At 48.4% G+C, this 71,592-nt stretch overlaps 1 protein-coding gene across 1 annotated transcript; it reads right to left on the reverse strand.

Moving 5' to 3' along the window:
- Window positions 1-292: 292 nt before the first annotated feature.
- Window positions 293-14,801, reverse strand: GALE (UDP-galactose-4-epimerase). Its single transcript, XM_056846973.1, has 11 exons — window positions 14,784-14,801; window positions 11,707-11,833; window positions 8,374-8,489; window positions 7,498-7,611; window positions 5,420-5,596; window positions 5,199-5,312; window positions 4,741-4,807; window positions 2,478-2,563; window positions 2,035-2,112; window positions 891-1,005; window positions 293-369 (listed from the first exon to the last, which is right to left on the reverse strand). The coding sequence occupies exons 2-11, from the start codon at window positions 11,825-11,827 to the stop codon at window positions 314-316; spliced, it is 1,044 nt and encodes a 347-aa protein (XP_056702951.1). The 5' UTR covers window positions 11,828-11,833; window positions 14,784-14,801; the 3' UTR covers window positions 293-313.
- Between the last annotated feature and the right edge of the window lie 56,791 nt (window positions 14,802-71,592).

Consider the following 71,592-nt stretch of genomic DNA (forward strand, 5'->3'; position numbering starts at 1 on the left):
TTCCCGCCAGCGAGGACCTGGGCGATCATGCCAGAACTCCCGGCCCAGTCACCAAAGTGACCTTGCTTTTTCTCGTGGAAAGTGAGACACGAACAACTTTTCCAACCACACCAACGCCACATGGGTTGTCCTGGTGTGGCGGAACTTCCCCTCCCTGCAGGTTGAAGGAAATTTTGAAGGGGAGAAGAGGGCGCTAAAAAAAATAATAAAACCAGGAATCCTTTTCTTCCCTGAATGAGAAGTCCTTGGAACCCAGAGGCGGCGGCAGCTCTCCCCGCAAGGCAAGAGGAAAGGGAAGACGCTGCCTGGAGCTCTAGTTCTTGCTGAAGCCGGTGGGGTTCTGTGACTGCCACCTCCACAAGTCCTCACCTGAAGAGGAGAGAGGGAGGCAAGAGTTAAAAGGTTAGGTGCTGAACGACTTGAGCTGCACTCGGCCATGTGTCAATACCCCATTCAACAGCTTGCCTGCTGCCATGAAATAGGGAGGAGGCCATTACTTTCCCAACATCTATACCCCAGAGTCCTGGCCCAGACTAGCCCGATCTCATCGGATCTCAGAAGCTAAGCAGGGTGAGCCCTAGTTAGTACTTCAGCCAAGGAAGTCCAGGGTTGCTACGCGGAGGCAAGCAATGGCACATGGAACACATGAAGCTGCCTTATACTGACTCAGACCCTTGGTCCATCAAAGTCAGTATTGTCTACATAGACCAGCAGCGTCTCTCCAGGGTCTCAGGCAGGGGTCTTTCTTGCCTGGTCCCTGGCAGCCCATCTCAGTTTGTCTTGCCCTGAAGGATCGGCATAAGTTGATGGCAAAATAATAACAATAACAACACCCCCAGACAAGGGGCAAAGAGGGCTGGTGGGTGGCCTGGAAGGTGGCATCTACTTACACATCTTGTCCAGCCCGAAAACAGCTTTCCAGCCCAGCTCCCGCTCCGCAAGGGCAGGGTTGGCGTAACAGGTGGCCACGTCCCCTTCTCGACGTGTAACGATCTTGTACTTGAGCTGAACAAAAGCAAGACAACTTATCAACAAGATGGGATGCTGATGGTGGCAGACTGACGGGGTGCAGCTACTGTGGCCAAGAGGGACCCGAGAGACACCAAGTCTAGGGTTGCTGCTAAGGCAGAGGCCAGGGGGAAAAAAGAGCAAGCGGCCTTAATCATGGTGAGGCGCCTAGAACAAGTCACTGGGGGGCGCTGCTCTAAAACAACTGACAGCTGGCTTTGAGCAGAAAAAAACGAAAAGAGGTAAAGGAAGACCTCAGAATGTCTCAGAAACGGCCACTTCAGTCTCAGAGCAGAGATGTTAACTGGGGTGTGGGGGGAGAGGCTGTCAAATGCTAAAGGCCCCCAAGCCATGACCAGCTAAACTGCTCCATAAGCCTCCTGTGCTTTGTTCCCTGCCTGCCCATTATGAGTGGCTTTGGGTGATTTAGCAGGAGCAAGTTACGCAGCCCTTCTTCAGAAGTAAATGGGGCCACGATCCAGCCAAGGTTAAATGCACTTTAAAGACCCACTTATTTTTACAGGAAGAGACTGAAGTATGTGCTGAATTCTAGAGTTAAAAATCAAAACTTGTGCAGAGCATCAGGTGAGGGTACTCTGAACACATATGTAATTTTCCCAGCAATAAGATTTGGAAGGCTTTTTAAGAAGAATTGTTTTTTGTATGCTGGTTGGTTTTTGTATGCTGGTTTTCTCTACCTTTTTAAGGAGAATCAAACTTGCTTGCAATCTCCTTCCCTTACCCTCCCCACAACAGACACCTTGTGAGGTAGGTGAGGGTGAGAGAGTTTGAAGAGAACTGTGACTGGCCCAAGGTCACCCAGCTGGCTTCATGTGGAGGAGCAGGGAATCAAACCTGGTTCTCCAGATTAGAGTCCACCACTCTTAACCACTACACCATGCTGTTCAGACTGTAAGACATGCTGGAAGTGTACCATAAGCTGGCCCATAGAAGGTGGTGGTCTTCCTTTCCTGGACCACAGCAGGAGTTAATCCCCTCCGTGCAGACCCTGGCTTGACACTTTACCTCCCTTCCTGATGCCTTCTCCATGGCTTTGACCATCTGCAGGACGGAGTAGCCAACACCGGTCCCGAGGTTGTATATCTATAAAGAGGACATGCCCTCTCTTACATTTGTTATTTCTATAGCATCTTAAATGAGCAACAGAAACAAAACAAAAAAACAGCATTGGCACGTATGTGACTCATGAGACCAGAATAAAATTCTGCTGGAGACAAAGCATCTGGAACTTTTTTATTAGTTTGCAGGATGTGTGCAAATGAAAGACTACACCAGGCCTGACTCCACTGAACAAAGGATGTCTTCTGCACTGATGCAGGAAAAGTTGCCAAATATTGCAGACAGGAGTAAGGTGGGAAGTCAGGTGACCAGTCTGTCAATCAGGCAGCACACCTTGGTACTCAAAGGAGGGGAGGGTCGTCCAAAACGTGCCAGAGCTTCTCACCTACCTTGCAGCTGCAGTTCTCCTTCAGCTTCTTCAGCGCTGCAATATGGCCCTTGGCCAGATCCACCACATGGATGTAATCTCTAACGCCTGCAGGAGGACAGGGAGCCCATCAGCTAGTTCTGCAGCCGCCCAGGCTGAGCAGTCTGACACCCCCAGTACATGGTCAGCAGAGTGTTTAAATACAGGGCGACATGTCCATAAGATCTTAGCCATGAGGGCTGTGGGCTTAATGTCTGTTCAGCCTCCCCCACCAGGAAGCATCTCCATCCTCTTTTAAATGGTGACCTGAACCCCCCCATTTCCCAATCGCTCTCTCTTCCAATGTATCCCTTGTGCTGACCAGGGGGCAGGTAAGGAAACTTCTGGCTGGGCAACTTTTGCTATTAATTCTCAGTCCAGTGGGGACCCCCCCCCAGTATTTACATGTCTGCATGCCTCCACATGGGTGTGCCCTCTCTGACCAGCTAACACACATTTTAATTTTGCTTTGCACAAATGTATGTATGCGGTTGCTTCCCCCGAACTCTCACGGCTGTGATGGACTGAAACAGAAAACTTCCCCTTCCCCAGGTAGCTCCAGAACCTCTTCAGCAGAGGTGGAAGGCAGGATGGAGAGGGGCGGGGGTGAGCCTCCAGCCCCTTTGGGAAGAAAACTTCTCTCATCCGAGTCCTTGATGATGCTCTTCACCCCCCCATATCAGCCCTCCTTATTCCTCTGCCTTCCACACCTGAATCACTGGCTATGCCCAGTTCACAGCTCCCTTGCAAGAGTGGTGGTTTGGAGAGGTGGACTGCAATCTGGAGAACCATGTTTGATTCCCCACTCCTCCACATGAGCGGCGGACACTAATCTGGTGAACTGGGTTGGTTTCCCCATTCCTGTACATGAAGCCAGCTGGGTGACCTTGGGCTAGTCACAGCTCTTAGAGCTGTCTCAGCCCCACCTACCTCACAGGGTGTCTGTTGTGGGGAGGAGAAGGGAAGGTGACCTGTAAGCCGGTTTGATTCTGCCTTAAGTAGTAGAGAAAGTTGGCATATAAAAAACAATTCTTCTTCAATAGCAAACCTTTCCCCAGTTCAAGCAAGGTGGGGGGAAAAGCAGCGTGAATGCTTTCCCCACAGAAGAGCCTCTCCCCCCCACACACTGCATCTTTACTTTTATCCAGGAACTGCACTTGTTCATGACATAAGCCAATGGCCTGCAGGATACACAATCACATTTACAGAGCTAAGAAGTTTTTTAATATGTCCAGAGGGGTGCCAAAAGCCATGCCCCCCCAGTTTGCATCCACACTAGTTATTTAGTGTTGAAGTTCACCAAGTGTTGTGGGAGGGGCTTAAGATTCCAAGTGGGAAACTTGCATTTGACTCTGCTGGCCCATAAACATATTTATTGACTTACATCCCTTTCTCCCCCGTGGGGACCCAAAGCAGCTTACATTGCTCTCCTCTGTTTTATCGCCACAACAACCCTGCAAGGTAGATTAAGCTGAGAGTGTACAACTGGCCCAAGTCACTCAGTTGAGCTTTCATGGCAGAGCAGTGGTTCAAACCTGTGCGTCTCAGATTCTAGTCTGGCATTCTAATTACTACAGCAAGTTACCTCTCAAAGGCAGTGATTTATGCCATCACATGCCAGCAATGCCCTTCCACCACCTACACTGGACAAACAGGCCAGTCCCTGTGACAAAGACTGAATGGACGCGACATCAAAAACCACAACATTCAGATACCAGTGGGGGAACATTTTAACCTTCCAGGACATTTAGTTGCTGATTTAAGAGTAGCAGTTCTCTTACAAGGGGATTTCAAAGGGAGATTAGAAAGAGAGTCTGCTGAATTACAACTAATAATGAAGCTCAAGATTCTCCAGGACTTAATAGAGATCTGAGATTCTTGTCTCATTACCAATGCTGATTTCTCCATGCCTACTACCTGTCCGCAAATCACACCTAATCCAATCACGCCTGCTAATGTCATTTATTTGCTTTTGACATTTACATTGCCATTATGTGTCTAATTCACTCTTCTCTACTTAAGGATAGATGGACTCACATTCTAGCTGTATCTGAAGAAGTGAGCTGTGGCTCACGAAAGCTCATAACCTGCCAGAAATTTTGTTAGTCTTTAAGGTGCTACTAGACTCTTGCTCTTTTCTAAAGGCAGAAATGTTTGTGTACGGGAAAGAGACAGACAGACAAGTGGAACTCTGTGCCTTTAAAACTTCAAACCTCTTAAAACCAGGTGTCTGTTCAGCAACTCACCTGTCCCATCGACTGTGTTATAATCATTCCCAAATACACTCAGGAACTCCCTGCGTCCCACTGCCACCTGGAACAGATGGGAAGGAATGGTTGAAATCATTTCCAGACAACTGAGGAAGCAGAGCAAACTCATCCCATGTGCTTGAACATAAGAACATAAGAAAGGCCATGCTGGATCAGACAAAGGTCCATCAAGTCCAACTATGTTCACACAGTGGCCAACCGGGTGCCTCTAGGAAGCCCACAAACAGGACGACTGCAGCAGCACCATCCTGCCTGTGTTCCACAGCATCTAATATAATAAGCATGCTCCTCTGATCCTGGAGAGAACAGGTATGCATAATGACTAGTATCCATTTTGACTTGTAGCCATGAATACTTCTCTCTTCCATGAACATGTCCACTCCCCTTTTAAAGCCTTCCAAGTTGGCAGCCATCACCACATCCTGGAGATGTACCTGTGCAACATAAGGCATCAGGTTGTTCGGGATGCCCTGGGGATCCTCTCCTATCCTTCCCGACTTATGGGCTCCGATAGGGTTGAAATATCGCAGAAGAACAGCATTCCAGTCCTGGGAACAGAAATGTGACAATCTTGTTAGAAAACTCTAGCCTGCGGGGCGGGGGGGAGAGGATCCAAGTTTCAAGGGCTCTCAAGTGTACAGGGCTGCTTCCTTACCGGCTCAGCCTTGCACAAATCTTGGATCATCTCTTCGATGAAATACTTGGACTTGCCATAGGGATTCGTACAGCCACCAACGGGATGGTTTTCATCAAGGGGGAGGTAGGCAGGGGCCCCATAGACCGTGGCCGAGCTGCTGAACACCAGATTCTTGACCCCGTGCGCTTTCATGGTCTTGGGAGGAAGGGGGAAGAATGCCGACTGATTAGATTCTCCTTCCACGCTTACAAACCATTTTATCTTGACTTTTTTCCTCCACAGAGCAGTCAGGGTGACGTATGTGGTTCTCTGCATCGTTTTATAATCGCCCCACCCCAATGAGGAAGGCTAAGCTAAGAGACAGTAACCCCAAACATTTCATGGCTGAGGGGGAACCCGAACCCAGGTCTTGCTACACTAACCAGAATCCTGTCTCACTCAGTGGACAACCACATACTCTGGTGGGCCAGCCAACAGCACAGAGGCATAGACCTTCCTCTGGTGTCACCTCCTCCTCTGAAGAAGAAGAGGAGTTGGTTTTTATTTGCCGACTTTCTCTCCTACTTAAGGGAGAATCAAGCCGGCTTACAATCACCTTCCCTTCCCCTCCCCCCAACAGACGCCCTGTGAGGTAGCTAGGGCCGAGAAAGCTCTAAGAGAGCTGTGACTGGCCTAAGGTCACCCAGCTGGCTTCATGTGTAGGAGTGGGGAAACCAGCCCAGTTCACCAGATCAGAGTCCGCCACTCGTGGAGGAGTGGGGAATCAAACCCAGTTGTCCACATTAGACTCCACTGCTCCAAACCACCGCTCTTAACCACTACACCACGCTGGCTCTCTAGGACTTGTTTTCAAAGGTTTGCTGCCTTTGGGCACAGAGCTTCCCTTTTGTCACCATAGCTAGTAGCCATTAATGGATGTCTCGTCCGCGAGTCTGTCTAATCCCCTGTGTTCCAGTATGTTCCAGTAGTGAATGCCAATCTATTTAGTACATTGTTATCCTGCCCCTCCACCAAGGAGCTCAAGGTGGCATACATCATTCTCCCCGCCTCCGTTTTATCCTCACAGCAACCTTGTGAGGTTGGCTAGGCTCGGAGAAAAAGACTGGCCCATGGATACCCAGCAAGCTTCCGCTGCAGAGTGGGGATTCATACCCAGCTCTCCCAGATCCTAGTCCAACACTCTAACCAGTGCACCACAGTGGCTTTCCAGATGGGCTAAGGATCTGATTTGGTAAGGCAGCTTCAGATGTTTGTATGATTTGGGAAGCAGGTATCCTTAAGCAACGTTGCCTCTGCCCTAGCCAGCATCCCTTGCAGCACTAAAGCGAGAGGAGCTGCATCCCTCTGGGGTACCAGCTCTCACTTCCCTCAGGACTCCTGTTCAGATCAGAAGTGATTTCCAACACCCCTGCGAGGCATCACCTCTGACACAGCCAACATCTCGCATCACATGAAGCTGCCTTATACTGAATCAAACCCTTGGTCCCATCAAAGTCAGTATAAGCTGCCTTATACTGAATAAGACTCTGGGTCCATCAAAGCCATCGTTGTATGTTCTGACCGGCAGCAGCTCTCCAGGGTTTCAGGCAAGGGTCTTTCACATCACCTACTCGCCTAGTCTCTTTAACTGGAGATGGCAGGGAGATTGAACCTGGGACCTTCTGTGTGCCAAGCAGATGCTCTACCACTGCCTCTGGGGTGTCTTCTCTTCCCTCGCAGGGGTGCGTGCTGGGCCAGACGCTTTGCAAAATGCTTAACGGCACTGCTGGCAGGGCCACATGCACAAAGTCACCAGCTGCTTGGGGCCCAACCCGGTAGCAGTAACATTGTGGCTGGGGAAGTGTGTGTGTGTGTGTGCGCGCACGGGGGTGGGGTGGGGGGGATCAAACTCACACTGCAGAAGGGGGCTATCCTTGGCTTAGGCTGATGTGGAGATGGTTTTCACACGAGATGCGAAGCAGGAAGTTCGGACCTTCCTTCCTCTCGAGATTCATGACGGATGAATGCGACAGAGAAACTGAATGTACCTTCTCCCTCCAGGTGGATTTTAACACGGGTCAGACAGATTAGTGTGTACAAGGCAACCAGCTGCTCACCTCCAGTAAGCGGATGGTCCCAGTGAGGTTCACCTTGTAGTATTCCAGCGGCTTCTGGACTGACTCTCCGACTGCTTTGAGCCCTGCTAAATGCATCACGGCCGAGAAACGATGCTGTTAAGGAAAAGCAGAGGGGAGGGGGCATTTTTAAGGACCTTCGTGCCAAATTCACATTCACGCTTAGCTTCTTTAAGAATGGGGGACCGAAATGCACTAGGATCCATTGCACGCCGTACAGGAAAAAGCAGATTCCCGCATGCTGTTCTTCCACAGAGATGGTTATGGAGTCCGTGGTAGGAAGACAAGACTGTAACGTAGGGGGAATGTCTTTGCCGCCATGAAGGAGCCAGATGATACTCCGGACCATCAGCAGCTGGATTGCTTTGGGCCAGTTCAAAAGAGAGCCACGTCTCCTGTCCCTGGTCCTGCTGCAGCAACAGAGCTGCAGATGCAACCTCACAGGGCCAACCCAGACGAGATGCCTTGGCGTTCCATGAATGCAGCTCTTGGGGGTTATTTTCCCCTCTAAACTGCATATGTGCATGGGTCCTGCGTGCACCTGCTATTTAAGGTGGGGGGACCCACTTGGAGCTCCATTCATGGATCACCTGAACCTCAAGGGATTATAAAAGCCCTCAACCCTACCCCAAAGCTGAGCAGAGGCAAGAAGCAGGAGCTCTTCCGTCTCCCCAAAGAGACTCCAGCGTGGCCCAAGCTCACTAGGACCTCAGAGGTGGGAAACCTCTTGCAAGGAGGTAAGTCCCTAGTGCTGTTCCACAGTAAGAGTAAAAACTGAGCCAGGCTGGTGAAGAAGGAAGCCGTGCCCCCCATACCCGTTCCGACAGAGACAGTAGCGTCAGGACCAGGTCCTCTCACCTTTTTGAAGAGCTCCTGGATGCCGGCTTCATCGAGAACATCCAGCTCCTGGAAAAGGATCTCCTTCCCGACTATCTCCTGCACCCGCTGAATGCTCTCAGGCAAGGCCTTGCCCCCTGGGGGAGGAGAGCCTGCTTTTGACACCGAGGCAGAGTGGGGCCTCATGCCCCACCTACTGATGCTTTCTGAACAAAGCCTCTAAGTCTGAGTCAGACTCCCCACCACCACCATCCCACCCCACCACCATCCCACCCCACCACCACCATCCCACCCCACCCTGAGGGTAGGGGTGAGCAACTGACACCCCAGCAACTCAAATCTAGCCCTTGAGGACAACCTATCGGGCCTCCGCCTGACCCCAAGGACTCCCCACCCACTCCTTTATTCCTGCCTTTGTGTGCAAGCCAGGTTTGACTTTGAGTTGTTTTCTGTTGCCCAAGAAGGTCGGACCAGAACCAACGGATTGAAATTAAATCAAAAGAGTTTCCGTCTAGGCATTAGAAAGAATTTTCTAACAGTTAAAGCGGTTCCTCAGTGGAACAGGCTTCCTTGGGAGGTGATGAGCTCTCCTTCCCTGGAGGTTTTTAAGAAGAGGCTAGATGGCCATCTGTCAGCAATGCTGATTCTGTGACCTTAGGCAGATTATGAGAGGGAGGGCATCTTGGCCATCTTCTGGTCACTAGGGGTGTGGGGGGGAGGTAGTTGTGAATTTCCTGCATTGTGCAGGGGGTAGGACTTGATGACCCTGGTGGTCCCTTCCAACTCTATGATTCTATTCTATGATTCTAGACAAGGGGAAAAACCTTTGCCCACATCTAATTTGGCATGGATAGTGGTCCAATTTAATCAAGAAGGAGCCATGTGAGGGCGAGGGCATCAGGTATAAATCAAGCCTGCCTCTTAGGGTGAGAGTAGAGGTACTGGTCATTCTTTGACTCTTTTAAAAAATACATACAGCGCAGCCACTGGGGGTGAGATTTGAGGGAAAGAGAAGCTAATCAGCCTTTCTCCAGCCTCAAATCTCACACATACACCCCTCCCCAAATGTTACCTCTGGGTCCTATGAGGAAACCTATGTGTGCATGCAGGCAAGCAAAAGGACTCCTTGATGCTTCCCCCTACCCCATCAGCACCAGCAGAAATTTTGCCAAAGCACAAGCAAAGTCTTTTATATGAGCGAAATTCCACCCGAGCTGCCTTGAGCCAAAAGGAAATGCAGGGAATAAATACTTAAATAAAATAATACATTAAAAATTGGCAAAAGGCACCCTTGCCAGTATGAGGAAGCAACTAAGTCAATGTAATATAGTTGTTAACACTGTTGGGTTAGGACTGGATCCAGGTTGAAACACTCATTCTGCCATGGAATCTTACTGGGTGATCTTGAGCCAATCATCCACTCAGTCTAACCTACCTCACAGGGTTGCTGTGAGGATAAAATGGGGGGGACCTGAGCCCTTTGAGGAAGAGCGGAATAAAGATGAAACAAGCAGGGCAGGGATCCATCAAAGCCTCATGTATCCTATAAGGGAGGAGAGGACGGAAGACATCAGAAGAGCCCTGCTGGATCAGACCAGTGGTCCATCTAGTCCGACATTCTGTCTCACACACTGGCCAAGACACTTTGTCTGGAATGGGCACCGCTAGTATCACACACACACCAGCCCTCCCTAAATTCAAAACATGGCCGCTGTTAAACTACAGTCCTATTTCTTCCAAATATTTGTATTCTGCAACTCCCTGAAAAATCCACCCTAGGTGCTCCCCACTACAAAAATGCTGCTGAGGCTAAAACAGAGAGCTCAGCAGAAAAAAATGACAATTATTTTGAAAAGTAAAAACAGCAGCAGGTAAAACCAGCCTAAAGTGAGTGTTAAAATTGCAATTCAAATACCTGCCGAAAGAAAGAAAGATTCTGGCATAAAGCACCACAACAGAGGGTCGGCGTTTCACAGGTGAGGGGCCACAATCAAAAAGTCTTTTGTAGCTACCTGCTTCATCACCAAAGACAAGACTACATGAAGTAGAGACCAGGATGAAACTTGTAAAGCTGTTTCAACTGGTGAGTTGTGAGATCTGATTTAGGGATGATCCTCAGTTTACCTAACACAGCAAAGCTAAGCACAGCACCCAATTAGGGGAAAAAAAGTTAAAACCCATTTTCAATTACAGTTTGAATTGCAGATTTATAATTGAAAATCCACACTAATGCCAAAACTGACCTCTCAGCTCTGAGAATATGTTTAGTAACATAATTCATTTGCTTGTAAAGAAACCATCTCTGTTTGCCACATTTTGCAACAGTGGATTCCAAGATGGAGTTCAACCTTATGTATCTTTGGATATAATATTGTGAGTTAGTATCCTATTCTTTTCAGATTACTGTTTTGCATAAAAAGAAAGAAAAGCTTGGGTAGGCTTCTATGGGAGCTGTTGGCCCTTCAGGGGTTGTGGATCCAGGCTGTTCAGAAGTTTAAAGGTTAAAGCCAGGAAAATGAGGAACAGCACAAAAGCCGAAAATGAAAAAAAAAGAAGGAAAACCTATAAAAGGTAGCCCAAAATGAATTTTAATTAGTCCTGTTATGTTTTGAGATAGATTCTCATTGCTAGCATTAATGTGTATTTCAAAGGCCGTGTGAGGGAAAAAAAAGAAGGAAAACCTATAAAAGGTAGCCCAAAATGAATTTTAATTAGTCCTGTTGTGTTTTGAGATAGATTCTCATTGCTAGCATTAATGCGTATTTCAAAGGCCGTGTGAGGAAATTTTCAGACTCCTAGCCAAATTTTCTCCTGTGTTTACTATACTATATTATAATACTGGAATGTCTGACCTATAGGAATTTAGGAAGTCCTTCTTGGATACCAGTTTGAGGTTTTCCTCCTCTTTGCATTTCTTTAAATGCCAATATTTTGAATATTTTGGGGCTGTGGCTCAGTGGTAGAGCATCTGCTTGGCATGCAGAAGGTCCCAGGTTCAATCCCCACCATCTCCAGTTACAGGGACTAGGCAAGGAGGTGATGTGAAAGGCCTCTGCCTGAGACCCTGGAGAGCCGCTGCCTGTTTGAGGAGACAATACTGACTTTGATGGACCGAGGGTCGGATTCAGTATAAGGCAGCTTCATGTGTTCAATTATGTACACACTGGCATGTGGCTAACAGCCGTCTTCCTGCTCAACTTTAAATGGACTGAAGTTTCCATGCCATCTGCAAAGGCAGGCCCCATGCAGAGCACATTGCGGTAATCTAGCTTGGCAGTGTCAAGGGCCTGGAGTCACTGTGGCAAGATTCCCCTCGTCAAGATCCTACGGAGTACGGCTCAGCCCCCACCTTACCTCGGATGGCATTGTGAAAATTATCAATGACCACGGGGGTGTAGCCCGCCTCAATCAGCTCCAGCACGCAGTGGCTTCCTATGTAGCCGGCTCCACCAGTCACGAGGATCTTCTCCGACATCTTCACCTGCAACAGCACAAAAAAGCCTCAGGAGAGGTCCCCAGTCTCTCTCCTAAGAGCCACAAGAGCTTTACGTAGAACTAGGTGCAGTGAAGTTCCCAGCTGGGCTGGACCTGCATGGCATGCATTGCTTTGTACAATAACACCTCCCGTAGCACTGTAGAGATGCTCCTGAAAAACAGAATGCTCAGTGAAAGAGCCCCTTATTGAGGTATCAGTAATGGGAATGTCACTTTTGGCCATGGGCCGCATTTACTTCTGGCTGGACTAATCATGTTCTGGAACTGCCCCCCCAGTCTCCTCCCTTTTATTTTTTAAATTACACCCAGGATAAAGGGTGTTCAAATGAAACAGCTTTATAGAAGGTAGAGAGAGAGAGAGAGCATGGTATAGTGGTTAGAGTGTCAATTAACAGGCACAAATAGGCTTTTAGACAATATGAAGTAATATAAAAATGCTAATTATATACAATACAAAACCAGACCTCCAAACTAAATATCCCTATAGTCTCCAAAATTACTAGGTAGAGTGATGCCCTGGATTTGACGCAGTTCCACAGGGCCTGTAAGATGGAGATGTTCCACCGGGCTTATGGTTGAGGGCAGCGACGGTTGCCCATCAGTTGGCCTCCCTGTTGGATCCCTCCCAGTAAATGATCCCTGCTGGATCCCTCCCAGTAAATGATCCCTGCTGGATCCCTCTCAGGAAATGATCCCCTGCTGAGTATTTCTGCGCTGTACCTTTGTACTATTACATCTGATCGTTGCTGCTGCTGTGCACTTTGTTAAGGGAGAATTGAGGGCGCCATCTTTTTAAGTATTTCCGATATATTTTTAGATGTATTGTTAAATTCAGGGGTTTTTTGGTTGTTTACAGTTGCCAACCTCCAGGTGGTGGCTGGAGATTTCCTGCTATTACAACTGATCTCCTGCCAATAGAGATCAGTTCCCCTGGAGAAAATGGCTGCTTTGGCAATCGGACTTTATGGCATTAAAGCCCTCTCCAAACCCCGCCCTCCTCAGGCTTTGCCCTCAAAATCTCCAGGTATTTCCCAACCAGGAGCTGGCAACCCTAATTATATTGGTTATACTGTTTGTATGTTTATTTAGTTAATGATATGGAGTATTGGTAGCCATTCTGAGCCCGACTCGTTTGGGAATGAGTGGGACAAAATTGAACAAATAAAATTAAATAAACAAATAAAATCCAGGATGGGATGTAGAATGGAGATCTGTGTTCAAATCCCTGCTCGGTCATGTGCTAGCCCCAGCCAACTTGACAGTTGACGGTTACCTTGACAGCAACCTTGTAAGACAGAATAATAAGTCAGCTTTTAGCACTAAAAGGTGATATATTGAAGGCATTAGTGGGGGGGGGGGAGCCTAAATGTGTTTTTAGCCTCCTCCTTTTCCCCCTTCAAAATCAGACATTTCAGAAGGAAAACTGCAAATTTCTTTTTCACCTTGTGGGTTCAGAATTCCTATTTATCTTTGTGCGAAGTGCTGTATAGAACCAATTAAGTCCTCACCCAGGTTGGAAACAAACAAAAAAAGCATGCCGCTGGGAAATTAAAGTATCTAACAGATTTCACGGCAAGAATAAATTTCATTATACGGTTGCCCTCAAGAAAGACTTGATGTAAGGAATAAGTTTTTTAAAAATTAGCAACAACTACTAAGCAACACAAAATAGGTAGTTCAGGAAGGGCTTTGAAGAAGGCACATAAAAGCATTAAGGGTAAGGGTGGGAGAGGGGTCCAGCTAGGGTTGCCAGGTCCTTCTTCGCCACCGGCAGGTGGTTTTGGGGGAGGAGCCTGAGGAGGGCAGGGTTTGGGGAGGGACTTCAATGTCACAGAGTCCAATTGCCAAAGCAGCCATTTTCTCCAGGTGAACTGATCTCTATCGGCTGGAGATCAGTTGTAATAGCAGGAGCTCTCCAGCTACTACCTGGAGGTTGGCAACCCTAGCTCCAGCATACCAAGTAGCATAGCGGAAGGGTCAAAAAGGATATCATTTGAGCAAAAGGTTGGCTTGGCCAATGAAGGATATTTCAGCATACTTCTCTGAATATTCAGTGTTAATTTTTTAAAAGTTTAGGTTTCTAGCCCTTAGGGAAAAGGTGCAGACATCATTCTCAGCCTAATTGCTCAGCAAACACTTACTTCTAGCCCTGTCCAACAGTGCTGGGGTTGGATCCTGAAAATCTGTTCTTTGAATAGGGTTGTTTTTCCCCCACTGCAAGAAATGAAGTGGCTTTTTGTCCTGGGGGAGAAGGGCCGCTGTTGATGGAGTGGGTCTGAGGGTCCAACCCACTGGGGTGATTACTCAGCACTTGTTTAATAACGTTATTTAAAAATTCAGTTTTCAACCATACCAGCAAAAACCTAAATCCAGACCATCTGTTTCACATTGGCTTTCATTAGGGCCCCACCCAGCATACCCAGAGACCACAGCTTCACCCCAAAATTCCTGGCTATGGATCTGCTATCCCTACCCCTGCCCTGGCTGTTCCTTCGACCCTTGAAACGGGCTAGCACGGACAATTTCAGAGGGGTAGCAGTGTTACGTCTATTGTAAGAAAACCACAGTCCGGTGGCACCTTGAAAGACTAACCACATTTAATCCAGCATGAGCTTCTGTGAGACAGAGGTCACTTCTTCAGCCCCCTCTGAGCACGGGCAGAATGCCCACCGCTGAATCACCAAAACAAACCCTCCCAAGTCTAGGTAGGTCTGAATTCTTAGAGCTCTCAAACTAAGCAGTGAGAAGAAAAAGGGGTGGTGGTGGCGGCGGTCCAGAATAGATCAGCCACTAGGAGCCTCCCCTCCCCTTTCCCCCCATTCAACATTCCTTCACTGCCATGGTCCACCCACCCTTTAAACTATCCATTCAAATATATATATATGTAAAATTCATCTACGTTTAATTAAAATTAAATGCACAGGAATAAAAATTACCTTCCAAGATTTAGGTTCTGGTGCTCGCTAAAAGCCTCCAGGGAAACAGTGTCTACAAGGACTCTGACTTGGAAGGCAGGCCAAGTCACTGTGGGGATCCACCCCATTTTGCCCAGGAACAAGCAGCGGCTGTCAGACCAGAGAGCCACCTGGGAAGCACGCCGCTCACCCGGCCCAGCTCAGCCCTTCCCCACCCTGGTGCAGCCTTCCTGGCTGTCTTTCCTGAGCAGGATGAAGAAGGTTACTGTCTTACTGTCCTCCTGGTCTCCAGAGAACAAGGCGACGCCTTAAGAGGAAATGATGGACCAGAGTTTCCTCCCAAAATGGGCACTTTGTAGAGAACAAGACATCACTTCTTCTCAAACCTGCCTGCAACAGAAGCCGCCAGAATTACCACCAGGCAGAGGAAGACCAACGAATGACTTGCTCCTTCCAAAGGCCAAAATAAATATTTGTGTACAAACAGATGTAGAAGAAGAAGAGTTGGTTTTTATATGCCAACTTTCTCTACCACTTAAGGAAGAATCAAGCCGGCTTACAATCACCTTCCCTTCCCCTCCCCACAACAGACACTCTGTGAGGTAGGTGGGGCTGAGAGAGCTGTGACTAGCCCAAGGTCACCCAGCTGGCTTCATGTGGAGAAGTGGGGAAACCAACCAGGTTCACCACATTAGCGTCCGAAGCTCATGTGGAGGAAGTGGGGAATCAAACCCGATTCTCCAGATCAGAGTCCACCGTTCCAAATCACCGCTCTCAACCACTACGCCACGCTGGCTACCAAAACAACCCCCCACAAGTTCGGAGCTAGGGTTACCAACCTCCAGGTGGAGCCTGGAGACCTCTCAGAATCACAACTAGATAAGCATGGTGTGTGTATGGTGGTGGTGGTGACAAGTAAGTAGTCCTCTAGCAATTGGAATCCATGTGTAGCTCCCACATGGAGACTTGGAAGAAGAAGTTGCAACTTCAAGAACCTCAGTGCACACTGTGAGTGCCCTAATCGAATTTTGAAATGGCACCTCCAAAATCTCCACCCCCAAAGGCATAAAGGGGGTGAGACAATTTATTGGGGGCAGGTGTGATAAAACAGGGCCTTCCCTTGCCAAAATGGAAAAGTGAGCAAAAGGGATTTCTTCTCCAGTTCAAGCCCTGACTTTGCATTGTAATAAATTGTCCCAACAGATATTTGCTTCTGCAATTGCCGCTGACCTAATTCAAAACTATCCTTTGAAAAAAACCACACAAATGGGTTATCAGCCAAAACAGGAGTTTCAGCTACTAGAAAACTTTCCCTCTTCCATTTCTCACTGTCTGGCCATATACCTTTGGGGAATGCCCTGGCGTAACCTCACTCCACCCCTGAATACTAAGCCTGGATCCAAACCCAAGGTTTCTATCATTTTTTTGTTGGCTTTAGACTCTGCCGAAGAATTATTAACACAAATGCTTTTATTGCTAGGATAAACAAAACAAATCCCTGGTGATTTCCTCTCAACAAAAAAAAAAAAATCTCTTGTGATTTCCTCCCTATCACAATCAGCAACAGCATGGTTATCTCACCCCTCCCCATTAGGGTTGCCAATTTTTAATTCCCCCCATTTTATGGGTCCTGCATCTCTTGGCACATACGCATTTAGCAGGGCCAACTTTCCCTGGCCTGGAGAAAGAACTGCTAAGGAAAACTACACTGTAGGGTTGCCAACCTCCAGATGCGGCCTGGAATTACAACTGTGCGTTGTGTGAAGAAATACTTCCTTTTATCAGTTTTGAGGAGGAGGGGGGGGGAGAGAACAGACGTCAGCACCAGTTCAATCCATTTCCTGCCTGATAGGTGTGTATGAGCAAAGCCATCTGATACAGGCATTGGGCCAGGAGCCAGCAGGATGTAGAGACGTCAGTGTTCCAGATTTCTGACTGGATACAAAACAGGGAAGGGAATGAATGAATGGAAACCCCCCCCCCCCCGCAGGATAGGCAGGTACCACTGCAATATTAACCAGCTACAATTGCCAAGGGCCCCACGCAGCCTAAGATGTAGGTTTATTCTGAGGTGAGCCTTTTTCCCCCTGCAAGCTGTAGCTTTCTTTATAAGAGGCCTGAGAAGGTAGCAGGGAGGTGTCCACGCTGGCTCAAGGCCACATCATCAGCACTGCACCACGCCACACGGCTTTGCTGGCACTGCCGCTCGTCTGGGGCCTGAAAAGAGACCTTACCGTGCCAACAAATGGAGAAAGGTTATGCAAGAATTTCAACCTGTTAATGACCTCATGGGTGGGGACAGGTTGATTCATACAGACTGTGCCAAGCAGGAACTGGGGAAAAAAAAAAAAGCCCCGCGTACTGATTCAATCCCCAGCCAGTGAAGTGCCTGTGCAAATCTTACTTCAGTCTTCTTCACAACAACCCTATCAGGTAGATCATTGTTGTTCTCTGTTATACACACACACCTGCCGACATTTGAAGCTCCAGACCTTCCTCCAATCTTCATCAGCAATCCCCACTACGTCACCCAGAATTTTGTATATATGTACAGTTGCTTATGTATAGACACTCTGACCTGGATAACCCCAGCCTAGCCTGATCTCATCAGATCTCAGAAGCAAAGCAGGGTCGACCCTGGTAAGCATTTGGATGGGAGACCTCCAAGGAATGCCATGCAAACCACCTCTGGATGTCTCTTGCCTTGAAAACCCCACCAGGGGTCACCATACGTCAGAGGTGACTTGACAGCAAAAAAAGAAGAAAAAAGAAGAGCTGGTTTTTATATGCTGACTTTCTCTACCACTTAAGGAAGAATCAAACCGGCTTACAATCACCTTCCCCTCCCCCCAACAGACACCCTGTGAGGTAGGTGAGGCTGAGAGAGCTCTAACAGAGCTGTGACTAGCCCAAGGTCACCCAGCTGGCTTCATGTGTAGGAGTGGGGAAACCAACCCAGTTCACCAGATTAGCCTCTGCCGCTCATGTGGAGGAGTGGGGAATCAAACCCAGTTATCCAGATTAGAGTCCACCGCTCCAAACCACCGCTCTTCACCACTACACCATGCTTTGAGACCACTAAGAAAGACTGGGCTGCTATGCAGAGGAAGACAGTGGCAAACCACTTCTGCGCGTCACTTGCCTTGAAAACCCCATGTGGTGGAACTTTAAGGGGTCACTATGAGTTGGTTATGACTCGATGGCACACTTTACCTTTACAGTTGCTAAAACATTTCGTTATATGAGGATTGGCCTCAATCATGTGGAAAGCAGGGGTGTGGGTGGACACAGCACACAATTTGCAGGGGGAACGTGAGCCCTTGGGGAAGTTGTCAGCCAACAGGTCAAGGCTACCAAAGAAAAAAGTAGAATTCATGCACAGAGCTCTCCCAAGAAGACAGGCCTACATTGGGGTCCTTGTATCCGTATCTTTACTTTTAAAGACAGCCTTCCAAATAAATTCACAAGCTACTGTGCATGTGTTAAGTGCCATCAAGCCACTTCCAACTCATGACCACCCTAGGAATCAATGTCCTCCAAAACCAGTTACTAGACCACCAACAATAAATAAATCTCAAGCCTACCACCCTACACAGAGGCCATAATCATTCTTCAGGGGCCACAAGGAGGGGCTATTGTAAAAATAGCCAGGATGGTGTAGTGGTTAAGAGTGGTGGACTCTGATCTGGAGAACCGGGTTTGATTCCCCACTCCTCCATGTGAGCGGTGGAGGCTAATCTGGTGAGCTGGATTGGTTTCCCCACTCCTACACATGAAGTCACCTGGGTGACCTTGGGCAAGTTACAGCTCTGTTAGAGCTCTCTCAGCCCCACCTACCTCACAGGGTGTCTGTTGTGGGGAAGGGAAGGTGATTGTAAGCCGGTTTGAGTCTCCCTTATAAAACCAACTCCAACTCCTCCTTCCCGATCCCCTGGAGGCACTTCTAAACCACTACAAGGGACCACATCGATGCACATACCAGGTTAAACAGCAAACCCTCTACCATGCCACAGATTACAACAGGGATGCTTTGGTTACAGCCCTATTCTCCTACAAGGATCTATGCCCACCTCAGCACGCCCACCATCGGATGGCTCTTTGCTGCAACTCATCACTAGCTTGCCTTAAACTAAAATTGCAGAATTGTTTATTCCCTTGCACCAGTGTACCTGAAACGATGGGTAGCACACAATAATCCAAGCAGATGGGGATATACTGTGTGTGTGTAAAGTGCTGTCAAGTCGCAGCTGACTTATGGCGACCCCTTTTGGGGGGGGGGTTTCAAGGCAAGAGACTAACAGAGGTGGTTTGCCAGTGCCTTCCTCTGCATAGTGACCCTGGACTTCCTTGGGGGTCTCCCATCCAAATAGTAACCAGGGCTGACCCTGCTTAGCTTCTGAGACCTGACGAGATCAGGCTAGCCTGGGCCATCCAGGTCAGGGCTTGGGGATATACTAGGAACACAGATTCAGCACTTCAAAACAGACTCTCCTGTTGAAATGGCAGGTGATGCGCAACAGAGCACCTGAATGCATTCCCTTGCACATGTGCATTTGCTTCCCTCCCGCCAATTCCCCTGGCCTGAGAGGTCCAGGGGGTGCAAACCAGGAGAAAAAGCGTCCCAGCAACTCGCATTGCCCTTTGGAAGTCCCTGAAATGGCCAGGGACGGATGGCACAAGCGCGCAGGCGATTTGGCACACTGGAGCACAGCAGGGGAAGCTTCTCTGGGCAGGGAGAAAGCAGGGGTGGGGAAGGGAGCAAGGAAAAGAAGGAAGGAAGCTCCCCCCTGCTCTATTGCAATGCCCGCGCCTGCTGCTCAAAGCGCAGGAGCAGAGCCAAGTGGGGCAAGTTGGCAACCCAATGGGGCAGGAGCACCGCCTTTGCCTTCAGGGGTGTGTGCAGCGCCCCTATCCTAGCACCAGGCTTATTAGCCTTCCCTTCCCCATGAGAAAAGCAAAAGCCCCCCCATGCCCCAGGGTCAGGCCCTCCCCAGAGGCAGCCCCAACCTTGCAGACTCACCGACCGCCAATCCCTATCGGGCAATGAAGGCGCCTTCCGAGGCGCGGCCCCTTTAAGAGCTCCTCGCTGTCCCCCTCCCTTCTCCCCTCCTGGCCCCGCCCCGTAGCGTGGCGACACGCCGCCGCTTCCCTATGGCAACGTGTCTCTCTTTTCTCTTCCTGCTCCAGCTCGTCGGTACGGGGCGCTGCGAGGGCCAAACCAAAACGAGGCGGAAGTTAACGGGTAGGGCGGCGTTCGCTGGGTGTGTGTGTGTGTGTGTGTGTTGGAAACGGCTTAAGTGTGTCGAGCAGAAAATATGGGGGGAGCCGCCAGAAATAAGGGCGAGGAAGATCCCTGAATTAAAAAGTGGCCTGCGAATTATAATGAATTAGAAAATAAATACAGAGGGGATTATATAGATATTAATTTGATAAGAGGAGGGGAGAGGGGAAATCAGAAAAGTCAACACTGATTAGGCTGGTTAGTTTGAAAGTGTTTTATTTTATGCAACTCTGAAGATGATAAATGTTGAAATTGAATGTGACTTAATAAGAAAATAAAAAAAAACTTTTTTAAAAAAATTAAAGTGGCATACGGTGCGTTTCGAAACAGATTTACACTTTATTGTTGCATTGAAGTACTTGGGTTTAGAAGGGTATAATTTAGGACCGCGCCTTTAAATCGTATTAAAATTAAACGTAAATTTTATGAAGTTTTATACACGTGCCCAAGTTTCGGTGGCCATCTACGGATCACCATATAAGAACACAAGAACTCTCAAAAACGGGACAAAAGGAGAGAATTTGCATGTAATGTATAGGGCACTTTCACACATGCCAAACACTGCACTTTCAATCCACTTTTAATACACTTTGAAGGTGGATTTTACTGTGTGAACTGGCAAAACCCACTTGCAGACGATCGTGACGGTGCATTGGAAGTGGATTGAAAGTGCATTATTCGGGCTGTGTGAAAGTGCCTTAGTAGGATTATCTGCGTGCCAGTTTTCTCTGCAACGGGGACCCCAAGGCACTTACAACACGTTCTCCCCTTGTCCATTTTATCATCACAACAACCCTGAGACGTTAGGACAAGCGTGGGGAACTTTTTTCCTGCCAAGGGCCATTTGCACATTTATAACATCATTTGGGGGCCATACTAGGTGTAGATCTCCCGGTGTGTCGGGGGAAGAGGCTAGGGTTGCCAGGTCTCCTGCCACCACCTGGAGGTTGGCAATGCCGATATATTGCATAGTGTCTGTTTTGTTTATATAGTGGCCCCCTGAGGAAGGCTGTTTGTACAAGCCGAAACAGAAAGGAAACCGGGCTTCTGTAGACTGTTCCATCACTCCTTACCTCTTGGAAAAGAAAAGGAAAGAAAGTTATGCTCCTAGTCACATTCTAGGACTTTTCCTTGTAGTGTGGCCAATTGTTTTATTGTTGACATTATGTATGTCTGTACCAAAGTTTGGTTGTACTCATATGCTTATGGTAGCATAAAGAAGTAATCTTTGTTCTTTTGCAATTGTATGCTGTTCCTTGGTTTGCTAACCACCTGGAGGTTGGCAACCCCAGGGGAGGCCATGCAGAGAAGGCCTGGAGGGCGCCCTTGCTCCTCCCCCCTCCCAGGCGGGAGGGCAGCCAGCAGTGGGCCCGAGCAAACGAGGCACCAGGGGGGCACAGCCCGCAGTCGATCAGCAAGGGAGGGAGGAAAACAGAGAAAGGAAAAGGGAGAGAAGGAGAAAGAAATGGAAAGAGGGGGAGAAAGAAAAGGACGGAGGGAGACAGACAGAGACAGAAAGAGAGGGAGAGAGAAAAGCCTCCCCCACACACACACATACACCGGCCCCACGCGACCTGGCCCCAGGCTCCATGCCCTCCCACCCCCAGAGTCCACAAAAGGCCCCCCAAAGCCCGATCGGCTCCTGCGCGCATGCTTTGCCGCCGGGAGCCGCGGGCCTCTTCCCCCCCCCCTCTCACTGCTCAACAGCTGACAGGCAGCAAGAGGGGCTTACAGTGTGCCCCGGCGTTCCTGCACACTGCAGCTATAGGGGGCAGCCTTGGGGGAAGCGTCCCTCCCCCTCCTCTCGCCGACCAACAGCCATCAGTCTGGGAGAGGAGGTCCAAAGGGCTCCGCAGCGCCCCTGCAAGCCGTGGCCCCAGGAACACCCTCAGGGAGGGCTGCCCTGTGCCGCGCCTCCGTGGCGAGCCCCAGAGCTCCCGAGGGCCACAAAAAATGTCCTCGGGGGCCGCATACGGCCCCCGGGCCTGAGGTTCCCCATCCCTGCATTAGGACAATTTAAACAGAAATACGAGCTCGTACAGTTCACCCTAGTAGCAGCTGTCTGGGTCAGCAGGCAGTGCTCAACTCCTCAAGGGACAGAGTGTCACTCAAATGTTTACAAAAAGTTTCTTAAATACCAAAAAAACATACACACAAAACAAAAAAACCCAGCAACTGATAGGACTGGAGAGAAGCAGAATCCAGGCATTCCAGAGAACAAGGTTAAAAAGAAGATAGGCCTCCGAAAATCTGATCCCTACGGAAGTCAGTTTCGGGTAGCCGACTCAAGGTTGACTCAGAATTCCATCCTTCCGAGATCGGTAAAATGAGCACCCAGCTTGCTGGGGGGAAAGTATAGACAACTGGGGAAGGCAATGGCAAACCACCCCATGGACATAGGCCATTTATGCAAGGTCAATTTTGATGCTCGCGCAAAGCAGCTTTTTTAAATTCACCCTTTAAAATGACTATTCATGGTCCCGATGCAAGAGGAGAAAGTCAAACACATTTCACCCCCCACTTGCCTGCTCCTTCGTTTGCATAGCCATCAGCAATGGTCATTTGCATAGCTAAGCCGCAGCTGTGATTTTTCATGGTTCCGTCAGTACATGCTTCGATGTGGGGGTGGAGCAAATACAAAGGTCGCGTTAAAAGGGCTCTTAAGAAATGCAAAGCAGGTATGCGCCGGCTTCACAGTGACGGCTAGAATGATGGTTCAGCGTGAAGAACTTACAAAAAAAAAAATATGCAGGGCACTTCAGTTTGGGACGCGCTGCAATTACCAAGCATAAATGACCATAGTCTGCCTAGTAAAAGTCGGGATGTGACGTCACCCCATGGGTCAGTAATGACCCGGTGCTTGCACAGGGGACTACCTTTACCTTTATGGTCACCCCAGCCAAGTGCTTCTCTACAAGTGTATTTGTATTAAACGGAAATACAAAATGTCTTTGCATTTTAGCTTAATCAGGATTAAATCAGCCCCGCTTGCTGGAAAGAAGACTTTGTTTAGTAAACATACACTCACCTTCAGACTAATTGGAGTTAAAGACTTCCACCTCAGTCTCAGTGTCAATGAATGAATTGGATCTTAAAGTGTGTAAGAGTAGGTTAAGCAGCCCTTAGAGGAAAGCACCCTCAAGGCTGGTAATGCATGAGTCACTGATGATCTAGGAGTGCTTCTTGCTGGGGAAGCCCAGAGCAGTGACTCATGAAGAGGCACAACAAGCAGCCTCATGTGGGAAAGGGTAACCCACAAACTGACAGAGATGTAACTGATTCTTTGAGAAATCACATTATCTGATTTAAGAGAACTCATTATACAGATGAAACTTAAATTTCACAGCTTCACTGAAGGATGTGTGTGTGAAGCACATCAAGTCGCTTTGGACTTATGGTAACCCTATGAATTAATATCCTCCAAAAGGTCCTATCCTTAACAGCCTTGTTCAGGTCTTGCAAACTGAGGGCTGTGGCTTCCTTTACAGAGCCAGTCCATCTCTTGTTGGGTCTTCCTCTTTTCCTGCTGCCTTCAATTTTTCCTAGCATTATTGTCTTTTCCAGCGACTCTTGTCTTCTCATAATGTGACCAATGAACGATAGCCTCAGTTTAGTCATTTTACCTTCTAGGGAAAGTTCAGGCTTGATTTGATCCAGAAACCACCTATTTCTCTTGTTTAGCAGTCCACAGCATGCATAAAACTCTCCTCCAACACCATATTTCAAATGAATCAGCTTTCTTCCTGTCAGGTTTGTTCACTGTCCAGCTTTCACACTATGGCATGAATTAACTAGATCTTGGTCGCCAGCGACACATCCTTTCACTTCAGAATCTTTTCTAGCTCCTCCATGGTACCAATGGTTATTTCTTGCAGGCTACTGCCCCCCAGTGCCGTGAGCCGGGAACTACTTCAACCCTCCAATCTGGATTGCAGTGCCTACATTGAAACCATCCATCTACAATTGAGCGATACTGTCGCCATTGTCTCCACTGACAACGTAGTCAGACAGTCTCTGTGGTATATTATCAGGAATACATTGCATAAAGCCAACTAAGAGTGCAGCGAAGCAAAGAAAGGCCGTTGTATCCCTTCTGTACAGTAGGAAGGATGCCAGATGAATGGTTGAACCTGACCTCTTAGTTTACCGTTGAATCATAACAAAAAGCCAAGTTTCCTGGGTGTGTGTCAGGGTCATTGTTTGCAAGGAAGACTCAAACCGGCTTACAATCACCTTTCCTTTCCCTTCTCTCCAACAGACACCCTGTGAGGTAGGTGGGGCTGAGAGAGCTCTAACAGAGCTGTGACTAGCCCAAGGTCACCCAGCTGGCTTCATGTAGAGGAGTGGAGAAACCAATCTGGGTCACCAGTTTAGCCTCCGCCGCTCATGTGGAGGAGCGGGGAATCAAACCCAGTTCTCCAGATTAGAGTCCGCCGCTCCAAACCACCGCTCTTAACCACTACACCATGCTGGCTCTCCAGCATCCTGCAAAGCATACCCTTTGAATATGGAATATTTATCTTCTGGGAGGCAAAGAGTGCTCTTATCCATCACAGACGACCCCTTTAGTTCTCTACAGCGGTGGTCTTTTGAGACCCGGGACCCACCTTTAACACCTAGGAGGCAGGATGGGACTCACTTATCTGCAAGCATGTGACAGAGCAGTCATGTGACAGAAGAGGGGGAGCCAGAGGAATGACTTCACTGCTGTCACTGGCCAGCAGACCAAGAGATCAAGAAACACAAGCTGAGCACCAAGTGGTATATTGGAGTGAGGGATAAACCAAAGGTTAGCACCATGGAGGAATCCTACGGCTATCCACCACTAAGTGACCTTCCTGCTGCTGGTTTCAGCCTGCACGCAAAGCAAGGGGTGCAGTTGGAGAGCTGCTGCCAGTCAGATCAGGCAATACTGTCCTTGACAGAGCCTTGCTCTCAGTATGAAGAAGCTTCCGGTGTGCATGTGCAAATGCAACCGAGGGTAACCTGGGAATAAACCACAGTGATTCCTTGTCCCAGAATGAACAAACCAGTTGCATCATGTATCCAATGCATCAGTCTGAACAGGTCAGGATGCAGATTTGAAGGCTCAAATGTAAACATTAGAAACAGCATTTATTCATCAACCAACCATTCCTCAGGTAAAAAACCACTACGTTCAAACTTCATGCCCACTAAAGCAGGCTGAAGAATTATGAAGTACAGCAGGAAACAGACACACCAATCAGAAAATGGTTGCATTAACTGTATTTTGGAAGGTTTTAAACAACCCACTTTATTATCACATCTGAATGCCGTCTGAATTCCTAACAAGAGCATTCCTAAGCAGAAGTCACATCTTTCAAAGCCCACTGATTTCAATAGACTGCAGCCTGCCGTTCTGTTGAACTTGACAGCTCAGATTTGATTGCTGGTGTGTGTTGGATATGTGATGGATATGTATTACTAAAGACCAGATGTCTTAGGGCCAGTAACCCAGGCTGCAGGTGTATGACCATGCTTTGGTCCATGTATGATATTTTGGAAAGAAAATAGAAAGGGTCCTTCCAAGACACATGAGACTGTATGAATGAGATGGGTTTGTGCATTAGTAAGGGACCACATTACAAGATTGTTCTGGACTCTAGATCTCTGCACATGGAGATTTTCACAAGGTTGGGGTGCTAACTGCAAGTTTTCCTCCTTTGCTTTTATTTGTTGTCTTTGTAGATTTTCCTCATTGTTTATCCATACTTTTTCAAACCACCTTGGATGTGATTTGAGAAAGCACAGCAAAGTGATGTAGAAAACGAGGTCACAAGGAAGCTCAGAGAAAAACCACTACAGTTCGGCTCCCAAATTGTGGCAAAACTTCTTTGTGAAAAAAACTCCCAGGGCAATGGTGATAAGTTCCTGTCACTAAAAGAGTAGGGTCCCAACCTCCAGGTGGGGCCTGGAGATCTTCCAGAATTACAGTTGATCTCCAGACTACAGAGATCAGTTGCCCTGGAGAAAATCTGTGCTTTGGAGGGTGGATTCTATGCAATTGTATCTTGCCGAGCTGCCTCCCTTCCCCAAATCCTACCCTCTCCAGGTTCCACCCCGAAGTTTCCTAACCCAGAGCTGGCAATCTTTAAGGGGGAAATAATTCTGAATCTCAAATGGAATCATACATGACATCGTCCCAACAGGCAGTGTATTTTGGAACCTATCCCCCCCCCAATCCCACATTTTCAGTCCACATGCCCCGAGGCAGTTGGGGGGGGGGTATGGTGTGGTGCATAACTAAAGGACAACCACCATGATTACTTGTTGGGATGGCAGTGAACTTTTCCCTCTTTGGTATGACACAGAGCCATCCTGGGAACACATTATCACTTTTTTCATGTATTTATTTAATATATTTGCATCCCTCAGACTCTTGGCTAAACATCTTCTGCAAAAACTACTGTCAATATCCTATCAAACAACGTCCTAGCAGCATAAAATCAAACCCAACCATACAACTGTGCCCAAAAGGCAGTGAAGAAAAAAGAATGCAGATAAATATACAAATGAAAACATCAAGAAGTTAGAAAATTGGATGGCGGATTGGATTACAGGTATTTGATATTTAGGCTGTTCCTTTGAGTGCAAAATGACTACTTTCAGAGAGTGGGAACATTTTACATAAGACAAAGAAAGCAGCTAGGCGAGGGGTCATAACAAAATCATTTAGAATTTACAAAGGCAATCATTTCTGGAGAGTTTCACCCAGGCAATCATTTCTCCTTAAAATAAACCAGCCCCTGCGGCGAGGAATATTTTTAATGTAGCGGCAATCCTGCCAAAGCAAAGGATCGATTATATGCCATTTTCCATTTGCCGGCACAAATTCCATTTGATATTGGCTTGACCAACAAGCAATTCCAGCAAGACACTGTTCCAGAGGTCCACACTGATCTCCTCATAAGTAGGATGAGACAAATGGGAGCGCCCTAAATCCTTTGCTATATCACCCTCATGTATACAAGCTGCAAATTAAACAGGATGTTCCTGCAGCTTCAAAGAGCACCCACATCAGGTTTTTGAATGTTGCATACCATTCGGGTGGTACCTGCTTAGGTCGGGCACAGCGGATATTTTCCACTAGTGGAGAGTAGGCTCCTTCTGCCAGAGGAAAGCCCCTTCCCAACCTGCTGGATCCAACTCTCTCGTTGTACATTTATTTATAACATTTCTATGCTTCCTTTGCACCCAAATAGGATCCCCCAGACAGCAAACATTAAGGCATCAAAACATGTAAAACATGAAAACTGCATTTAAAATGTATATGTACATTATTTAACAATATAATAAAAACATATAGACTTTTAATTCATTTCTTGGGGAAAAAAACAGAAAAAAACAAGGGAGAAAACTCAAAATCCAGCAACTAAATAAAATTTTTAAAAAAGAAAAAAAGTATATATAAAGTAGAGACCAAAATAGAACAACAGTGGTGGCAGATCTACACGTATGTTTCTATAAAAAGGTTTCCAAATATCTTAAAATAAGCCCGTACATACAGGTATAGAAGCACAACACAACCAGGGAGGAAGGCAAATAAAAGTTTGCTGGGGGTTGACTGGGGTAGACCAAATGGAACAAAAAAAAAGTTTTCACTTGCTAGCACAGAATACCATGAGAGATGGAGACAGATTAATCTCCCTAGGGAGGGGCCATGACCAAGAAGGCCCTTTCTTGGGTTGCTGCCCATCTAGCCTCATATTCTGGCAGCACCTGAAGATGACTGGAGTGGACAGGCAGGCTCCTATAGGAGGGGTGGGTCCTTATGTTATGCTGGCCCCAACCCGTATAGGGCTTTGAAGGTCAAACCCAGCACCTTGGGTGCAGGAGTAAATTAGGAGTAATTGTATATGGAACCAGACTGGAGTGGGTCCCTACGACCCACTCCAGTCAACATTTTTGCCACAGCCTTATGTACCAGCTGTAGCTTCTAGACAGTTGTCAAGGGCGGCTCCACAAACCATGTGTTGCAGTAATCTAATCTAGATGTTACCAGGACATGCACCACAGTGGCAAACCCTTTAATCTTAATTTAGGATTTTTAAATGTGATTCAGCCATAGGCCATACACTTGACAGACCTTCATGAGGAGATGGGCAGATGTGAAGGGGGTGAGATAAGGGAAAAGATAAGGACTGGTGTACCTGCTTCTGGCTTTTTTGTGTGGACAAGAACATCCGTCTATGCCATCTGTTTTTCTTGCCTTGCTGGTACTGAGGCTGGGCAAATGAAGTTGCTTGCAGAAAATTACACGGGCCATCCTTCAGATTTCAGCTACCAAGATGCTCCCTACTCATGTGGAAAAAACTCAACAGGGGCATGATGCCCTCCAGTGCTCTCCCCCATTAAACATGCTACCCTGGGGTAGAGCATGACTCTTGTGTGCTCCTCTAAACTCTGTCACTTCCAGAAAGTGTTTTTTCACATTAAGAATATCTGTCCTTTTTATGATTTTAATGTTTTTTACTTTGAAGGTTTGACGTCAGAAAGGCAGGATATCAGTGCATTGAATAAGTACACTCTGCAGTTGGTCATGGAATTGGGGAAGGGCTGTAGCTCAGTGGTAGAGCCTCGGCTTGGCATGCAAAAGGTCCCAGGTTCAATCCCTGGCATCTCCAATTAAAGGGACCGGGCAAGTAGGCGATGTGAAAGACCCCTTGCCTGAGACCCTGGAGAGCTGCTGTTGGTCTGAGTAAATACTGACTTTGATGGACTAAGGGTCTGATTCAGTATAAGGCAGCTTCATGTGTTCATACACAGGTTTGACCCTGCTTTTAATAATAACAAGAAATGGCATGTACATCTTGGTTTAACCCTTACAACAACCCTGCAAGGTAGGTGACTATTCATTATCCTCGTATTACAGGTGAGGGAGTGGAGGTGGAGAGACAACCGCTTACCTTATCTCCGAGCAAAATGAGCTTCGAAGCGGGGAACCTCCTGACTTCCAGCTCAGATCACGTGACTCAAGCTCTCAGTTTGGGATTTCGCGAATGCGCTTCGCTGTCGGACCAGAGGAGCAGTCAGAGGGGTGCCTGTGCCACTGCAGCTGGTTGAAGGGGACCAAATCCAGTTGCCAGTCGATCTGGTTCCTTTTTACCAGCCCCAGGGGCACAAAGGCATACGTTCACTCCCCACGCCCACATCAGCAGCTGTTCCTTGTGGATCATCCGGGGTCGTTCTTGTTGCTCCTGAAGCAGTAATGAAGAGCCCATTCCAGGCAGAGATTCCGGCCCAACGATACATACTTCTTAACATTCCATAACGCCGACCGACTCCATATGGGCATATAAAGAAGTATGTATGCTCGGGAGGGAGGGAAGGAGAGAGAAGTCAGTCCTTGGTGCCATTTGGAGAAACCCAGTAAGATTCCTGTAAAGAAAGAAGAGGCCATCAGAGGAATTCAATGGGAGAGTGACGCTACCCACAGCTATCTGCAATAACGGTTTGGTGGAACATCCATGGTCAGAAGCAGTATACCTCTGATTTCCAAATGCAGGAGGTCCGGTGTGGTTTAGTGGTCTGAGTGTCCAACCGGACCTAGGAGACTCGTTTTCAAACCCCCGCTCTGCCATGGAAGCTCACTGGGTGACCTGGGGCCGGTCACACACACTAACCAACGTCATAGGGTTGCCGTGAGAATGAAATGGAACAGAGGAGAACAATGAATGTTACTTTGAATCCCCATTAAGGAGAAAGGCTTGTATAAATCATGTAAATAAAATAAAATAAAATAAACAAATAGGGAAAGGCTGTAGCTTTTAAGCCCTGCCCATCAGGGAGGGGCAGTTAAAAAAGACATACAATTCAGAGTAGTGCAGAGAGAGGGGACAAAAAGGAATTTTGTTTTGTCTCAGAACACTAGTATTTGGGGACCCCAACACAATGGAGTAGCAATAGGTTCTGGATAGACTAAAGGAAGTCTGAGGAGGGGAGCGGCCGTGGCTCAGTGGCAGAGCATCTCCTTGGCATGTAGAAGGTCCCAGGTTCAATCCCCGGCATCTCCAGTTAAAGGGACTAGGCAGGTAGGTGATGTGAAAGACCTCTGCCTGAGACCCTGGAGAGCCGCTGCTGGTCTGAGTAGACAATACTGACTTTGATGGACCGAGGGTCTGATTCAGTGTAAGGCAACTTCATGTGTTCATGTGTTCCCATGGTCCTGATCTATATCACCCCTCCATGGGGGTGGGGTGTCAAAATATACATTGGGAATTTCAGTTATGGATCTCCAGAGTCCTGTGTAGTTTGGCCCTTAAATAGATGTTCTAAATTATTAGACAAATCAACACCTATGAGTAATAACTGCTCAGTGGAACATCCACGATCAGAAGCAGTCTACCTCAGGTGGCTGTCACTTTCATGCCTTGCTTGTGCGATTCTGGGAGCCAACTTGCTGGATCCTTTTGGTTAGTTTTTCTTTTCATTAGGGACAGCGCCACTGGTTCAATTTATCAAAGGGCTTGGTCTCCAGGCCCCTGATCATCCTTGTCGCTCTCCTCTGCACCCGCTGGATTCTGTCCACATCCTTTCTGAATATAGCCATTTATAACAATTCTATTTTACATAGTTTGTAGAATAGAACCGTAGGAGGCTTCCTGGCTATCTTGGGCAAGCCCTTCCTACACACACAGAGCTTTCTGGCCGAAACTGAAGGACCGAGGCAGGAAAACTGGGGGGGGGGGGACTGCTATATGAAAGACTTGTTAATCTGCGCTCTATCAACAGCCACAGCAGCAACAGGGAAAGTACACAGACCTGCCCTGTGTGGAAAACACCTACGACTTTGTTCCCTAACTAGTTCAGGTATGGGATAAAAAGAGGTACAATATGGCGTTGGTGTGGGGATGTTTCTCTCAGAGAAATAATGCAGGGGAAATGGATTAAACCCAACTGCCCCTCTATGCAACAGCCCTGATCTAAATCTAAATCACAGAACCATATTAAAAAAACAAACTAGGAGATGTGGTCACAGCTCTTACACTTAACATGATGTTCAGCCTGCAGCAAGAAATGTAGTGTGTAGGTACCATAAATGCACGGGGAAAAACACATCTGTGTGGTACTCCCCAGTCCCCTCCCATAGCTATGAAGAAGAAGAAGAAGAGTTGGTTTTTATATGTTGACTTTCTCTACCACTTAAGGGAGAATGAAACAATCTCATCTTCCCTTCCCCTCCCCACAACAGACATCCTGTGAGATAGGTGGGGCTGAGAAAGTTTGACTAGCCCTGGAGTGTGACTAGCCTTGGAGACCAAGCTGGTTTAGTGTGTAGGAGCAGGGAAACAAATCCAGTTCACCAGATTAGCTTCCTCCGCTCATGTGGAGGAGTGGGGAATCAAAACTGGTTCTCCAGATCAGACCCCACGGCTCCAAACCACCGACTGCTCTTAACCACTACACCACGCTGGCTAGATTATAGATGGTGCAGAACTCCACTGAGTCACAGATCTTCTGTGAGCACAACCAGGTCATTTGTGAAGTTAAAACGTTTTGACTTTGTAAAAACCAAACTCATGTTGCTGTGGCTAGTTTGATGTATAGCAGGTGAGACGTGCCTTCTGGGGGTGAGGCAGGCCCTCGGGCAGTGATGCCTGGTGTGAGGACAGAGATATTAGAGGGCCTGAAGAGTGTCCCAGTTATAATCTGGCAAATGTAGTGCTGAGAGCCTTTCATGAAGGAAATCCAATGCATTGGATCCAGACTAAATTTTCCGCCAATGGAAGGGGAGGCATAACTTCCACCTATTCCTCCTTCCTGCTACAAACCCCAGTCACATGAACACATGAAGCTGCCTTATACTGAACCAGACTCTTGGTCCATCAAAGTCAGTATTGTCTACTCAGGCCAGCAGCGGCTCTCCAGGGTCTCAGGCAGAGGTCTTTCACATCACCTACTTGCCTGGTCCCTTTAACTGGAGATGCTCGGAACTGAACCTGGGACCTTCTGCATGCCAAGCCAATGCTCTGCCACTGAGCCACAGCCCCTAGTTTTGCTCATGCCTCATGCCATTCCTGAGGGCCCCTTGTCCCCCAGGAGCATTTCAGGAAGGCCAAGGCGACAGCTGTGGGGGTGAGGAGGAGGCAGAGAAGTCCTGTTCCACTGATGGACGCTCCTTCTGTTAGAGGAATGTTTAGTCTAGATCCATCCCAAAGGCTGACTTTGCAACAGCTCTGGACAGCAGCATTTGCTCTTCCGTTCAGTTCCGCTGCAGCTCTCACTTGCCTGCAGAGAGGTTACTCTCGCCAACTTTGCAGCCTCCAGGGGACACGGCGCACAATGGGCCTAACAGCTACGCCACGCTGGTCTATTATGCATGGCTGTTTCACTCGCCGTAACCCCTCGATGTCTTTGGGTCTTTGTGTTGATTATGCGTGCTGTTTCCGACTGTCAGAGGTTGCCTCGCTCTCCCCCTGCGTTTCCTCACGTTTTGCCCGTGTTTTCAAATTTGAAATAAAACAGGTACCTCAAAACGTGGCAAAATGCAGCGAACGCAGGGGGAGAGCGAGTTGACTTCTGACGGTCAGAAACGGCATGCATAACCCAAACAAAGAGACCCAAAGTCGTCGGAGATGTGATGGTGATGAATAGGGTTGCCAACCTCCAGGTACTAGCTGGAGATCTCCTGCTGTTACAACTGATCTCCAGTCCATAGTGATCAGTTCACTTGGAGAAAATGGCCGCTTTGGCAATCGGACTCTATGGCATTTAAGTCCCTCCCCTCCCCAAACCCCCACCCTCCTCAGGCTCTGCCCCCAAAACCTCCCACTGGTGGCGAAGAGGGACCTGGCAACCCTAGTGATGAAACAGCCATGCATAAAAGACCAATCTGCCCCAAATCTTCCTGCAGATCACAGGAGTGCAGTTAACTCTTGCCTTGGGAACCAGCAAAGACACACATTTGGTCAGTTGCAAGGACTGATGTGGTGTTTCCCTGTTGGGAATAAAACCAACAAATAACTACTACAACTTAGAATCATAGTGTTTGAAGGAACCACCAGGGTCATCTAGTCCAACCCCCTGCACAATGCAGGGAATTCACATCTACCTTCCCCACACACCCCCAGCGACCCCTACTCCGTGCTCAGAAGATGGCCAAGGTGCCCTCCCTCTCATGATCTGCCTAAGGTCACAGAATCAGCATTGCTGACAGATGGCCATCTAGCCTCTGCTTAAAAACCTCCAGGGAAGGAGAGCTCACCACCTCCTGAGGAAGCCTGTTCCACTGAGGAACCGCTCTAACTGTTAGAAAGTTGTTCCTAATGTTTAGAAGGAAACTCTTTTGATCTAATTTCAACCCGTTGGTTCTGGTCTGACCTTCTGGGGCAGCAGAAAACAACTCGGCACCATCCTCTGTATAACAGCCTTCAATTATTTGAAGATGGTTATCATACCACCTCTCAGTCTTCTCCTCTCCAGGCTAAACATACCCAGCTCCTTCAACCTTTCATCGTAGGATTTATTGGCAGAACAGGAGCTGCAAACTTTGTGGCAAACAAATTCAGCGGTTGAGCATACCATTCTCAACAGTCACAATCCCTCCTGAGCTGAGCCTTGGATCGCCTTGCTTTTTTTGCCATGCAATTCAAGTAGCTGCTAAACAGCTTGGAGGCTGCACAGTGGCTGTGGTTGGTGGTGGTGTTCCATTTCTTTCTGCCCTGTGGCTGCTTTTGCACTTATACAGCAGACAAAACTGGTTCCCCTCCAGGTTCATGTATGGTTGGGTCAGGTCATTAAATCATGACTCCCTTAAGGCTGTGTAAAAATGCACACGTGCTGAATAATGGTTAGGGTTGCCTGTTCGCCACTGGCGAGAGGTTTTTGGGGCGGAGCCTGGGGAGGGCAGGGTTTGGGGAGGGGCTTCAATTCCATTGAATCCAATTGCCAAAGTGGCCATTTTCTCCAGGTGAACTGATCTCTATCGGAGATCAGTTGTAATAGCAGGAGATCTCCAGCTGGTACCTTGAGGCTGGCAACCCTAATAATGGGTTAATGGGTTATTTAAACAGTTGGCTGCAGAGTGGTGCATGGCAAGGACACGTCTTGGGAGGGGGAAAGGCTTTGTGAGAACGGGCATGCCTGAAATGCTACCAATTTCCCTGTACCATACTGTTTAAACAAGGGGAAAGTAATCCACTGAAGAGGCTTGAGCTGCTCAAAAACACACAAACTGTTCAACAATGACAAAAAATCAGCTCTCTGCTCTGCTTACAACCAGCGAGCAGAATGTTAGCAAAACCAGTAGGTGTTTGAGCAGCCCTAATTGGTATTGGATGACCCACAGCAGACCTACAGAGAAAATTTGGTTCATTCCATTTTATAGGCTAGACCCCTGTGATCATCCCTTCTCCAGATAACCCCAGTTTTAGCAATTCACATATTATGGAGAAGAAAGGTCGGGTCCAGCATCCCTACACTGTATGCTGAGTTATTGTCACAGTTACACGTGAGAGGTAGGTTCTCCACAATTTCTGCATGCCTGAATAGGATTGCGACTGTGGCTCATGTAGAGGAGCTTCTTCCAAAAAACGTTTGAAACAACAGCCTCTTCCAAAATGTCTATATGAATGTCTATATGAAATGTCTATATGAAAATCCAAGTTTTTCAACAGTGAGCCCCATGAACTACACAGCTCTGCATTGTGTGTCCATCCTAGGGTTGCTGGGTCCCTTCTCGCCACCTGCAGTTTTGGAGGCAGAGCCTGAGGAGGGTGGGGTTTGGGGAGGTGAGGGACTTCAATGCCATAGAGTCCCATTGCCAAAGTGGCCATTTTCTCCAGGTGAACTGATCTCTATTGGCTGGAGATCAGTTGTAATAGCAGGAGATCTCCAGCTAGTACCTGGAGGTGGGCAACCCTAGTCCACCCCCAATCTTACCCACTCAATAACTCCAACATCGCAACGTCATCATTGAACATCAGAGTTTAGAGGGCTAGCATTTTGCATATGTGAATCTTAGGTAGGGTTGCCAGGTCCCTCTTCGCCACCAGTGGGAGGTTTTTGGGGTTAATGGAGGTTGGCAACACTACTGGCATCACATGTGTGATGACATCACTTCCAGGGAAACATCCAGAAGCATTGGTGGTAGCTCAAGGAATTGCAGGAAAAAATCTATGGCAAAACCATAGAGTTCCCCGAGAATCTTAGAGATACCACAATTGCTTTTGGGGTTTCCCAGGAAATGGTGACATCATGCTCACAACGATGGTGAGTTTTAAAGAATTTCCCCCTGCTGTTGGTTGGAGTGGCAGTGGGCAAAATCAGTTTGGGACAGAGGCTCCCCTGCCCTGACCAGGAGCTTGGCAGATGTGACACAAATGTGAATTAAGTGCACCGGAGACTTTATTCACACCAAATTTATTCACACCATTTTCCTTTTGTCAGTAATTCTTCACAATACCCCAGTTTCATGATGAAATTTAGTGGAATTAAACCCGAACAGCTCAAAAATGATTTTGCTCAAAAGACAAGCTGCACCCTGGGGTCACGAGAGGAACATTTGACCCATGAGCTGCATGGTGAACACCCGTTTCTTAATACTGGGTACAGTTAACCGAAACGCAGGGTTCCAGAAAACAGTTGTGATAAAGGGTGTGTGTGTCAGTGTGGTGAAGGTTCTGTCTACCCAGTGGTATATTCGGATGAGGATAAAATCAAATTTCTGCTGTCTGACATCGATGCTCACGTAACACATAGGGTTTCTTTGTTTGCCCTAGCAGCAAAGAAAATACGATCTAAGGTTTCTGAAGGAGTTCTTAATTAAGTTTAAAACAGTAAGTACGTTCTAGTATCTGTTATAACATTTAAATCGCCAATGTGTTTTATTTATATTGATATATTACCATGTCTTAGTGAGTCAATTGTACGTATGTACGTACTACCGTTTGTTGTATTACTATGTTTTAGTTCAGGGGTGGGGAACGTCAGGCCCGGGGGCCGTATAAGGCCCGCGAAATCATTTTGTCTGGCCCTTCGTGGGTCCTGGCAGATCTCTAGCTCAGAAGGATCTAAGACTGGTGATCCGCCCCCTCCCACGGACAGCAATAGCCTCTGTTCAAGGCGGATGTTTGTTTTGCTGAGAAAAGGAACCTTCTTTCCCCCTTGCAGAAGAGTCATTAGCTATGGAGCTGCTAGGACCGCCCAAGAAACTGTGTTAACCCTTTCCCACCCGGGCAGTGGAGAAACATGGCAGACACTTGGAGCCGTCTCCAGTCGTGCCTCTTGGCTAAATTTCTGACCGAATATAGCAGGCTAATTTTAAAGTTGATAATTTTGTGTGGCCCGCGAATGATGTTAAAAATATCCAAATGGCCCTTGGCAGAAAAAAGGTTCCCCACCCCTGTTTTAGTTATTTGTGACGGCCAACGTCCATATACAATAAATTTTCTTGACTTGGTCTACCCAGTGCATAGAAATAACTAGCCTGAGCCCTGCATGACACCCCACTCTGCAGACTATGAGGCTACCACTTCCCCAGAAGCAAGCTTCCTAGGATCCTTGCCGGCTTGGACGGGAGAACCCCGTTGCCCTACGACCTTGCAGAGGCTGGGAAATTCTTGGCAGCGGCAGTTCCGCAGGGAGCTGTCAGCTTCCCGTCCGCAGGGTCTCGCTGGGAGGGACTGAGATACTGAGTGGAAGATGGCTTACTCTCTCAATGTGGCATACAGACACACATGCACACAGAACACTCATTCCATCCAATCTGCAAACTCTGGGAATACTGCAGTCGCAGCCTCTTTGTACAATCTTCCAAGTGCAGTCGATTCCATGGATAGCGCAATGCTAAACCCAAAATTTCACAGAGGAAAGCATGGTATACTTGTATAGCTATTCTCACACCAAACATAATTCCTCCCCATACAATATCATGCATTTCTAAAGCCCCTCCCCCCCCTTTATTAATTTCTTCTGCAAAAGCCTGCACTTTCTGGCTTTGAACACAAAGCACCTGTTTGCTCTTTTGGTAGAAGAAGAAGAAGAAGAAGAAGAAGAAGAAGAAGAAGAAGAAGAAGAACGAAGAAGAAGAAGAAGAAGAAGAAGAAGAAGAAGAAGAAGAAGAGTTGGTTTTTATGCCAACTTTCTCTACCACTTAAAGGAGACTCAAACCAGCTTACAATCACCTTCCCTTCCCCTCCCCACAACAGACACCCTGTGAGGTAGGTGGGGCTGAGAGAGCTCCAAGAGAGCTGTAACTTGCCCAAAGTGAGCCAGCTGGCTTCGTGTGTGGGTGGGGAAACAAATCCAGTTCACCAGTTTAGCCTCCGCTGCTCATGTGGAGGAGTGGGGAATCAAACCCGGTTCTGCAGATCAGAGTCCACCGCTCCAAACCACCGCTCTTAACCACTACACCACACTGGCCATAGCCTTATAAAGCGATGTCATCCATTCAAAAAGAACCCTACCTGCGCCAACATCCGAAACTGCCGGCTCCACTTTGCGCCTTAGTGTTCAGGCGCATGCATTTTGCACGCATGTGCATTAGAGTGAAGATACACGCCTCCCCCCCACACACACACACTGCATCCGCACAGTGGCAATGACTTTCCATGTTCCTTCTGTTGCCACTGCGAATGCAGAAGCCTTTACAGCAGCAACAGAGCATCCACACAGTAGTTTTCTCCACACTTGCTTAGCGCCGGCTTCTGCAGCCACCAGGTCCTCCTCACAGACTTTGTAAAGCCTTTTGTGGCTTAGCAAAAAAAATCTGTAATGGACACATCAGTATAGCAATAGAACAACGATTGATTTTTAAGCTACAGCAGTATGTCAACTACTAGTTTAGAAACAACAACTGAAAAGCCCTTTCGTAGTGTTTGTGTGTGTGGGAGGGGAATGGTGCCCATGGATGGAGGTTTTCGGGGTTTTCGGGTTGGAGCTTGAGGGGCTTGAGGAGGGCGGGGTTTGGGGAGAGGAAGGACTTCAATGCCATAGAGTCCAATTGCCAAAGTGGCCATTTTCTCCAGGTGAACTGATCTCTATCGACTGGAGATAGGGTTCCCAGGTCCCTCTTCACCCCCGGTAGGAGGTGAGGTCTGTGAGGCATCCAGCTTTGCACAGGCTCAGAGTCTCATTTAAATCATGCTACAGCCTGCACGAAATAGCTATATGTGCATCGTTTAGACACCACTGCAATATCCACTGCAAACTACACATACAGCACTGCTTTGCAAGATTTGGTTTAAATGACACGGAGCCCATGCAAAGTTGCACGGGCCAATATTTTGCCTCACATTTAAATAGGGCTTGAATACTATCATTTAGGAAGGGGAGCTAGGGGTCTTAGAGAAGGCATAACACCTTCTCCAAACTACAACTCCCAGAATGCTTTGAGGAAAGCCAAATTGGTCTGAATCAGATACACATTCACCATTTAGGTACGCCTTGCAAGTAGCCATTATTGATTCAGACATCCTGCTACATGAAAAAGAATAGGGTTGCCAGCTTCCAGGTACTAGCTGAAGATCTGCTATTACAACTGATCTCCAACCGATAGAGATCGGTTCCCCTGGAGAAAACGGCCGCTTTGGCAATTGGACTCTATGGCGTTGAAGTCCCTCCCCTCCCCAAACCACGCCCTCCTCAGGCTCCACCCCCAAAATCTCCAGGTATTTCCCAACCCAGAGCTGGCGACCCTATACAATAACCTTGTCTCTAATGCCATTTCTTTTGAAGAGTTAAAGCCAAAGTCCTCGTCATAGATTAAAGATGAAATCCTCCCCTAATTTCTCCCCTCCACAGGCGCCGCCCCCAAATCTCCAGGAATTCCCCAGGCTGGTGTTGACAGCCCTATACCTGCAGGTTGCAAGCAAAGTGGCAGGTTGGAGTGGATAATCTGAAGGAGAACAGCGGTGGGCAGGAGAGGAATCCCTCCTTGGCACCCTGTTTCCCTCACTCCACATCCTTCCCTCCAGCCACTTTCCCCCTCCTAGACTTCAGGTTAGGAAATGAGTCTGGTTGGGGGTGGAAAGGAGGGAAACTGCCTGGAGGAGGAATTGTAGGCAAGGAATGACTGGCACCCCTTTATGCCCTCCACTGCTCCGCTTGAACCCCCCTCACCCTGCAGCATTACCATGATTTTGCCGCACACTTGGGCTCTTGTTTGCGAGCTTCCTAGAGGCATCTGTTGGCCACTGTGTGAACAGACTGCTGGACTTGATGGACCTGGGTCTGATCCAGCAGGGCCTTTGAACACATGAAGCTGCCTTCTACTGAATCGGACCCTCGGTCCATCAAAGTCAGTACTGTCTACTCAGACCGGCAGCAGCTCTCCAGGGTCTCAGGCAGAGGCCCTCCACATCGCCTAGTCCCTTTAACTGGAGATGCCGGGGATTGAACCTGGGACCTTCTGCATGCCAAGCAGATGCTCTACCACTGAGCAACATGTTCTTAAACGTGGACCCAGTGCTATCATACACGGTGCCTACAAATCATTACTGGGGGGGGGGCACAAAGAGAGGAGGAAAAGGTGTGGGAGGGGTCAACAGTGGTCAAGAGAGGGATCTTGAGTAGGGCTGCCAGCGCTGCCTGGGAAAATGCCAGAAGGTTTTGAGGGTGGCACCTGGGGAAGATGGAGTTTGGGAGGATGTGAAGTCACTGCCGGGTGATGCTCTAGGAATTTTCCCTAAGCTCTATGGTAAAGACCACAGAGACATGGGGAAATTCCTAAAGTGTCACTATGGAGGCCATTTTCCAGACATTTATTCTCATGAGCCTCAATTTCTCAAGAGTTGGAGACTGGGGCCAAGGGTGGCAATTGCCTGCAGGCCTGGTCTTGAGACAAGCTCAGGCACCAATCTGTGGAAAGACATATATGTATGAATGGGGGCAGGGATTACACCAATACAACAATTTTGATTCCTGTGGCTGCAGGACACCATTTGCTCACACTGCTCCCAGCTTTAGGTCAATTTTTTCTGCATGCTTCCAATCACTATGAATCACAGAATCATAGAGTTGGAAGGGGTCAAAGAGGCCATCTAGTCTAACCACTTCTCAATGCAGGATCAGCCCAGAGCATCCCTGACAAGTGCTTGTCCAGCCTCTACTTAAAGATTGAAAGTGAGGGGGAGCTCAGCACCTCCCTAGGTAGCTGATTCCACTGTCGAACAACTCTTACTATAAACAATTTTTTCCTAATATCCAGCCGGTACCTTTCCGACCACAATTTAAACCCATTATTGCGAGCCCTATCCTCTGCTGCCAACAGGAACAGCTCCCTGCCCTCCTCTAAGTGACAGCCCTTCAAATACTTAAAAAGAGCAATCATGTCCCCCCTCAACCTCCTCTTCTCCAGACTAATCATGCCCAAGTCCCTCGGCCTTTCCTCGTAGGGCTTGGTCTCCAGGCCCCTGATCATCCTCGTCGCTCTCCTCTACACCCGCTCGATTCTGTCCACGTCCTTTTTGAAGTGAGGACTCCAGAACTGCACACAATACTCCAGGTGCGTCCTAAGGTGTCTTGGCTAAGGATTAAGGTTGCCAGGTCCCTCTTCGTCACCGGTGGGAGGTTTTGAGGGTGGAGTCTGAGGCGAGCGGGGTTTGGGGAGGGACTTCAGTGCCATAGAGTCCAATGGCCAAAGCGGCCATTTTCTCCAGGTGAACTGATCTCTTTTAAGGTCGCCAAATTTGGATGGATAGCCTATAAGACTAGGAAAACTTGGGTAAGCCATCTATAGGCTTTTTAGCAATAATTTTTAGCCTACAAGATTAGGAAACTTGGGTAAGCCATATATAGGCTTTTTAGTTATAAGTTTTATAAGATATCGTATAATTCTGTGATTCTACAATTATAAATGTTTTCCCCCCCACGAGTTAATTGATATTCTGGAAGTTTGAATTATTATATTTGATTCTATTTTTATTGGTCTGGGACTGTATTAAATAAATTTGATATAGGCTGGTTTGTACATTCAAGCAATCCCTTGATTGCAATTTCTAGAGATGTGTTAATAGACTCACAGGAGACACTTCCACACAACTGCAGTGCTTTTCAATGACACGCTCAGCAGATAGTCACCCAGGATACACACGTGTCCATCAGGTGTTGACCTGCATGTGTGAACTGGCCATCATGTCTCTGCTTTTCAGTGGAGTCACCTCACACTGTTGTGATGCTGTGTGACCATCTTCACACAAGGCAATTGTTTGCCGCTGGTCAGGGATGGTTGATTTATATTCCATGAATAAGAGCGAATGGCTGGAAATCTCTCTCCTCTGCCTTTGGGAGGTGATACCCAACAGCTAGCACAAACAAAAAAAGGCAGGGGAGCAATGCTGTTGCAGTTTTGCAGTCTGAAAGGGGAGACTAGATCAGGTCCCTCTTCACCACCAGTGGGAGGTTTTTGGGGTGGAGCCTGAGGAGGGCGGGGTTTGGGGAGGGACTTCAATGCCATAGAGTCCAATGGCCAAAGCGCCCATTTCTCTCTCCATCGGCTGGAGCTCAGCTGTAATAGCAGGAGATCTCCAGCTAATACCTGGAGATTGGCAACCCTAGGGGAGACCAAGAGTGCCAGAACTGGAGTTTGGCTAGGAGGTGAACCACCTGGCAGAGGAAAACCTGAGGGTCCGTGCATTTTTGGATTTGGGGGAGTCTGATGCCGAGTGGGTGGTTTTGCTCCCTGCCGTAAGAACCCACTTGGTCATGTTGTGCTCTGCGAGCACATTTTGCAAATAAAACACCTTGCGTCCTGTGTCTCTATCATCTCAAAGTAACAGAACTCTGTAGTGGAAATCCATGGATTTCTCACTGCTTAGGGACAAGGAGGAGCATTCAGCAACACACTCAACCACCGTCAATTGGGGCTAGGGTTGCCAACCTCCAGGCATTAGCTGGAGATCTCCTGTTATTACAACTGATCTCCAGCCAATAGAGATCAGTTCACCTGGAGAAAATGGCAGCCCTGGCAGTTGGACTCATTGAAGTCCCTTCCCTCCCCAAACCCCGTCCTCCTCAGGCTCCGCCCTAAAAACCTCCCACCAGTGGCAAAGAGGGACCTGGCAACCCTACAAACGACAAGTTACAATGTACGTTAGGCCACCATGGCCACTGACATACACTGAAAGCTTGCATACAGAGCAGAAGCATGCCCCTCTGTTGCTGTTTGGGTTGGGGAGAACAAGTGTGGGGTGGAGGCAAGAACCTCTCCTCCCCCACACCATGGCCCTGATCGAAATTGGGCCCCTGCAGAGCTTTTTAATGGAGTTCCACCAGGAACTTGCAGCCGCAGTATGATGGAACGGGGTGGACCTGCGTACGCTGTAACCTGTAGTTTGTTTCCAAGTGAAAATAAACAAAGGATCATATGTTCAAATGCAAACCAGCTTGGGTTTCCAACCTCCAGGTGTGGCCTGGAGTACTCCTGGGATTACAATTATCTCCATACTATGGAGATCAGTTCCCCTGGAGAAAACGATGACACCTTTGGCAGATGGCATCACATCCTGTCTGAGCTCCCTCCCTTCTCCCAACCTCCAACGTAGGGTTGCTAACCTCCAGGTAGTAGCTGGAGATCTCCTGCTATTATTATAACTGATCTCCAGCAGATAGAGATCAGTTCACTTGGAGAAAATGGCTGCTTTGGCAATTGGACTCTATGGCATTGAAGTCCCTCCCCTCCCCAAACCCTGCCCTCCTCAGGCTCTGCCCCAAACACCTCCCACCAGTGGCGAAGAGGGACCTGGCAACCCTACCTAAAATTCACATATGCAAAATGTGAGCCCTCTAAACTCTGGTGTTCAATGATGACTTTGCCATGTTGGAGTTATTGAGTGGCTAAGATTGGGGATGGTCTAGGGTTGCCCACCTCCAGGTACTAGTTGGAGATCTCCTGCTATAACAACTGACCTCCAGCCAATAGAGATCGGTTCACCTGGAGAAAATGGCTGCTTTGGCACTTGGACTCTATGGCATTGAAGTCCCTCCCCTCCCCAAACCCCGCTCTCCTTAGGCTCCGCCCCAAAAACCTCCCGCCGATGGCGAAGATGGATCTGGCAACTCTACCCCAACCCCAAATCTCCAGGAATTTCCCAACCCAGACTTGGCAACCCTAAAACCAGCCCAGTATTGGCACATTTCAAAGCCTATACTCTTGACTGATGATAAGGTTTTTGCGTGTGTGTGTGTTCAGTTCAGAAAGATCCTGACGAGAGACATTTTGTCGATTGCGCCCAGCTCAGGAAGCAGCCCTTGAACACTGTAACTGGGGTTCAGTTGCGTGTGGAGCATTAGGGAGTTCAGCCGAACGGAGGCATTGATGAAGTTTCTTGGGGAACTTGCCAAGGGCAGATTGGACGCGCACACACACACACACACACACACACACACGGAGCCACGCGCCTTTGGCTGCTCGGCATTTGCTATAAAAGGAAGTCTCTGACTTTTTAATCCTGAAGCTTCCAGCGCCAGCCCAGGATTCCTGCAGTCACTCGCTTAACAGAGATGTTCCAAGTTTCACTATTCGCCGCCATCACTCTGGCCCTTCCTCTGCCAAATCCATCGATCCCATTATAAAGCGACTGCATTAGCCTCTTTATCAGATGAAGACATTAAAAAAAAAATCCAGAGTGCCTTCAAGAAAAATAAGTCTGGAACTTCTTCAAACCCACGCCCTGCTTCAAATCAACACGGTTTTGTGGGTCGTGGAGGGAAAGCCTGAACCCGTTAATCCCAAACAGGGCAAAGGCGCTGTTCGAAAATTCAGGCGCGGCCCCCCCCCCACAACAAAATGCCACCTTCAGCTTCCTTAAGAGCACTCCCCATTCCTTCCATGAGTGCTGAGCCAAGAAAAAAATATTTAAGACCTCTAAGAATCAGGATGAAACGTTTAGGATCCAGGGGTAAACTGACACCTCAAATTTCCTTCCAGGCCTGATATTAGATTTACACCATTGAATCAGGGGAGGGAGAATCCCTGAATATCAGCCAGAGTGGAGCTGTGCTACTTTAAACAGGGCTAGATTAGGATTCGTCCAAACCTCTTTTTTAAAAATTCAATGGCAAACTAAAACAATCTTATATGGCAATATGATAAATGTACTCTTCAGGTATAGATTTCCCCCCCTCATAACATAAAATACCTACAGTACGCATTTTGCAGCACTTCAAGTGCAAGAGGTTTTATCTCGCTGAGAGTGTGTACCAATCCCCAGCCCCCAGGATTTTAGGCCTAGGGACCCCCAAGAGTACATCTATTTACCTTTGCTAAAGACTGGGAGATGCCACACATTGGATGCTAAGGTGGGAGAAGAATCCGAAGGGGGCAGATTTGTATTTTTTTCTCGGTTGAGAAAGGGTCATTTGCTCCATACCATCTGTATGGGGACAGGAACGCAGGCCTACAATCTTCTGGATTCTGCTTTCTCAATGGGATGCCAGGCAATAAAGTGTCCTAAAGTTCCAAGCCGGAATCGACTGGACACTTGATCGGAGCCCGGTTTGGCGGTGACACTTTTTCATCTTTAAAACTCTCTAGTGTAACACAGAGGAAGAGAGACAGAGAGAGAGATGCATCTTTCCCAGGATCAATGTTTCAGTCCCCTCCCTTTGGAAAGCATGCTGCCAATCTCTCGGCTGACCCTAATCCTTGCCCGATATCGCAGAGGATGGAGTCTCTATCCTGGACTCCCCCCACCCTCCACAAGAAGGGAGATCCCAACTCTCTACAGCAGATGCCAACCCAATTTTTTTCCTCCGAGCATCCTGCCAGATCCCCTCTCCCTCCCCAGAGACACCCCCACGAAAGGCAAAGCAGTGGGGAAATCATGGAAGTCCAAAATGCAGGGGGTCCCACCCCCCTTCCCCACTTGCCCGGTGACAGGAAAACGGTTCCTCTGTGATCCCCAGTCCTCCCACCGCCGGCTCAGTACTGGTGAAGGTTAAACACGCCCCACACTTCTGCAGTGCCCAGCGATTCCCCACCGCTGCCTCCCTCTCCTCCTCACTCACGCTCCTGGAGGCGATCTCCCCATCCTCTCTGGTGGGTGGTGGGCCTCGGGCAGGGTGCCCCTGGGCCTGCCAGGAGCGGTTCCTCCCTCCCTGGGCACGGTGCTCCGGGTGCTGCTCTTGACTTTGCCACAGGGAAGAAAAAAAAAAAAAACTCCCAGCACATCTCACCAGCACATCTTCTCCTGCATTCTGCTCCCTGGAAGCCGGCAGCAGCGAGGAACCCTCTCACAGTTCAGCTTGAGAAGTTCCTTCCTCGCAAAGGAGGGGAGGGGTTTAAAAAAACCGGCACAGAAGCAAGCCTGGTGGAGCTTTGCAGGGGTTTTCAGGTGCAAAGGAGGTGCCTCTCTCCCACCCCCCACCCCATGCCTTTCTGCTCAGCTTGGCAATCTCGAAAGATGCTCCTTTCAATACACTTCGGGAGGGTTTCCCCTCTGCGGCTCCTCCAGCTGCTCCCTCCCCATTAAAAATATCCCCAATAATAACTGCAACCAGCCACCTCTCTCCCCCCACCCCAACACACACACCCTTTCCAGCTGTCAAGCGATGGAAGTTTGCACAGACTTGCGCGAATAAAATCTTTGGTGCCTTTATTCACTGGCAAACATTGTCACCGACACGCATGCTGCGGGGTGGGGGGGGTAGGGTGGGATACATCTGCAGCTTGCCTGCCTATCCATCCCAGGCAGACCTGAGGGATTTTGCCTCATTAAGCGAAATGTTAAAACAACTTGTACATGCACGCATGCTTTCACATCCGCAAACCGTCTCCGAATGCGCAGCCTCTAGGCCTGGCTAGGTCCAGAGATCAACCCAGTCAGGGAAGAGTTGAGGGCCCAGACCTGACCTGCTGCACATCCAGGGTTGCCAGGTCCCTCTTCGCCACCGGCAGGAGGTTTTTGGGGCAGAGCCTGAGGAAGGTAGGGTTTGGGGAGGGGAGGGACTTCAATGCCATAGAGCCCAATGGCCAAAGCGGCCATTTTCTCCAGGTGAACTGATCTCTGTCAATAGGGTTGCCAACCTGCGGGTATTTCACAAAACACAATTAAATACATTGTGTTATATGCCATATTCAATATAAAAGAAATGTAAAGTAAATTGTGTTAATATCACACAGAACCATACTAAACAAACAATTCAATACAAACTTCCAACACAAGCGCAAGAAGGCAGAAATTAGAATAATGTCTGCAAAAAGTCGTAACGTAGTAAACAGTCTCTCTCACACTGGCCGCAGCCAGTAGGAGCTGCGAAGAACAAACAAGTCCCGCGGCTAAGATCCAAGCGTGGTGGTCAGGGGGACATGGAAGCCGCAGCGGAAAAGAGCAGCGATAGAGATCAGCTCACCTGGAGAAAATGGCTGCTTTGGCAATTAGACTCTATGGCATTGAAGTCCCTCCCCTCCCCAAACCCCACCCTCCTCAGGCTCCGTCTGGAGATCAGTTGTAATAGCAGGAGATCTCCTGCCACCACCTGGAGGTTGGCAACCATATGCACATCAGAGACACCCTCTTTGGGGCAGGCCCAGGCTTGAGCACTTCCAACATGGCACGGATATGGGCCAAGCGGGAGTCCTGCTCTTCTGACACTGACTCGAGAGCCGGGTCTCAGAACAGGCAGGCCCCGGGGCTGGTGTTGGCTTCAAGCAGGATAATTCCAGGGGACCCCCTTGGGGTTGCCAACCTCCAGGTACTAGCTGGAGATCTCCTGCTATTACAACTGATCTCCAGCCGATAGAGATCAGTTCCCCTGGAGGAAAGGGCCGCTTTGGCCATTGGACTCTATGGCATTGAAGTCCCTCCTCTCCCCAAACCTCGCCCTCCTCAGGCTCCGCCCCAAAACCTCCCACTGGTAGCAAAGAGGGACTTGGCAACCCTAGACCCCCTGCTACCACATATGCAGAAGAAGAAGAAGAGTTGAGTTTTATACCTCACATTTTTTTACCGCTTTAAAAGGGTTTTTGGATACCACGGCTAAAAAATGGTTGGAAGACGTCTTCACAGCTAAAGGGGCCAAACAAAGTGCGAACAGTATTTTTTATAACGTTTTCAAACTGTTAATACATCGCTGGGAATACATAATGCGGTAACCCCCTCAAAGCGGCTTACAATCACCTTCCCTTCCCCGCCCCACAACAGACACCTTGTGAGGTAAGTGGGGCTGAGAGAGTTCTGAGATAAATGTGACTAGCCCAAGGCTAGCAGGCTTCATGTTGAGGAGTGGGGAATCGATAGGCTTGCCAGCTCTGGGTTGCAAAATACCAGGAGATTTTAGGGGCGGAGCCTGAGGAGGGCGGGGATTGGAGAAGGGATGGACGTCAGTGCCATAGACTCCAGTTGCCAAAGCAGCCATTTTCTCCAGGTGAACTGATCTCTATCGGCTGGAGATCAGTTGTAATCGCAGGAGGTCTCCATTCACCACCTGGAGGTAGGCAACCCTATGGTGGCTGGAGATCTCCTGGGATTACAACTGATCTCCAGGAGACAGAGATCAATTCACCAGGAGAAAATGGCTGCTTTGGAAGGTGGACTCTATGGCGTTATACCCCACTGAAGTCCCCCCCTCCCAAACCCCGCCTTCCTCAGGCTCCAACCCCAGTATATCCAGGCATGTCCCAACACAGAGCTGGCAACCTTAGCCTTAGTGGGGTATCATCTCTGTAATCTGGAGATCAGTTGTAATTCCGGGAGATCTCTAGACCCTATCTGGAGTTCGGCCACCCTACACTGACTGGCCCCAGTGGGAGAGGGATGCAGAGGTGGCTGGTGGTGGCTGTGAAGGGGGATGAAGAGACAAGAACATCCACTGTGGATGCTCACCACCCATTTGTATTTTGGAAACAGGTGGCCCCTGCCAGGGGCTTGTCAATGGCTGAGCCTTGATGCCAGGTCAGTAGAGCTGCCAACCTCCAGGTACTGGCTGGAGATCTCCTGCTATTACAACTGATCTTCAGCAGATAGCAATCAGATCACCTGGAGAAAATGGCTGCTTTGGCAATTAGACTCTATGGCATTGAAGTCCCTCCCCTCCCCAAACCCCACCCTCCTCAGGCTCCGTCTGGAGATCAGTTGTAATAGCAGGAGATCTCCTGCCACCACCTGGAGGTTGGCAACCATATGCACATCAGAGACACCCTCTTTGGGGCAGGCCCAGGCTTGAGCACTTCCAACATGGCACGGATATGGGCCAAGCGGGAGTCCTGCTCTTCTGACACTGACTCGAGAGCCGGGTCTCAGAACAGGCAGGCCCCGGGGCTGGTGTTGGCTTCAAGCAGGATAATTCCAGGGGACCCCCTTGGGGTTGCCAACCTCCAGGTACTAGCTGGAGATCTCCTGCTATTACAACTGATCTCCAGCCGATAGAGATCAGTTCCCCTGGAGGAAAGGGCCGCTTTGGCCATTGGACTCTATGGCATTGAAGTCCCTCCCCTCCCCAAACCTCGCCCTCCTCAGGCTCCGCCCCAAAACCTCCCACTGGTAGCAAAGAGGGACTTGGCAACCCTAGACCCCCTGCTACCACATATGCAGAAGAAGAAGAAGAGTTGAGTTTTATACCTCACATTTTTTTACCGCTTTAAAAGGGTTTTTGGATACCACGGCTAAAAAATGGTTGGAAGACGTCTTCACAGCTAAAGGGGCCAAACAAAGTGCGAACAGTATTTTTTATAACGTTTTCAAACTGTTAATACATCGCTGGGAATACATAATGCGGTAACCCCCTCAAAGCGGCTTACAATCACCTTCCCTTCCCCGCCCCACAACAGACACCTTGTGAGGTAAGTGGGGCTGAGAGAGTTCTGAGATAAATGTGACTAGCCCAAGGCTAGCAGGCTTCATGTTGAGGAGTGGGGAATCGATAGGCTTGCCAGCTCTGGGTTGCAAAATACCAGGAGATTTTAGGGGCGGAGCCTGAGGAGGGCGGGGATTGGAGAAGGGATGGACGTCAGTGCCATAGACTCCAATTGCCAAAGCAGCCATTTTCTCCAGGTGAACTGATCTCTATCGGCTGGAGATCAGTTGTAATCGCAGGAGGTCTCCATTCACCACCTGGAGGTAGGCAACCCTATGGTGGCTGGAGATCTCCTGGGATTACAACTGATCTCCAGGAGACAGAGATCAATTCACCAGGAGAAAATGGCTGCTTTGGAAGGTGGACTCTATGGCGTTATACCCCACTGAAGTCCCCCCCTCCCAAACCTTGCCTTCCTCAGGCTCCAACCCCAGTATATCCAGGCATGTCCCAACACAGAGCTGGCAACCTTAGCCTTAGTGGGGTATCATCTCTGTAATCTGGAGATCAGTTGTAATTCCGGGAGATCGCTAGACCCTATCTGGAGTTCGGCCACCCTACACTGACTGGCCCCAGTGGGAGAGGGATGCAGAGGTGGCTGGTGGTGGCTGTGAAGGGGGATGAAGAGACAAGAACATCCACTGTGGATGCTCACCACCCATTTGTATTTTGGAAACAGGTGGCCCCTGCCAGGGGCTTGTCAATGGCTGAGCCTTGATGCCAGGTCAGTAGAGCTGCCAACCTCCAGGTACTGGCTGGAGATCTCCTGCTATTACAACTGATCTTCAGCAGATAGCAATCAGATCACCTGGAGAAAATGGCTGCTTTGGCAACTAGATTCTATGGCATTGAAGTCCAAATCCCGCCCTCCTCAGGCTCTGCCCCCAATCTCCAGGTTCAGAAGTTCAGCGTTGCTGAGGACTGGCAGAAAGAGCTGATTGGCAGGCTGGCACCTCAAAGTCTGGGACTCCCTTCGTATCTGGGGCGCACAGCATGATGTCCATGCAAATTAGCTTCCAAACTGAGGAAAAGGGCTTAAATGCAAGAAAAATAAGGCACAGAAAACATTTCTTTTGGTGGCAAATGACATCCTGTGAACATCCTTTATTATGGTCATAAAAAATCTGATTTCATGAGATGGTCATGGTGCGGGGAAATGAAGCCTGTACTCGGGCGACCTTCAGTTTGGGAGCAGGTTTTCAGGGGTGGTGGTGGTGATATTGGAGCCAGTCGAAGTCATGACCAAGGCATCTCTTGTGAAGGAGATTGCTCATCCGCGCAGGTGAGAAGTCTTCTTCAGAAGCCTGGTAAGCAGCTGTAGAAGCTGGCGTTTTTTAGTTGGAGGGTAAATCCCTCCGGATGGGACTGAGTGAGCCCCGTCTTTTAAATAAACCTTATGCCTGATGCAGAATTGCAGATCAACCCACTGAATAGCTGTCAGACCAAGTTGGCTCCGATTACACAACTCATACCTCAAAAGGGCCCCAACTATGGAGCCCTAATAAAACCAGTCAAAAGATAGAAAAATGGGAGAAAGCACAGAGCCGTGCATCTGAGCAAGAGCAAATACCGAAACCTGAAAAAGCCAAATATCTATTCGGCTTTTTTGGGACTCGCCAATTCGGCTTCGGGCAGATCCCCAGGTTTTGGTATTTGGTCTAGCCAAAACCCGAATATTGCTGAAGCAGCTAATTTCGGGTTTATTTTTGGTTCGGGTATATCGATATGCACAACCCTACTCCTAACATTTTGTGAAACTTCCCAGTGTTTTGTGATTGGTCCCACCCCTCCATAGCAGCTATTTTGTTGTGGCACCCACAAATTTGCGTTTGTGCTCCCGGACTTAACAAGGTAAGGAAACCCTGGTCCAAAGAAAAACCCACATGCAACAGTTTAGTGTGAGAGAGACATCTGATTGGCCCCTGGGTTTTACATTTTCACCTGGAGGCTGCTATTATTCCACCCCTCTTCTTCCCACAAGTCCAAAGGAGAAACATCAGAACTTTCGACAACTGCATAAGAGGCAGAAATTCAACAGGTACAGCTTTTTCTAGCAAGAAGCAGCAGCAACAGGGATGGCTTTGATCTGTTGAATTTCTGGATTTTGTGCTGCTGCTTACAAGCCCAGGAACCCTGCCAGAAACCAGAGAGGGATGCCAACTGTCCTGATTTTGTCAAGATAATCCAGAAGAATGACAATTTTGTTACAATAAAAACCAGCCTCTTCTGGACAGGGAAATGTCCTGAATTTATATTATGTATTTGTATTATGTATATGGTGTGTGTGTGTGTGTGTGAGAATGAACTGTCAGCTGTCAGTTTCCTAAATAAACACATCCCATGACTAGGACAGGCTGCCCTGTAATGTAGTAATGACCCACAAACTGTGTCCCCTAGAGTCAGTCTCTCTATATATTTTTGGTCAGGAATACAGCATTGCTATTTTGTGAGGATGGTGGCTCCAGCTGAGAAACAGCTAGCGTTGCCAACTCTGGTATATGAAATTCCTGGAGATTTGTAGTTTTGCCTAGGGAGGGCAGGATTTGGGGAGGGGAGAGAGAACATAAGAAAGACCATGCTGGATCAGACCAAGGCCCATCAAGTCCAGCAGCCTGTTCACACAGTGGCCAGCTGGATGCCTCTAGGAAGCCCACAAACAAGACGACTGTAGCATCATTGTCCTGCCTGTGTTCCAAAGCACCTAATATAATAGGCACGCTCCTCTGCTCCTGGAGAGAATAAATATGCATCATAACTAGTATCCATTTTGACTAGTAGCCATGAATAGCCCTCTCCTCTATGAAAGGGCTGTGGCTCAGTGGCAGAGCACCCGCTTGGCATGAAGAAGGCCCCAGGTTCAATCCCCGACATCTCCAGTTAAAGAGACTAGGCAGGTAGGTGATGTATTGTGAAAGACCCCTGCCTGAGACCCTGGAGAGCCACTGCCGGTCTGAGTAGACAATACTGACTTTGATGGACCAAGGGTCTGAGTCAGTAGAAGGCAGCTTCATGAATATGTCCCCTCTTAAAGCCTTCCAAGTTGGCAGCCATCACCACATCCTGGGGCAGGATGTGGTGATGGCTGAGAGAGAGCTCAGCAGGAAGTAGTATCTTAGAGTCCACCCTCCAAATCAGCCATTTTCTCCAGGAGAACTGATCTCTGTAATCTGGAGTCTACAAGGGATTTGTAATCATGGGTGCTAATTTGGGAATTTAGAAATACATAACCAGTTGGCAGAGCTAGGAAAAGGTCAGGGGCAAGACTCACTGGGTGCATTTGGGCAGGTCAGGGAACAGGGTCTGGGAGATTTTGATGCATAGGGGGTGGGCACAAGGCTTGGCTGGTCCCTCTTCACCACTGGCGGGAGGTTTTTGGGGCGGAGCCTGAGAAGGGCAGTGTTTGAGGAGGAGAGGGACTTCAATGCCATAGAGTCCAATTGCCAAAGCGGCCATTTTCTCCAGGTAGGGTTACCAGGATCCTCTTTGCCACCGGTGGGAGATTTTTGGGGTGGAGCCTTAGGAGGGCAGGGTTTGGGGAGGGGAGGGACTTCAATGCCATAGAGTTCAATTGCCAAAGCGGCCATTTTTCTCCAGGTGATCTGATCTCTATTTGCTGGAGATCATTTGAATTAGCAGGAGATCTCCTGCTACTACCTGGCAGTTGGCAACCCTATCTCCAGGTGAACTGATCTCTATCAGCTGGAGATCAGTTGTAATAGCAGGAGATCTCCAGCTAGTAGCTGGAGGTTGGCAACCCTAGTGGGCACAGCAGATTCAGGTGTGTGCTCCGAAGGAGAGGAGCGTATCCACACTCTACTGGCTCAAATTTCCTGTCATATCCCACCAAACCTGAAGTGATACCAAACCATTCCTTCCTTTGTCTCTTCCATCAAATCCCTCCTCCAAACCAGCCAGCCTGTAGCCTTCCACTCTGCTCAGCAAAATTTGAAGCCATCCCTCAGCCCAAGCAGACTTCTTCCAACTTAAGCAGCTGGGATGCGGCCGGCCCCTTTTTCATTAAGCCCCGGAGTCCTCAGCCTTAACTGAAAGAAGGTCTACGAATGTGCAGCTGAACTGAACCTCCCCTCCATAACCTCGCTTCCATCTCCCTGTTATTGCTGTTGTCAAGTTTTAAATTGTAAGCACCTTGGGGGCAGGGACCTGGCTTCATATTGTTACTTGTTCCGGTTCTGTACATGTGCATGGTACAATACAAAATAAGAATAATGTTGGCAATTTCCCCGTAAATACCCCCCAAAAAGTCTAACCTGTGAGCAACAGAACATAATATTAAAACACATAAAATACCTCTAAACCATTTTACAGCTCCCAAGAATCCCCAGCAAATACCAGTGCTAACATCCTAAGTCGCCAGCAAGTAGGGTTGCCAGCTCCAGGCTGAGAAACTCCTGGAGAGTTGGGGATGGAGCCTGGGGAGGCTAGGGACCTCAGTGAGGTCCACCTTCCAAAGCATCCATTTTCTCCAGGGGAACTGATCTGTGTAGTCTGGAGATGAGCTATAGTTCCGGGAGATCCCCAGGCCCCACCTGGAGGCTGGCATCCCAACCAGCTCACCTGGAAGCCTTTTGAAATTAAAAAGTTCTGTGCAAAAAGTCTTCTTAAGGATAAAAAGAGTTCTTCAGATGGGGAATCACAGCAGAGGAGACGCTGCTTCTTGAAGTCAGCAGCCAAACTTTCAGTTAGCTCTGACACTTGCTAGGAGTTTTGACAGATGACCAAAGCACACAAGGGAAGCTTGTCAGTGAAAAGATTAGCAGTTATCTCCTGGGAAATGTTAGCTAAAATAACACCTGAGGGAGGGGTGTTGGTGGATCAGCTATTGACTAGTGCGGTGGGGATGTGTGCTTGTACAGTGCCCACTTTTCTTAAGGTGTCTATCAACCAAAATGTCAGTGTGAATTTCAGCTAGGACACAGTCCAGCCATTTTGAAAGCCATGGCACAATCTCCAACCTGGCCAGGCCTGGCATCAAGGAAAAACACATCCCCAGAAACCCTCTGTGCTGATGCAGGGCTGTACTCAGTTTGCAGATTCCCCATTGCCATTCTCCAGCTAGTAGGATTGCCAACCTCCAGGTACTAGCTGGAGATCTCCTGCTATTACAACTGATCTCCAGCCGATAGAGATCAGTTCCCCTGGAGAAAATGGCCACTTTGGCAATTGGACTCTATGGCACTGAAGTCCCTCCCCAAACCCTGCCCTACTCAGGCTCCTCCCCAAAAACCTCCCGCTGGTGGCGAAGAGGAACCTGGCAACCCTACCAGCTGGGCCTTGATTCCCTGTCCCGGACAGTTCGAGGGCCATGCCCCTGAAAAGCTCGAGCCAATCTAGTCTCTATTCCTCAAGAAAAGTATTCCCTCCAACGAGAGCCAGTGTGGTGTAGTGGTTAAGAGCAGTGGTTTGGAGGGGTGGACTCTAATTTGGAGGAACCGGGTTTGATTCCCCACTCCTCCACATGAGCGGCGGACACTAATCTGGTGAACTGGATGCTAATCTGGGTGACCTTGGGCTAGTCACAGTTCTCTTGGAACTCTCTCAGCCCCACCTACCCCACAAGGTGCCTGTTGTGGGGAGGGGAAGGGGATTGTAAGCCGGTTTCATTCTCCCTTAAGTGGTAGAGAAAGTCGGTATATAAAAACCAACTCTTCTTCTTCCTCCACCACACTCTTATAAAACCACCTGCCCCTTTAAAACCGGTGAGAATTAATAACCACTAAAATAAAATGGAATTCTTCACCACCAGCACCACAAAATAATGATGGTCTCTAGGTACTTCTCCCTCTCTTCCATTTCTTCTGCCACCCCATCTCTTTTTACCCAGCTGAAGGCAAAACTGGGCAGCCCTTTTTGAGCGTGGAAGAAACCTGAGTTCTAATCTCTACTTGCCTGTGGATTCCCTCTGGGGGCCTCGATCGAGCCATTTATCCCTGATCAAGCCATTTATCACTCAGAACTAAAGCAGATACACACTCCCAGCAGTTTCACAAACTTAGTTATCCGGCATGCAGGGTTTTTAAAACCGGAACATAAAAAATTGCCGGGAGCTCCAGACTTGGAATTCCCCACAGACGTCTGTTTCAGGCTCCCCAAATGTGCTACCCAGGAATTGTTTGCCTCCCAGAATTATTTCAAGGGCAGGTATCCTACGGACAGAAAAATCTTCAGCATACCCCCCCCCCAAAGGAGGCACCAGTCATTACCAAATCCTAATTCCTACCTCTCCGTTCCTCATACTCGCCACCACCAAAAGAACGCCATGTGGCTCGAGGCTGGTTCTTCCAGAGAGTAACGCATTCGACACACAACCTAAACTCCAAGGCCTTTGTAGGGCTGTGCTCTGGGTCAAAGAAATAACTTTGCAAAGCCAGGCTGGGACATACCTTTCTCTTTCTGCCCCCCCCCCTTCATTCTCTACACCATGCAATGTTTGCTTGCTATTTTTGGCAGGGCCCTCAAAATTCTGCTCCGCCTATGAATAGGGAGAGTGAGAAATCCTTTTGGCCTCTGCTATATAAGGAAAGGTAGAAGTCCCTCACAGCTAACTATACTGGGAGCAGGCAAGAGAGAGACAGAGAGAGAGAGAGAGAGGGAGGGGGCAGCCATGCTTTTGGCACAGTATGTGGAAAAGAGATTGTGTCAGGACAATTCAAAGACAGGCCCCTTTGCGCACGTACAGTGTGCTTGTGTGTGAGAGAGGGGAGACAATTTGCGTCTTGCAGGGTTGCTGCATTGTGCCAGCGCCTGCACAACTCTGACTGCCTACCGCTGTTGCGCCTTGCCGGATTTCAACACTGTATCCTCCAAAATGTTGCACATGAAAACGGGTTACAGCCAAGGATCCCAAGATGCACCCACCGTTGACTCGCGCATGACTTTGGGCTCTTTTTCACCTGCAGGAAAGTTGCATTCATTTTCACTGCAAGGAGCATGGGATTTGGTGGTGGTTCTTCTTCAGGCTTAAAGAAATGTGCGGCAAGCGTTACTATCCTCCAACATATAGTATTCTGTTCAAAATGAAGTTGCCAAACGGCAGTGTGTGAATTGTCACTACCCAAGGTATTGGCCATTTATGCATGGTAATTAGCAGTGCGTTCCAGGCTGCATTGCCCAGCCTATTTTTTTGAATTTTGCACGCTGAACCGTCATTCCGGATGTGACTGTGCAGCCGGCGCAGACCTGCTTCACATTACTTAAGAGCCCCTTTAACGCAACCTTTGGTGTTTGCCGCGAAGAATCCCCCTTAAGGAACCATGCAAAATAACAGCGGCACGTTAGCTATGCACCTGCTAATAAACAGGAACAAAGGCGCAGACGAGTTGGGGGGGGATTTCTTTTTTTACGTAGGGACCGTAAACAGGCATTTTAAAAGTCGCATTTAAAAAAAGAGCTTTGAGCGAGCATCAAAATTGACCATGCATAAATGGCCCTTGGTAATTTACCAAGGAGAGGTAACAGAAAACAAGTACCGTGACTGGGAGAAACAGACTGAAACATGCCAGCATTCACACCTCCCTTTTCAAGCATTAGCTTCGACAGTAAAGTTCTTCCAGAATATTTGAGATGCTGCCATCTGGGAATAAGTTCCAGCTGTTCCTCTGCTTTGCCTCCATGCTGATGGCAAATCAATATTTGACCGGTATTACCAGCAAAACCATGCGCAATCAGCTTCCACCTTTGACCTTGAACATTTGGAAGCAAATGGAATCATCTAGTGTCCTTTTCAAGTGCAGATCCCCCTCCCCCAATAGCAGAGGGGGTTGGGAACAAACTCTTAGGCTTGGCTCTAGAAGCTTCTGTTCTGATAAAGTCACAGGTTTATTAAACATTTCTTTGAAACTCTGCCTAGAGGGGCCGTGGCTCAGTGGCAGAGCATCTGCTTGGCATGCAGAAGGCCCCAGGTTCAATCCCTGGCATCTCCATTTAAAGGGACCAGGCAAGTAGGTGAAGGGAAAGACCCCTACCTGAGACCCTGGAGAGCCGCTGCCGGTCAGAGTAGACAATACTGACTTTGATGGACCAAGGGTCTGATTCAGTATAAGGCAGCTTCATGTGTTCATGTGTTCAAGTCCCCTCCCCTCAGCTGGAGTTGCCAACTCCTGGCTGGGAAATACTAGGAGGTTTGGGGGGTAGAAGCTGGGGAGGGTGCTGTGGCTCAGTGGTAGAGCATTTGCTTGGCATGCAGAAGGGCCCCAGGTTCAGTCTCTGGCATCTCCAGTTAAAGGCACTAGGCGGGTAGGTGACGTGAAAGGCCTCTGCCTGAGACCCTGGAGAGCCACTGCTGGTCAGAGTAGACAATACTGACTTTGCTTGACCAAGGGCCTGATTCAGTATAAGGCTGCTTCATGTGTTCATGTGTGTGTTCAAATGGGACTGCTCCTCTTAGAGAGACAGACTGCTTTCGCAAGGAGGCTTTTCTCTATTTTGGCATCCAAACTGGAGTCTGTTTTTGGAGCCTCCACGTGATGTTGCGCTTTAACAATGAACCCATCGTCCTTTTGCAAACCTGCGTTGCGACCATCTTTTTTGGGAAGATTGCAGTCCGAGCATATTACCATGCCATCTGGATGGAAAGAGGCACATTTTCAAAAGGCCTGCCCACACTGGTAGCTTTTTCCTTCCTTCAGTCCCTTGCCGCCATTTTCACCAAAATGCTGCTAGAGGTTTTTTTTTTTTTTAAAGGCGTTTAAACCAAATTGGTAATTGCTGTAGCCCTCAAAAGCCTTCCAGTGGTATAGTGTAGGAAAAAATGCAGGAAAATGGTGCTGACAGAAAAAGTGTGCAGAAAACTCCCATGTAGATACTCTCTTACCAGTGTCCACACCTCTTCATTGGAAGTGGCAATGAGAGCAAAATAGAGAATCCTTGCGTGGATTAATATACTCTAGGGCCAGGCCAAACCTAGGGAGACCAGGCTGCCCTCTATAGCAGGCCACCTCCCACTTCCAGCCTCCAGCGTCCCACTGCTGTTCAATGGCGTGCCAGTAGAAAAGTGGGGGAGAAAACTAGCATGGGGTAATGCCGTGATGTCACTTCCCAACATGTACCTGGAAATTATGTCATGGCGTCAGGTGACGCATTAGGAATTTCTCGCCCCTATAGTGTCACCTAGGGTTGCCAGCTCCAGGTTAGGAAATACCTAGAGATTTTGGGGACAGAGCCTGAGGAGGGTGGGGTTTGGGAGGGAGGGACTGCAATGCCATAGAGTCCAATTGCCAAAGCGGCCATTTTCTCCAGTTGATCTGATCTCTATCAGCTGGAGATCAGTTGTAAGATCTCCAGCTAGTATCTGGAAGTTGGCAACCCTCACCTGATGCTGTTACATCACTTCTGGGGATGTTCAGCCTGTTTAAGCCTCCCTTCAGTTTTTCCACCCTGAAATGGCTCTTGTGGGGAGGGGGCTGTAGATATCAGGTAAATTCCCCTGTCTGGGCAGAGTTGCTCCCCAGGCCATTTAGTTCAAGGAGACTGTGCTGGGGAGGGGGAGGCTGAAGACCCTTCTCTCTTTACTTCACAGTTTTGATCTGAATCAGGTCCCCACATGCCTGGGAATCTAATTCCAAACACAGGATTAGCAACAGAGATCAGATTGAACGTGCTCATAGTGGATGCGGGGAGTCAACAAAGAAGGAAGACATGATGCATAGTTTAGCCTCTTGTTAGATGGTAATCTTGGGTACTACTTGAGACTGTAGCTGGGGTTCATATGATGGAATTCTCTTCTATTAAATATATATATATATATATATATATATATATATATATATATATATATATATATATATATATATATATATATATATATATATATATATATATATAACACTAAGAAAATTAGGGCCTAATTTCCCTAACATCTAGTTTTTCTACTTGCACGTAATTTGGGGATGGAAAATCTGTGATTTCCTTGTAACCAATTGACACTTCTAGAATCAGTGTGCTTTAGTGTTAGGGCTGAATTGTTAGGGGTTTTCCTAGGGTTGCCAGGTCCCCCTTTGCTATCGGCGGGAGGTTTTTAGGGCGGAACCTGAGGAGGGCTGGGTTTGGAGAGGGGAGGGACTTCAATGCCATAGAGCCCAATTGCCAAAGCGGCCATTTTCTCCAGGTGAACTGATCTCTATCAGCTGGAGATCAGTAGTAATAGCAGGAGATCTGCGATTACCAGGAGGTTTGTGTGTAGGAAGAAGACATCTCTGTACTAGTACCGCAAGGTTTGGAAATCAGTACAGATGCAAAAATTATTAACAAAGTGCAAAAAACTATTATTTATAGCTACACAATTCAAATCTGACAAAGTGCAAAAACTATTTATAGCTACACAGATTTAGTGCAAAGCATTGCATGGACAAATCTACAATATACATATCATAAGCTATCCTAAAGCAATGTACAAGTAATCAGTCCAAAGTCTGAATAATCATCAACGATCCAAAATGTATTTATAAAGTGGTTCCACATTGGATTCCACTACGTGGAGCTGCAGATGCTCCATTAGCATCAAAATTGTATTGAGCGTAGGGGCTCCACACATTTTCTTTCCCTCTACGTTTGCCCAGTTGCCATGTTGGTTTATTTTCTTAAAGACACATCTTTGAAAAATGGGGATTTTCAACCAAGAGTGCTGTTGCCATTGGCGGACTCACAGTGCCAACTCCCCTTTGTATTTTCTTTTTTGTTGTGGACGCAGTACACTGACATATCAATATACTGCCAGAAGAGGGGCTAGGGGCACACGAAAATCACTATATTGGTTGCCATATTTTTCCTGTAGAAAAAAATGTGGGAAAATGCCCTCCATTATAACATTCACCCCAGTATTTGGATGTTTGGGGCTGCAAACTGGTTTTTAATTTTTCCTGTCGACAACTGGATCTTAGGTAGGGTTGCCAGGTCCCTATCCGCCACCGGTGGGAGTTTTTGGGGCGGAGCCTGAGGAGGGCAGGGTTTGGGGAGGGGAGGGACTTCAATGCCATAGAGTCCAATTACCAAAGTGGCCATTTTCACCAGGGGAACTGGTCTCTTATCGGCTGGAGATCAGTTGTAATAGTAGGCAATCTCCAGCTAGTACCTGGAGGCTGGCAACCGTATGCTGCAAGAACATGGGAAGAGCAATGATCGCTCACCTCTGTGTGTGTATATGTGTGTTGCTACTAGGGTTGCCAGGTCCCTCTTTGCCACTGGCAGGAGGTTTTTGGGGCGGACCCTGAGGAGGGCTGGGTTTGGGGAGGGGCTTCAGTATCACAGAGTCCAATTGCAAAAGCGGCCATTTTCTCCAGGTGAACTGATCTCTATCGGCTGGAGATCAGTAGTAATAGCAGGAGATCGCCAGCTAGCACCTGGAGGTTGGCAACCCTAGTTGCTATGCAGAGGCAGGCAATGGCAAATGTCTCTTGCCTTGAAAACCCTATGGGATCACCATAAGTCAGCTGCAACTTGATGGCATTTTACTAGGGTTGCCATGTCCCTCTTCGCCACCAGCGGGAAGTTTTTGGAGTGGAGCCTGAGTTGTCCAGGATTTGGGGAGGGACTTCAATGCCATAGAGTCCAATTGCCAAAGCGGCCATTTTCTCCAGGTTGAACTGATCTCTAACGGCTGGAGATCAGTTGTAATAGCAGGAGATCTCCAGCTAGTTCCTGGCAGTTTATAAACGCAAGATAAATTTATAAAGGTGCAGGTAAGTGCAAGGAGTGAACATATGTACAAAAATTAAGGGAAACACAATCAGGTTTTTTTTAAAACAATTAGCATAAATAGTCTAGCAAGATATGCAATATGACAAAAGAAATTGTCCAATGGATCACATAAAAACAATATAGCTGTCCATGAAAGACTTTCCTGTACTTCTCGGTAGCTGGACACAAAATGTCAAAAATGAGGACCACAGTGAGGAGGTGCCAGAAGAGGTGCCCGGACGTGTCGTCTAGATCATGCACACGTTTCGCACATGGCTTCATCAGCTACACATATCTGCATAACATGATCAAAAAAGTATACCATGCTAATACAAAGATATCATGTCAATAAATAATTGTTTAAAAATATTAAGAGTTAAACCTTTATTTCACATTATATCAAAAATATTAATATTAAGAAACTATGCAACTACCATCATAAATATATATTAAAAAACTTACCAGAAAAGTTTATAACAATCATATCAATTTCAAAGAGGGACCGAGAGGATTTCTATATAGGTCTCCAAAGCATATAATGAAACTGACAAGATGCGAGTTCAAATAGAAAGTTTTGTCAGTTTCATTATATGCTTTGGAGACCTATATAGAAATCCTCTCGGTCCCTTAATTTTTGTACATATGTTCACTCCTTGCACTTACCTGCACCTTTATAAATTTATCTTGCGTTTATATTACCTTGTAGTGCTGTTTGGATCTTTTCCATCATCTATACAGCACTGAGCCTTCATTCTCTCCAAGTTCCTGGCAGTTGACAACCCTAGGCCAAAACCAATGCAGTGTGGAAACCCCCTCAGAAAGATAATGCATGGAGTAAACAGCTTCCTCAAGTTGCCTTTCATTCCATTTAAGCTCTGTTCCATGATCACATTATTTGGAGCGAAAGGGGACCTTCCCCCTCCCACCCCCAGAATTACTTAAGCATGATATTGCCTTCTCAAAGTGCCAATATTCCAAGTTCAGGTGCCAACATTTTGCAATCTTTACAGCTAGCCTTAAATAACTGCTCAGGGAGGCTCCAGAAGCTTCCACGGAGAACCTTGATGAATCTGAACATTGTGCGCTGACCCAAGCCTTCAGCTCTGTGGCACCCCTGAGGCAACACAAAGATTTATGTGCATTCATACGGCCGTCGTTTTATTGGGGTTACAAGCTGCTGGTGGTGTTTTTTATTTTTTTAGTGGCAGGACCCGGGGCATGAAAATCCATATAGGTTTTAGCACACAAGCAAAAAAATGACCTCCCCCCATGTCCTTCTTCACAGGTAGGCCTCCTAAACAATTATTCATTTTTCTTCAAAGGCATCTCCACTTGCTAATGAGGGGAGCCATTAACTTCAACAAGGTTGGGGCAAACTCATTAGCAAAACAGTCTCATTAGAGTCCAAAAGCAAAAGAAAGGCACAGTGAAGAGAGCGGAATGAGCGCTGTAACCTTATAAATTGTTACAACTTTTTCTTTTTTTGCATAACAAAATGTGCAATAATATTTCCAGAGCCCAAAGAAGAAGAGTTGGTTTTTATATGCTGACTCTCTCTACCACTTAAGAAGAACCAAACTGGCTTACAATCGCCTTTCCTTCCCCTCCCCACAACAGATGCCCTGTGAGGTAGGTGGGGCTGAGAGAACTGTGACTAGCCCAAAGTCATCCAGCTGGCTTCCTGTGCAGGAGTGGGGAAACCAACCCAGTTCACCAGATTGGCCTCCGCCGCTCATGTGGAGGAGTGGGGCATCAAACCCGGTTCTCCAGATCAGAGTCCACCGCTCCGAACCGCCACTCTTAACCTCTACACCACACTGGCTAAGAGTTCTCTGCGATGACCATGCTATTTTATCATCCATCCCAGGGAGCAGGCTGGGATGTGAGAACCACCTCAGAGCAAGCTGTGTCAAGCGACCAGTTGTTCCCCCCTCTCCTGCGTCCGCTCATTGCCTCCAGCAAGCAGCAAAAGGGGTCGACGGACAGCCAAGTTTGGGGTTTCTGCATATTTGGGGAACTCCCTAGCTCTGTGGAAATATTATTGCAAATCATTTACCTTCACCATCACTCCCACCACCATCACTGTCTGAGGACTGAAATGCTCAATGTTGTGGGAATGACGACAGCAGCAGAGAATCAATTAAAGGGAGAGGACAGAAAGGGGGGGGGAATCAGCCTGTTCAAGTCCCTAAGAACGTGTAGTATTCCGATGGTTGCCTGGTCCCTCTTCGCCACCAGCGGGAGATTTTTGGGGCGGAGCCTGAGGAGGGCGGGGTTTGGGGAGGGGAGGGACTTCAATGCCATAGAGTTCAATTGACAAAGCGGCCATTTTTCTCCAGGTGATCTGATCTCAATCGGCTGGAGATCAGTTGAATTAGCAGGAGATCTCCTGCTACTACCTGGCATTTGGCAACCCTAGTTTTCGCCCAATGACTCATGCTCAAGTTGCATCATACAAATGCAACATTTTTTTGAGGGGGGGGGTCAGTTCTTCTCTATAAAGCTGAAGGATCTTTCCAGGGAAACCAGTGCATCTCCCCACCCCCAGCCTCTTTCGTGCCCCCTCCTGGAGCCATTGCAGTGTGTTCCCTTAACTGGCAGGTCGGGCAGTCTTTGTTAATCTTCTTCAAGGACTCCGCTAATTAATCAAGGTTCTTTGGCTTTGTTGAGAGGTGGTGACATCGTGTGCGCCGGTGTGGTTTGCTGAAGGTTGAGCCTTGACGTTTCAGCAATTTTTGCTTCCTCCCTGTGAAATCAATAGCCTTCATCTGCATCCTCCCCACCCCATCCTGTGAGCAAAAACCAAAGCAGAATCTGCTGCCGCGGCCGCTTCTCCAACCAAGTTTCTGCCCTGAGGTCTTCAGGGCTTATGTGCAGCAGCCTCTTTCCCTGGTGACTAGGGTTGCTGACTCTGGGTTGGGAAAGTCCTGGAGATTTGGGAATGGAGCCTAGAGAGGAACATAAGAACAGCCATGGTAGATCAGACAAAGGCCCTTCAAGTCCAGCAGTCTGTTCTCACAGTGGCCAACCAGGTGCCTCTAGGAAGCCCACAAACAAGACGACTGCAGCAGCATTGTCGTGCCTGTGTTCCACAGTACCTAATACAATAGGCATGCTCCTCTGATCTTGGAGAGAATAGGTATGCATCATGACTAGTATCCATTTTAACTAGTAGCCATGAATACCCCTCTCCTCCATGAACATGTCCACTCCCCTCTTAAAGCCTTCCAAGTTGGCAGCCATCACCACCTCCTGGGGCAGGGAGTTCCCCAATTTAACTATGTGTTGTGTGAAAAAATACTTCCTTTTTTCTGTTTTGAATCTCTCACCCTCCAGCTTCTGCAGATGACCCCGCGTTCTAGTATTATGAGAGAGGGAGAAAAGCTTCTCCCTGTCCACTCTCCAAACCATCCACAATTTTATAGATCTCTATAATGTCTCCCCTTAGCCACCTTCTTTCCAAGCTAAGCAGCCCTAAGCATTTTAACCGCTCCTCATAGGGCAGTTGCTCTAGTCCCTTAGGACTTAGGGAGGGGAGAGATATCAGCAGGGTATAACGCCATAGCGTTCACCCTCCTAAGCAGCTGTTTCCTCTGGGGGAGCTGATCTGTCATCAGGAGAGCAGCTGTGATTCTGGGAGACCTCCAGGCTCCACCTGGAGACTGGCAACCCTGACAGTGGCTAGTGCTTCCCAAGAGGAGACTTTGCACTGGAGGACTTGCAAGCAAGTCTTGGATAAGCCTGTGAAGCTCCGTCTGAGTCAGCACAGAGCTATACTTTACAATAAGAACACAAGAGCAGCCCTGCTAGATCAGGCCAGTGTCCCATCTAGTCTAGCAGCCTATTTCACACAGAGGCCAACCAACTGCCCTGGAGGAGCATCAAAACAGGGCAGAGGGGCCAAGGCCTTCCCTGATGCTGCCTCCTAACACTGCTGTTCAGAGGTCTGCTGTCTCTATGTGGAGGTTTCCCTTTACAACAACAAACCAGAGGAATGCCTTAGGCTCAACATAACCAGAGTCTACTTCCTCCCTTCACCTCCTCCTCTCATGAGTCCTTCAAATCCAGAGAGCAGCATCATAAGGATACACCAGCGTGGTGTAGTGGGGTTAAGAGAGGCAGTTTGGAGCGGTGGACTCTAATCTGGAGAACCGGGTTTGATTCCCTACTCTTCCACATGAGCGACGGAGGGTAATCTGGTGAACTGGGTTGGTTTCCCCACTCCTCCCCATTTAGCCAGCTGGGTGACCTTGGGCTAGTCAGAGCTCTCTCAGCTCCACCTACCTCCCAGGGTGTCTGTTGTGGGGAGGGGAAGGGAAGGTGATCGTAAGCCGGTTTGATTCTTTCTTAAGTTGTAGAAAAAGTCGGCATATAAAAACCAACTCCTCTTCTTCTCCATCCCAACTCAGGCTCACACCGTATAGGAGCATAGAGTGGCACTATTAGTGCTTTCCTTATGAGAGAACTCCCTCCCACACAGGACTCATCCAAGGCCAACTCTGAGCAGCTTTGGAAGAGTCCTGTTATGTACAGTCTCCCTGGAGGCTTTTGGGGAAGGTTCAGCAGATTTTGATTAAAATGTTCTCCTGGTAAAGACGAGCTGGAGATGTGGTAAGTTGGCTAGAGTGCGTAGAGCAAGGAGACCCAAGTTCTAAATCTCCAATATGGCATGAAGCTTACTGGGCAACTTTTGACCAATAAGCCCTTCAGCTTATTAGACCTCACTGGGCAGGGGTCTTTCACATCACCTACTTGCCTAGTCCCTTTAACTGGAGATGCCGGGGACTGAACCTGGGACCTTCTGCATGCCAAGCAGATGTTCTACCATTGTCACAGCCCCTCCCCTATATATATTAATGTTAAAAATTAAAAATTAAATATGAACTTATCTTGTTTAGTGATAATTGGTGTGAAATTCTTATGTTTTATTTGGGGAGAGGGAAATTATAGCATGGAATTACTTTGCAAGGGGCTCCTAATGAGTAAGTCTAAGGAATTACTGCTGTAACCTATTCTTTTAATTAATGTGATCTTCAATGTATTTTTTATATATTAGTTGTCTTGGAGAGCTGAGGTCTGAAACATTAGGGGAATGAGAAGGCACAAGGGATAGAGACTAGACACAGAAATGAACAGGAGTACTGAAGCATCTTAAAGATGAACAAGATTTTATTCCTGCACGCATTTTCATGGATTAGAGCTCACTACAATCAACAAAACCTTAGGTGAGAATAAGATCTTGCTCATCTTTAAAGTGTCACAAGACCCCCATTTATTTTGGGCTGCAGCAGATTGACATGGCTGTGTGTGGGTTAAGTGCCACTGTTGTTTCCAATTTATGGTGACCCTATGAATTAATGACCTCCAATATGTCCCATCGTTAACTGCCTGGCTCAGATCTTGCAAACAGAGGGCTGTGGATTCCTTTATTGAATCAATCCATCTCATGCTGGATCTTCCTCTTTGCCTGCTGCCTCTGATTTTTCCTAGCATTATTGTCTTCTCCAGTGACTCTTGCTTCTCATGATGTGACCAAAGTACGAAAACCTCAGTTTAGTCTGTTTAGCTTCTAGGGAAAGTTCAGACTTGATTTGATTTAAAACCCACTTATTTGACTTTTTGGCTGTCCACAGTATCCGTAAAACTCTTTCTTCACATTTCAAAATAAATCCGCTTTCTTCCTGTTTGCTTTCTTCATTTGTCCTACTTTCACACCCATATACATAGTAATGGGGAATACTATAGCATGAATTAGCTTGGTCGCCAGTGACACATCTTTACACTTAAGGATCTTTTCTAGCTCCTTCATGTGTGCCCTTCCCCAGTCTCAATCCCCTTCTAATTTCTTGGTTATAGTCTCCCTTTCAATTGATGATTGAGCCAAGGAACAGAAAATCAGGCATGGCTACCCATCTCTGTTAGACAGATTTAACAGAGTGTTAGTGTAATGGTTAAGACCAAGGCTCATAAAGTCAATCAGTCTGTTCACACAGTGGCCAACCAGGTCAAAGTGGGAATTAACCGCTCCCCCCATAGAAATCACATTGTGCTCTCTCAATGAGCACAAGGAGAGTCATAGTTAAGGACTCCAGCACATAAGGACAGCTGAATGGTGGGCCAATGCTGCGCTTGTTGCTGAAGAATTAATGCAACCACCCATATTGGGAGAACAAAATGGGAGGTGGGCAAGGATTTATGGCCATTGGTTTTTCTTAAAAGCGTTGAAACCTACTATTTTATGACAAAATCTAGAGAAGGACAAGCCAAGCAGGAAAACTCCATTCACTCTTGATATGGTTGAAGGGGAGGGGGTGATTAAGTTCTATGTTCTGTTTTGTTGCGAGCCAAGACATAATTAACCAAAGATTAGCTTGGCTGCCCCCAGACGATAAAAGGAAAGAACATAACAGGAACAGTTTAAAACTGAATTTCACAGATTGTTTTTAACCGTCTTCTTAGGGTCCCACACTATCTTCGCTTTTTTCTAAGAAAGGCTCATGCCTGAATATTGGAGAGCAAGAAATAAAACAAAACGGAATAAGACTTTTGACTGAGGACAGCACAGTTAACCGAAGCAGATGTCTCTGGTGTTTTAGCTTCCACATATGAGAAAATTGTAACCATGGAGTTTCTTAATTGGGAAATCATAATGCATAGCCATGCAGAACGGTTCTCAAGGTCAAAATAGGCTTTGGGTACTTGGATAGCAAATGAATAAGGATACAAAAATTGTACAAGGAAGGAGGAGGAGGAGGCTGTAAAAGCTCACACTAATGCTTTTGGCTGGTCAACCAGTGTTGTGCACTTCGGACTGCAAAAATTTTCAAAGAGTTTGTGTCTCCTTAAAGTCAACTTAGCGAGCCCCGTGGCGCAGAGTGGTAAGCTGCAGTACTGCAGTCCAAGCTCTGCTCACGACCTGAGTTCGATCCCGACGGGAGTCAGTTTCAGGTAGCCGGCTCAAGGTTGACTCAGCCTTCCATCCTTCTGAGGTCGGTAAAATGAATACCCAGCTTGCTGGGGGTAAAGCAGGGGTGTGGAACCTTTTTCTTGCCAAGGGCCATTTGCGTATTTATAACATCATTCGGGGGCCATACAAGGCGCAGCTCTCCCGGCGGAGGGGGGGTAGAAGCTAGGGTTGCCAGGTCTCCAGCCACCACCTGGAGATTGGCAACCCTAGCAGAGGCTATGCAGAGTAGGGAGGGAAGGAAGGGAAGGAAGGAAGGAAAGAAGGAAGAAAGGAAAGAAAGGGAGGCTTCCCCTCCCCAACACCCCCCCTCATGGGGATCTCTCTCTCTCCTCCCCCCCTCCCGGGCCACCCAGCAGCCCAGGATTGATCACGCACACACACTCACCCACGCGATAGGGGGAAGCACCCCCTCCCCCGTGCGGGTCTCTCTCTCTCTCTCACACACACACACACAAGCATGCCGGCCGGGAAGAACAGAGCACGGGGAGGGCTGGGCGGGGACCCTCCGGCGGTTGCACGACTAGTGCACAGGCCAGGGGGAATGGAGCACGGGGAGGGTTGGGCGGGGACCCTCTGGCGGCAGCGTGGCAAGCAGGAAGAACGGAGCACGGGGAGGGTTAGGCAGGGACCCTCTGGCGGCGGCGCGGCAAGCGCGGGGGGCAGGAAAAACGGAGCAAGGGTGGTTGGGCGGGAACCCTCTGGCGGCGGTGCAGCAAGCACAGGGGGGCGGGAAGAACGGAGCACGGGGGGGTTGGGCAGGGACCCTCTGGAGGCGGCGCGGCAAGCACGGGGGCCGGGAAGAACGGAGCATGGGGAGGGCTCGGCGGGGACCCTCCAGCGGTGGCATGACTAGGCGCGCGGGCCAGGGGGAATGGAGCACGGGGAGGGTTGGGCGCGGCAGGCACACAGGGGGAGGGGGAAAGAATGGAGACGGGAGCTTTGGCCACCCGGGGAACTTTAAGCCGCGGCACGGCAAGCACACAGGGGGCAGGGGGGGGGAAGGAGGCAGGAGCTTCGGCCGCCCCAGCAGCTTCAGGCCGTGGAATGGGGTTGCGGCTGGAGGAGCGCCCGGCCACTTGGTCACAAACAAGGAGGGGGAGGAAGGTTCAAAGGCTAGAGAGCTGCTGGCCTCGGGGGAGAGAAAGGTGAGGGCCGCTTAGGGGCCCACCGAGCCGGTGGAAGGTGGGTGGCCTACCATCCACTCACCTGGAAAAAGCTGGCAGCGAAGGGGAGGGGTGCTGAGAGAGCCGGCCAGACGCACGTGTTCTCTCTCACGAGGAACCGAAAGCAAGGAAAAGGAAGCTGTGAGACTTAGGGGAAACGCCCCCACAATCATCCAATCCGCCTTCAGTTTTTTGTGCATGTGCTCCCGCTTCCCAGTGAAGCCTGAAATGCCGAGAGGAGGGCCTAGCTAGCGATAGCTAGCTCCGTGGAGCTCCTGGCCTCGGCAGGTGGGCTGCGGAGCTCCCAACCTGGCAGGCAGGCTGGGAGCCGGACAAAATGATCTTGCGGGCCGGATCCGGCCCGCGGGCCGGAGGTTCCCCACTCCTGGGGTAAAGGGAAGATGACTGGGGAAGGCACTGGCAAACCACCCCATAAACAAAGTCTGCCTAGTAAACGTCGGGATGTGACGTCACCCCATGGGTCAAGAATGACACGGTGCTTGCACAGGGGACCTTTACCTTTTAAAAGTCACCTTCCTGGTAATTTAGGCTGTAAACCTGCAGCTGGGACCTTACCTTGATTTTATGCGTTTGCATAACACACATTATTAACAGGATCACCAACCTCTAGGTGGTCCATGGAGATCTCCAGGAATTACAACTGATCTCCAGAACAGAGAGATCAGTTCCCCTGGAGAAAATAGCTGGTTTGGAGGGTGGACTCTGTGTCATTATAGCCTGCTGAAGTCCCGCCCCTCCCTGAACACCACCCACAAATTGCCAGGAATTTCCCAACTCAACGTTGGAAACCCTAATGTTAAGAGGCTTCGAGGCATTTTTAATCACTTATGAGATGTGCATGCAGAAGGGTAAGGCAACTGGGTTCTTACAGCAGCCACAGGAAATTATCAGCTTGAAGCGTATCCCATCTATGGTGGCACAACCTCAGGGAGGATATCGGAATCATGACACAGGCTATCCACAAGGACATGTCTCTAGATATTCCCAGGAATGCGGAAGCTTGAGAGGTTTAAAAAAAAGGCACCACAATCTCAGAAATCACAGTGTCTCCTCTGAGCAAGACTGGAGTGCTGCTTACTGGAAGAGCCAATGTGATTACCTCCTACTGCACAGAGGACCAGAGATTCAGTCCTCAACTAAAACTAAGTCAGGTAGCATTTGGTGCATTCCACCCCCCTGTTTAATGTGAGGGAAACTAGTTACATAAAGCGAATCAAATTAGAGAATAGTTCACTATACTGAAGCCCTTTTCATGTCACAACAGACCATGTATCTGAATTCAGCTCAGGGAGGGGGCCCTTGCTCATCTATCTGTTCTTTATGGTCGTTTTACTAGTACAGTTCTAATCACGTATTTGCTAGGACTTTGCGTCTCATAAAAAGGATGTTTTCCACATGGAGGGAGGCTTGTACAGCTTCCTGGTTGCTACTGGGGCTGCCGACAACAGCACAGCAGCAAAGGGTCTTCCACACAGCAGGTTTCCCTGGCAACTTTTTAAAAAACAAACAAACAAACAGTGATTTAAAAGTGTTTTATCAATACAGTGTTATACTAAAATATGCACAGGGTTCTCTGAGTTCCCAGCTTTCATTTTTTTAAAAAGTAAGTCTCTTTCCCATTTGTTGCAAAGATATGCCCTCCCCACCAGTATATTTCTCTGCAAGGAAAGGAAAGTACTAGAGACTTACCTTTTTAAAGAGCCAGCATGGTGTAGTGGTTAAGAACAGTGGTTTGGAGAGGTGGACTTTGATCTGGAAAACAGGGTTTGATTCCCCACTCTTCCACATGAGTGGCGGACACTAATCTGGTGAACCAGGTTGGTTTCCCCACTCCTACACATGAAGCCAGCTGGGTGCCCTTGGGCTAGTCACAGCTCTCTTAGAGCTCTCTCAGCTAGGGCTGTCGATTCGGTTCGGCCCGAACTGAAAAACAGCCGAATTTCCCCTGATTCGGCGGTTTTTAGTTCGGGACGAACCGAACTCAAAAATGGCAGGAAAAGGGCCCCCCGAATTCAGCGAGTTCGGGAGTTCACGAATAAATCCGGCAAATTCGGGGCGTCAGTAAGCAGCATAACCGTCAGTAAGCAGCATTCTCCCCTGGCCAATAGGTGGCCAAGCTGGGTCTTCTTCTGGCCAATCAGTCAGGATTGAATACTGGAGGAATCGGCTGATGTGCGGCTGGACCGGGGAGAGAGAGAGAGTGAGAGAAGTCCTCGTGTGTGTGTGGGTGCTTGTGCACATTCGCTCCTTTCCGAGGCTGCAGGGGGCGCATTTTTGGGGGTACAGACCCCAAACTTTCAGCGGAGCTTTAGACGAGCCTTCTTAAGAGACCCCCCAAGTTTTGTAAATATTGGGTCCGGGGGTCCCAAGATATGGGCTCCCCCCTTTTCCCTCCCCCCTTTTCCATTTCCCCTGTGGCTGCAGGGGGCACTTTTTTGGGGGTGCAGCCCCCAAACTTTTAAGATATCTTCAGAGAAGCCTTCTTAAGAGACCCCCCAAGTTTTGTAAAGATGGGTTCAGTGGGGGCAGAAATATCGGCTCCCCCCTTTTCTCTTTCTGTGGCTGCAGGGGGCACATTTTGGGGGGTACAGACCCCAAACTTTCAGTGGAGCTTCAGACAAGGCTTCTTAAGAGACCCCCCAAGTTTTGTAAACATTGGGTCAGGGCCCCCCGAGATATAGGCTTTCCCCTTTCCCCTATTGGGATGAATGGATCACCCTGTATGCATCTCCAGAGCAAAACGTCCCGTGCTTAAATGGAATCGTCTTGGATTACCCAGTCCTCCTCCCAGCCCCTCCTAATGGAACAGAAGACAGCCACAGTAAGACCCCTTTGGGGGCTTTAATCTATACTTTTTCTCCTGTGCGTGTGTGGGGGAAAGCAGAGTCTGTGTGTGTGGGGAGGGAGCAGTTTCTGTGGGTGGGGGGGGAGGCCAAAGGGGGCTTTCCCCCGTTC

This window comes from Euleptes europaea, chromosome 3 (assembly GCF_029931775.1).
Source record: "Euleptes europaea isolate rEulEur1 chromosome 3, rEulEur1.hap1, whole genome shotgun sequence".
Taxonomy (NCBI): Eukaryota; Metazoa; Chordata; class Lepidosauria; order Squamata; family Sphaerodactylidae; genus Euleptes; species Euleptes europaea.

Excerpts from the sequence above, each read along its gene's own strand:
- GALE (XM_056846973.1), bottom strand. The coding sequence starts at position 11,827 with ATGTCGGAGAAGATCCTCGTGACTGGTGGAGCCGGCTACATAGGAAGC. Across the intron at positions 5,313-5,419 it reads ATTTGTGCAAGGCTGAGCCG|GACTGGAATGCTGTTCTTCT; the intron begins GTAAGGAAGCAG and ends TTCTGTTCCCAG. Across the intron at positions 2,113-2,477 it reads AGGAGAACTGCAGCTGCAAG|ATATACAACCTCGGGACCGG; the intron begins GTAGGTGAGAAG and ends TCCTCTTTATAG.